This window comes from Rutidosis leptorrhynchoides, chromosome 6, assembly GCF_046630445.1.
Source record: "Rutidosis leptorrhynchoides isolate AG116_Rl617_1_P2 chromosome 6, CSIRO_AGI_Rlap_v1, whole genome shotgun sequence".
NCBI classification, from domain to species: Eukaryota; Viridiplantae; Streptophyta; class Magnoliopsida; order Asterales; family Asteraceae; genus Rutidosis; species Rutidosis leptorrhynchoides.
The window spans coordinates 151,904,976-151,977,064 of record NC_092338.1 but is presented as its reverse complement, the minus strand read 5'-3'; the positions used below and the strand labels follow the sequence as shown (position 1 = coordinate 151,977,064).

The following is a 72,089-nucleotide window of genomic DNA, read 5'->3' as shown; positions in this document are numbered from 1 at the left end:
TCATCTGATCCAGAATTACCTGGATTCTTTGAATATAGGGTTTGGTCCTTGTATTTGTCCCTGATTTCCTTCATAGTTCGCTCAATCTGTTTTTCAGTACCAAATTTTTTATCGAGCGTTCCTAACGCTCCTTTCTTTATCATCAAACTTTTGGACGTTTAGACCATCTACCATTTTTCTGTTTCCTCTGCATTTAATGCCACGATATCTGAATCACCAGTTATCAATCCGAGGTGGTTTCAGGAGAATTGTGTTTTTAGATGATTAAACGCTGATGGTAATATGGTAGAATATGAAAGGTTCCCCGGTAACAATAAAAGAGCACGCATATATATCAAGGTTATACTAAGGTTGTTGCGAACGAAAAGTCGAAGCTGACTTGTTGGAGCTGTGACAAAATTGGCTAATTTGGAAAGAGATTGCAAAGTTATTTTCGGTAATAATAATGCTAAAGGAATTAGCACAGCTACGCGTTAAACGTTTATTCCGTTTTTGGGAGTTTTCAGATACATAACTATATGCATAAATCTTTTCTTTCTGTAGATGAAGTGTGATTGGTTCATCCTCTCGATTGAGGTATTTTCAAGAATCATGAAAGCTTTGAATGCAGATTGTAATTGTCTAGATACAAATGGGGTTTAAGATGAAATCAAGTGGCAACTTGAAGAATTGTTTAGTTTCATATGTTATAATCAATATTTTAATTCATTTTTAATTGTCCAATCTTGATAGTCCACATTCGATAGTCTACAGTTAACAGTCCAATAATTCATATATAGTTTAATTTATAATATTTGAATTAATTAATACTTATCGTGACCCGTGTACATGTCTCAGACTCGATCACAACTCAAATTATATATATTATTATAGAATCAACCTCAACCCTGTATAGCTAACTCTAGCATTACTGCATATAGTGTCTATGGTTATTCCAAATAATATATATAGATGCGTCGATATGATATGTCAAAACCTTGTATACGTGTCCCGATATTGAAAGTGCGTAAAATAAATAACAGAAATTAAATGACGATAAATAAAATTGCGATAATTAAATTGCGATAAATAAAATGTAATCAGTTAGCTAGGAACAGTTAGCTAAGATTTTGTTAGCGTGCTTTCTTAATAGAATTTCTTATAGTTAATTTGTTTGTTTCTAACAAATTTTTATTTTTGTCCAATGTTTTTCTTCATTTATGCCACTTGTTGGATTCTGATAGGTAAAAATTCAAATATGAAATTGAATGAAAATGGTTTTTCTGCGATGTACGGATTCGTATCTTTGTAGATGTAAGTAAGATAGTAAATGAATGTTAAATCAGATTCGAAGAATGTACAGTGTAACTTATTAATGTGAAATCTAAATATTCCTCGGGTATTACATACCCGTTAAAATATTTTCACCATTAATAGTTTGTACGAAAGAATTTTTAATTACAATCTTTATGAAAATATACTTACATATATATTTTCTTCAGATGTAATCATGAATTTAGAGATATCGATTGTTAAATCGTTGATGAAAGATGTGAATGATAACATATGTGAATTAATTATGATAGAAGCTCTTTAAAGCTTCTTCTATCTTTCTCGGGTATTACCTACCCGTTAAAATTTCACATGTCATAGTTAATATGAAAAGAATTTTTATTACGATCTCGAGATATACATAAATATATATACATATATCTTTCAATCATGAACAGAAAGTAATGAATTATTATTTCATAATTCATCATTCTCGGTACTCTTCGGTGTCTGTGGTGCTTATGGAGCTCGTGGTGATGGAAATGATGTTGGTGCTGGTGGTGTTGTTGTTGGTGTTGGTACTGATTGTGGTATCTGCGTATTAGACACGAGCCTAGATTCTAAATCGAACACCGTCACCTCCAAGGTTTCGAATTTAGGCTCGAGCCTATAAATTAGTTCTACCCATTCTTTCGCAAGGTTTGTCAATTCTTGATATTTAGTTCGAAGTCTTCTAACTTCTTCTAATAATCCTATCCGATTAGAATTTGGGAGTAGAGGACGAATACTATCTTTAATGACATCGAGTCGACCTTCGAGACAGAAAATCTGTGCGAAAAGAGTGAAAACAGTATTGCGAACAGGTTCGCCGGTAAGTTGATCGAGCACTCCGACGTTAGGTGGTAAGTTCGGCTCGTGATATGGAGTACCTTCTTCATTTCTCCATAGGGTAAGTATTTCGTGAACCCATCCCCACTTTCTAAAGAAATCACGGTAGTTGATCGGTTGGTGCGCTGCCGTCACGCTGTCTTCGGAGTCAGAGGAACTTGGTCGATTCGTAGAGGCCATCTTACGCGATCACAGAAAAAATTCTTGGTAAGAAAAGTTTAGTGACAGCAAATGATAGTTGGATGGTATTCTCAGTGCATAATATGCATAGATATATATATATAGTACCAGGATCCCTTAAATTACGGAGAAATTTACGGGAGATATCAGGCAAAGTTTACCGTAATAGATACTCTAAGATATGAATTTGTCTATACACTATCTATGTAATAAAGAAAGTAGGACGTGTCTAGACTTAGGAATAATAAACAGATAATTTTTGACACGAAATGATAAGAAAAACTTTTGACATGCAGACACGTTCGAAGTCCAGACTCACTAATGCATCTAAACAACTATCAGCGAGACACACTAATGCAAGACCTGGTTCGCTAAGACCACTGCTCTGATACCAACTGAAATGCCCCGTCCTAATCCATCTGGACGACGAAGTCATCAACATTTGATCCCAGAGCGATGATCGACTCCAAGTAATGTCCTTAAAATGAGCAAATGCACAGCGGAAGATTTCTTTCATACCTGAGAATAAACATGCTTTCAAGTGTCAACCAAAAGGTTGGTGAGTTCATAGGTTTATCTTAAAATAATAAAATTTATCATTTTGATAGACCACAAAATTTAAATGTTGCATGGTACAAATGGGCCCGAATCCTATACCCACCTGTAATGTACATGATATATCTTTTAAATACAGTACATCTTTCTCGTGTACGAAACTATTTTCATAAATCATAGTAACCGTACACAAATCTTGTGCACAAAAATAACATACACATAACCTGTGTATAAAATCATTCTCTCGATATATAACATTCACATCAACTGGTGGCAATTATCATGTCCACATAATTTAATGGTGGCAATTATCATGTCCACATAATTCAATGGTGGCAAATATCATGTCCACATAATTCAATGGTGGCAATTATCATGTCCACATAATTCAATAATAATCCGCAGAACTTCTGTCTGCATAATAATTCATTCGAGAAATGTTTTGCTTGTGTCTATCTCGTCAAACATTTATAAAAGCATTTCATGTATTCGCAGTTCAGAATATATTTCAAAAGCATTTAATAAAGCAGTTGTAAAAACAGCGCATGTATTCTCAGTCTCAAAAATGTAAAGAGTAAAAGGGAATCAAATGAACTCACGCATATATATATTGTAAAACAGTTAGTAAAGCATTTGCATGTATTCTCAGCCCAAAAATGTAAAGAGTAAAAGGGATTCAAATAAACTCACCTAATGTATTTTGTAGTAAAAATACATATGACTATATTGAACAACTGAACAATGCAGGGTTGGCTCTGATTCACGAACCTATATCATTTATATACATATTAACACATATAATTACAATTAAACAAGTTTTATATATTAATATTAATATACTTAATAATTTGTATGTTATATTAATAAATAGTTTAATTATAACTATTTATATATTTTAGTTAAATAATTAATATTCTTATATATATATATATATATATATATGATTATATTAAAATATGTTTATCTGTTATATACAATTTAGTTGATATGTTATAATAATAACTTTTTATTTAAATCAATATGTACTATTAGTATAGTTAGGATATATGTAAAAATATATTGTTATATAAATATCATTCATTTATTAAAATTCTAATTATAATAATACTAAAAATATATATAATATTGGTAATGATAAAAATAATACTAATGATAATACTAATAATAATAATAGTAATAATAATATTATTAATTGTCATAAAAATCTTCATGTTTAGTTCCTAAACTTATAGTTTTAACATCAAAAATCATAATTCATAATCATATACATAATCGTACACGTATTAATATAATTGTAATCTTTTTTACATAATCTTTACTATATCATCTTTTATTAATTTCTTAATATAAATATATTTATAGTATTAACATGTTCAAAAATAATAAAAATAATAAAAATAATAATAATAATAATAATAATAATAATAATAATAATAATAATAATAATAATAATAATAATAATAATACTAATAATAATAATAATAACAACAACAAAAGGAGACTACCTCAAACTAATGGCCTTGGATTCATAAAGCTTAGAAGCATTAAAAAGAAATAAAATGCCCGAGACGAGACTCGAACCCGCGACCTCTTGATACCCCAACACCACATCAAACCATCCAAGCTACACTGTCTTTCTGTTATACTACGAAACCCATTTATATTTAGCCTATTCATCTCGACCCACCAAAGTAAACCGGATATTTAACCCAATAACAATTTCTTTAGCCCATGTAACTAGTCCACTTAGGAAGCCTAGTGCAAAAACCCATTTAACAGTGATAAACCCAATTAAAATTTCGTTGGCCTGTTTGCTTTCCTCCTGAAGCTCGACCGTAAATAACAAAAATATATAGCAGCTAATTAACCTAAAATATTCATCATCATCATGTGCATCTTTATCATATAATCTTCATTATTATCGAACCATAACCATTCCCACCATAATCATTTTAATGTTATAATTAATTTGGGATGGTTTGCATTAGAAACAAGCTCAGTTGCAATCATAACAAATAACCATACGAATACTAGTGACACAACCATGACTACATAATCCAACCTTCTAACATATAAATCTCACGACCCAAATTTTGAAAACAGAAACATAAAATCTCAACTTGTAATTTAACAAGTTCACTTAGACTTATGGCTTATTGGTCCTTATACGAACGCGAGTAAAAAAATAATGGCCGCTTGATACCTCAAACCTTTATCACCATTTTACTTTCTTATCATCATAATTATTATTTTTTTAAATACCAATTCATCATTTTAAGACCCACTTTGGTCGGCCATAATTCTTCACTTTGTACCACATACCTTTTTGAAAATGCATTGCATAAATATATCAAAGATGCACTAGTTGGCAAACTTTATATTGCAAAACATATCCTACCCTTTTCCCTTGTGTTTGTCGACTGAGCAAGTTCCTCAAAAGGTACGGCTGTAGTGACCCGAACTTTTCCATGTTTATATATATATATATATATATATATATATATATATATATATATATATATATATATATATATATATATATATATATTAAATGAAATTATTATTTACATGATTAAGTGTTTCCAACATGTTAAGCAATCAAACTTATTAAGACTTGATTAATTGAAATAGGTTTCATATAGACAATTGACCACCCAAGTTGACCGGTGATTCACGAACGTGAAAACTTGTAAAAACTATATGATGACATATATATTGTTATATATATAGTTAACATGATCTTATGATAAGTAAACATATCATTAAGTATATTAACAATGAACTACATATGTAAAAACAAGACTACTAACTTAATGATTTTGAAACGAGACATATATGTAACGATTATCGTTGTAACGACATTTAATGTATATATATCATATTAAGAGATATTCGTACATCATAATATCATGATAATATAATAATTTAAAATCTTATTTGATATTATAAACATTGGGTTAACAACATTTAACAAGATCGTTAACCTAAAGGTTTCAAAACAACACTTACATGTAACGACTAACGATGACTTAACGACTCAGTTAAAATGTATATACATGTAGTGTTTTAATATGTATTCATACACTTTTGAAAGGCTTCAAGATACTTATCAAAATACTTCTACTTAACAAAAATGCTTACAATTACATCCTCGTTCAGTTTCATCAACAATTCTACTCGTATGCACCTGTATTCGTACTTGTACAATACACAGCTTTTAGATGTATGTACTATTGGTATATACACTCCAATGTTCAGCTATTAGCAGCCCATGTGAGTCACCTAACACATGTGGGAACCATCATTTGGCAACTAGCATGAAATATCTCATAAAATTACAAAAATATGAGTAATCATTCATGACTTATTTACATGAAAACAAAATTACATATCCTTTATATCTAATCCATACACCAACGACCAAAAACACCTACAAACACTTTCATTCTTCAATTTTATTCATCTAATTGATCTCTCTCAAGTTCTATCTTCAAGTTCTAAGTGTTCTTCATAAATTCCAAAAGTTCTAGTTTCATAAAATCAAGAATACTTCCAAGATTGCAAAATCCATTCCAAGTAATCATCCAAGATCAAGAAACCTTTGTTACTTACAGTAGGTTATCTTTCTAATACAAGGTATTAATCATATTCAAACTTTAATTCAATTTCTATAACTATAACAATCTTATTTCGAGTGAAAATCTTACTTGAACTGTTTTCGTGTCATGATTCTGCTTCAAGAACTTTCAAGCCATCCAAGGATCCTTTGAAGCTAGATCCATTTTTCTCATTTCTAGTAGCTTAAAATATGAATGTTATTGAAGTAATGTTGGGAACTGATGCATGAATTAGTATAATATAATGACACTTGATCAACGTGATTATATTACATTAAGTCATGCTGAGTTTCTAAATGGGACATGATGATTCACAGATTATAACGTCATCATGTGCCATGTTATACGACTCTTACATTTTATCTGATATATAAACATATCAAGAACATATTTTCTTGATAGTCCTATCTTTTCCTTGAATTCTGGTAATTTGACAAGTCAGATTGTACTATTACCATTTCTTTTCTAGAACATTAACTATGTCCATTTCGAAATTCATATCTATGAATTCTGGACCGTTGCTCGCTTTACTAGAGGTCGAGAGAATAATAAAAAGGCAAAGAGGTCCAAAATATAAGAGAGAATATAAAACTCAATGACAACACCGAAATTACAAACCGTGGATATCAGTACGTATGGTAATATAAAGACACGGGAGGATTATAAATACAATAATCCCTAGAGCATAATAGAAATAAACTGATTCTTCAGGTGGGAGTTGGAAAAGAAGAACGATCATTATGATAGTTAGAATAAGAACAAGGATCAGAACAGGGTTAAGCATTTTCATAAATCTTTTGAATTTGGGAATTGAGTATAGAAGTGGTGAAAACTAATGGAACGGAAAAGGTAAATTTATAATGGAAAAATCATACGTAGTAATCAAGGTAGATCATCGTATTTAATTATAGAGATCTTAATTTTCTTACTCGCCGAAGAATCAAATCTTTTAGATTTCGAAGATTTTCTTTAAATCCCTTGAATTCCAGAATTCAACCAAGACAACGTCAAAAGATTAGACACACCTTATTTTCTAAATTCAACCGCGACTACGTTAAAAGTTAAATCTATATCTCAATCTTTTGTGATAGTTTCACGCGTACGCTTCGGATAATCGAATTGTTTTATCTATATTAGCCATTGATGATAAAACTCTATTTATCAACTCTTATTCGTCATGAAAACATTTTTATTGTTAGCCATGGCCACCTCACTCAAATTTCGGGACGAAATTTCTTTAACGGGTAGGTACTGTGATGACCCGGGAATTTCCGACCAAATTTAAACTTAATCTTATATGATTTCGACACGATAAGCAAAGTCTATTAAACTGAGTCTCATAAAGTTTGAACTATTCTCATGAATTCATTTGACCTTTGACTATTCCCGACGATGCACGAACAATTGTGTGTAAATAAATATGTAAATATATTTATATAAATATAAATTTAAGAATATATATATATATATATATATATATATATATATATATATATATATATATATATATATATAATATTTTGAATAAATGGGATACACTTTAATTAGAATTAAAAATGTAAAATAATAAACAGTATAATTAAGTACAATTAAAATGAATATATATATATATACATATACATGATATTATTATGAATTTATATGTATATGTATGATTCAATTAATAATTATTATTATATTGTAATACATATAAAATATATGAATATTCAATATCTAATAAATGTATATTAGTATATAAATATAATATAATTATTAAATATTACATAACTATTAAGATATAATGTCAACATATTAAACTTACTTGCAAATAAAAATATAATTGTTATATTATTATTACTCTTAATAATAATAGTAATATCCGTATTAATAATATTAATATATATATCATATAGATATGAAATTTAGTATGTAAAAATTGTTATATCATTTTATTATAGTATTATCATTAATAATATTAACATTATTATAATTAGTATTATTATTATTAGTATCATTAATAATATTACTAATATCATTTTTATTATTATTATCATTACTATTAATTTTTTTTAAACTTATTAAAATTATCATATTGTTAATATTAATATCACCATATTATTATTATTACTTTTATTATTATTATTGTTAATATTATTATCAAAAATTATTATAGTTGCATTAATAAAAATATTAGTATATTTATGATTAATAAATATCTGTATTTTTTTATTAGTAATCAGATGAAAACAAACTTATTAATTTCACAAAGTCTTTGAATTGTACAAGGCAGTTACCTATCTCTATCTATTTTTGTTTTTTTTTTCTTCTTCTCATGCTACCAATTGATACCTATGTCGACTAAATCTCTACTACAAAACAACCTGTGATTGAAATCATGTTTCTACTTAAATTATTTATCACAAAATATATAGCAATCACTGCATAAGAGAATTTAAAAACAGAAAATTTAACAAACTAGAAAAAAAGCCTCTGTTCTTCATCTTTTCGACCATTTTTCGATTTCGAACGAATTTTCAAAATGTGTTAATGCATTCTTGTTAGGAATCGTCTATCTAAACTATCTGTAAGTTTTCAATCCTCAATTCTTTCTATTGATTTCTAATTTGAGAGTCAAAGTTTTGGGTTTTAAAAGTCAACTAAGTGTTCTTGAATCAAATTCGAGTTTGTTTTGATATCTCCAGTTAATTTGATGATCCATAAAGATTATAGGAATGTTTACAACACAATTCATGTTGTAATCATAACCTATAACACTCTTAATCTAAAAATCAATTTTTGAGTTCTTGAGTTCTTCACAGTAATACACACTAACGTAAATTCGAAACAAATTTCAAAAACTAAAAATGCAGAGTTGTTAGGAATCATTTACTTAAACTTCCTGCAAAATCTCAAGTTCCAATTCATAATAACGAATTCGAATTTACAAGTCAAAGTTAAATTGTCAAAAGTCAACTGTTTTGTTCTTGGAGAAATTAGAGCTTGTTTTGATGTTTTAAGTTCAATTGACGATTTCAATAGTTTTTAGGAATGATTTGAAACATGTTTCATGTTGTAAAGATTGTCCAAAATGAACTCAAAATTGAAAACAAAAATTTTTTTTTTCTTGGCTACCAGCAAGCAGTAGGATTTTGTTTTTTTTTCTCATTTTTTTATATCATGAACTAATTTTTTTTTTTTTGTTTCATGTTGTTTACAAGTCATAAATGAAAACCCGTTCGATTGTTGTTGAGTTTTTGCCCCCGTTTGATTTTGAACTTGGTGAAGAAGATGATGAACATGGCTAAATGAAATACTAGATATATAGTTTGGGTTGCGTATATGGTTAAGTGTGTTGGCGGGTGAGCGGGAGGTCTCTAGTTCAAACCCGGTTCAGGGCATATTTTTTTTAGAAAGGCTTTGGAAGGTAGATTTCATTACCAAAATTATTATTATTATTAGTATTGTGATTATTATTATTATGGTTATTTTTAGAACACTTATTATTACTAATACAAGTACTATTATAAAGACTATAATTTATTATTATAATTATGATTATGATTATTATTATTATTATGAGAATGATACAAATTATTATTATTTTCATTAATATTAGTACTTGTAACATTTTATAATTTTTAGTGTTATTATTATCATCCACATAGGTATTATTATTATTATTATCATCATTATTATTAATATTACAAAGTATCATTAATAGACTTATCATTTAAACATTAATATTAGTGATATTGTATAATTACTGAAAATTTCTATTAAAACTATTAAAAATTACCATTATTATTATTAGTATTATTTTTTTACTAAAACTATCATTATTATTGATATCAGTATTATCTATGTCATTATTATTAAAATAATTACGATTATGAAAAATAAAAGTTTTAAAGACGTTATTAAAATTAAAAACATAAAAATAAAGATTTTATATATAAATATATATTTAATACACATAACTTAACTATACTAATATATCTATATATATAATGAACATATATATAATGAACCTATTAGTCTACTATATATATAAATTACATCACTAATAATAATATAAATAAATATATTTGTTCGATTACAAGTATGTGTCTTAATAGATATATGAATGATATAGGTTCGTGAATCCGAGGCCAACCCTACATTGTTCAATGTCGTCATATGTATTTTTACTACAAAATACATGATGTTTCGCGAGGTGTATATAAAATACTATTAAATTTTACAAGGAAATACTATTAAATACGATACAATTTTACACAAGATATTTATTTATTTATAGAATGGATATACTTAAACCTTGCTACAACACTTATAGGCAGTGTACCTAATCGTACAGTAGTGTAGTTTTTAGTAAGTCCGGTTCGTTCCACAGGGAAAATCTTTAAACAAAGCTTAACGCTATATTAGTTTACTTTTATAAGAATACAAATATATATATAAGTAATATTATTATTATAAAGGGGGGTTTTTACCGTTTAATGATCGGTTTGTCGATTTTAAAACTTTAGTCGCAGTTAAAACCAAATGTAAAATATTAAAAATAAATACAAGACTTAAATTAAAGCGTAAAGTAAATAACGATAATGAAATTTCGAATAATAAAAGTGCGATAAAATAAACTTGCGATAATTAAAAAGTACGATAATTAAAAGTGCAATTAAATACAATAACAATAAAAATGCGATAATTAGAAGTGCAATTAAATATAAAATAAAGGAAATTAAATATGAAATAAAAGAATTATGCTTATTTAAACTTCCGTAATCATGATGTTTGACGTGTTGATTTTTAGTTTATTCCCATGGGTTAATTGTCCTTTGTCCTGGATTATTTAATATGTCCGTCTGGTTTTTGTCCATAACAGTCCATCAGTCATAAATATAAAGTGCGAGTGTCCTCGTCAAATTATCCTTATACCCGAAGTTAAATATTCCAACTAATTGGGGACTTAAACTGTAACAAGATTTTAATACTTTGTTTAATAATTACACCAGGATGTCGACTGAGTGTAACCCAAGGTTTTAATATTTTGTTATCAATTATACCAAGTGTCCTTGTACATAATTTCACCCCTGTTTTAATTATTCTAGTGGCTATTAATCCATTCCCGTGTCCGGTTAAATGAACGATTATTCGTACATATAAATACCCCGCCCATCGTGTCCGATCGAGTGTATATGGTAATTTATAGGGACGTACAATTGTAAATCTTTATATTAACATTAACAAACTATCATTTAGTTAAACAAATATAAAGCCCATTAATAGCCCATAGTCTAATTTCCACAAGTGTCGTTCTTTTATTCAAACCCCAATTATGGTACAAAGCTCAATTACCCAATTTTAGTAATTAGCCCAACATCATGATTACATCGGATTAAATAAGCATAATAATAACTTAGCTACGAGACATTAATGTAAAAAGGTTGAACATAACTTACAATGATTAAAAATAGCGTAGCGTTACACGGACAGAATTTCGACTTACACCCTTACAACATTCGCTAACATACCCTTATTATTAGAATTATAATTAAAATTAAAATTAAAATATAAATTATAAATATAAATATTACGTATGAATGGAGAAGAGAAAGATAGATGGATTTTGTGGTGCACCAAAGCTCGATTTTTATAGGCATGTGGGCTGGAACTGGGGCTCATGCGATCGCATGGATTTATGCCTTCCAGGCCATGCGATCGCATGGCCAGCTGGGGAGGCTCACATTTGGTTGTTTTCTTCTGCCGACGGTTTTATAAATAAATATAATGTATTAAATAATTATAAGAATTATTTAAATATTATATTATATTTATGTGCATAGTTGACTTGTAATTTTTAGTCCGTTGCGTCGAGCGTTGAGAGTTGACTCTGGTCCCGGTTCCGGATTTTCGAACGTCCTTGCGTACAATTTAATATCTTGTACTTTTTGTTTTGAATCTTGTACTCTTGTAATTTTTGAGACGTTTCTTATCAATAATTGGAACCTCATTGATTGTATTTTGTACTTTTGAGCTTTTTGGTCGTTTGCGTCTTCAATTCGTCGAATCTGTCTTTTGTCTTCACCTTTTATTATTTAAGCGAATATCACTTGTAAATAGGACAATTGTAACTAAAAGCTTGTCTTTCTTGAGGAATAATGCTATGAAATATATGTTTGTTTTTAGCATTATCAAATATTCCCACACTTGAGCGTTGCTTGTCCTCAAGCAATATCGTCTTGAAATACTAGAATCACTTCTTTATTCTTCACACTTTGTACATCAGTGACTTCTATACGGCGGTATAAACAATGGTAGTAACGATGTGGTTTACCGTCCCATATGACTATATAAAAATTTAGATCCATTAAGGAAATTGGATCTTTATGAAAACATTTGATCTTTTGAAAATTAAATCTAGTTTTTACCCTAGATAAGTTTTCCGGAATAACCCTTCACCGGTGTTTGCAAAATATTTTTGTGGGCTTGGTGGGTTTCAGATTTGAAAATTTTAGCTCAAAACTTGCGGTTTTGTGTCACCCACTTGCTAACCTTGTATTAGGAAAGCAACACGTCCAGTTTACTTGTCCCGTATATTACCTTTCGATAAACTACCGTCCGGTTGTAAAGGAAAGCGTTGAACAAGCAACTGTTAAGGCAATGTCCCCTGACATGCTTTTAATTATGGTCTATAATGTGTCGGACGCAATTACTATCCTTGGTAGGAGCAATAGTAAAGCTCACCCTTATGATTTTTCGGTCTGGCACAAGGTCCTGTCTTTGACCATGCTATGCAACCACCGTTCTCACGGTTGACATCCGATTTAGTTCAGGTGACCTAATGAATTCCAGGTGAATTCCTAGGATTTTACGTTCAATGGTAATGAACGCATTGAAAATAGGGTTTTCAGAAAACAAATCGGTTTATAATTTGATCAAAATATTTTCTCGTTCAAGCTCGAGTTTAGATATCATTGAATTCCATGAGTTTAAATTCTCAATCTTTAAGGTCAATCTCTAGGATTGAGTAATATCAGGCTTAAAAGCTGATTTTTGATCTTTTAAGGAGATTATCCTTTCTGGGGATCTAATTCATTAGTCTTATCCAGCTAATTTGCACGGTGCCCCCCCATTTTACGAGATAAATCCTTCTCATGGTTAGGATAAATCTGACCACTTGGCGACCCTGTTTAATGCTGAGGTCCGTGGATTTCCTGCTGATTTTAGTGATGACTTTTCTAGGTTTTTCGTCAACCTACAGCTGGTCTGGACGACAACTTCCTGACCTAAATCAAGAAGCGCGTTTCTTTTTCGGAAGACTTTACTTCCTTTTAATGATGGAATTGATTCATCGTGTAGATCCATCTCTTCTTTTCTTTCATCGGGTAAAATAGTTTAGTTTAGTCCAAAGCAAAAGTATTTTCAGTTATTTGTACAAAAATATGTGACATATGTTTTGAATAACTTGAAGAATTTTCCCACACTTGGCTTTTATTTTCCTTTTTATTGTTCTCTATTCCATTTTAAATGAATTTTAACATTTTGGTTTATTTCTCAATTTATGTCCTTTCCGAGGTAACAATAATTTCAGTGTTAACACCTAATTTTATCGTTCATAAATATGTATAAACATGATTTTGAGTTCATTTAATTGAAAATTTTGAAAAATTTTACTAGAATTGGGTAGTCAGTATATAAGACTAGGGCTGTTCTTTATTATCAGAGAGCACTAGATTCTAATACAACTACTGCTTTACTAGTATTTTTAATGGTAACCAAGTGTATAAAGATAAAAATTTTAAAAATCTGAAAGAATTTAACCCCTTCCCACACTTAAGATCTTGCAATGCCCTCATTTGCAAGAAATCAGTACAATTTAAATTATTGAGGGTGATTAGCGTAGAAATGATTAAATTTTACCAAAGTTTCCAAACATATTGGCGTTTGTTTGCTGAATGATAAATGGTGCATATCATTTGTTCATTTCGTCTGTTGTTACATCACATTTATTTGTCATCTTGTCGTCAAAATTAGTAGCTTTTGCTGAACTTAATGCCAGTCTTTGAAAATGCGCTGTTTTACCCTGTTTTGTACAATCGACAATATACATACATACAAATATAATCATGCATGGCAATTTGAAATGGGACTTAATATCCCACTTTCAAATTCTAAATATGAAATATTAGTACACAATAATAATAAAAATAATAAAAATTACACAAATATATCCAATAACATAAGTTTAAACATGAAAAAGTCAAAAGATAAAAACATAAAAATCATAAAAATAACCAAATGGAACTAAATCAGTCTAGATAGGGGTTCCAGTTCATCTCATCGGGTGGGTTCCATTGTTGGTTATAGGTGTTCTGATAGGCTTGGTTATATTCATACCGGTTAAAGGGTGGTCGGATATCGGGGCTATGTGGCGGAAAATGAGCAGGCCGAGTAGGTACATAGTTATTTGGTACCTGATATGATAGCTGGCTCATGATTTGGTGCTGATGAACTAACCACCTATCGTGTTGGCGTCGCCTATAATCCTCGTATACTCACTCGGAGTTCCACTGCTCATACATACTATGTCTGGCCGCGTTCGTCATTGCTTCCTCATCTATACGAACGTGGACATCAAGAATAGCATCTCGAAAGACATCCCTAATGTCTTCCGCCTCCTCCATTTCCTCGTCTGAGCCTCTCTCTACCTGAGGATGAGATCCCTCATAGGGTACTACCTGGTTACGTCTACTTTTCAATACCTTAGCACCCACATAAACTTTCAATCCTAAGGGCTCAACTTGTTCTCTACAAATCTGTAATGGACCCCCTTGGTTCCTATCAACACCTAAATACTCTCCAATGAGAGTAACAAAAATACCTCCTCCTATTATACTCCCGTCCTGCATTCCCTCTACCATTTTAGATAAATAAAAAGCAACACAGTAAGGGATATTGACAAAGCTTCTAGGATCCCGAATTCACTTTAGGTAGAATAAATCATATAAGGTAATTTTTTCTTTATTATGACCTCTTTGTGTAATCGAGTTAGCCAAAAATCTATGAATAATACGAAGCTCGGCTCTGTCAATATGTGTATAGGAGTGTCCTCCTGCTCGTGTAAAAACATCAAAATGTGACATACGCCTCCAAATGGCGTCAGCATCAAAGTTACTATCTACCCGTCCACCATAATGAATCAAGTTTGTACAATCGGGTAATAGCAACTCACCAGGAGTATATATCTGTAAGGCCCTGGCCATGTCCAGCATGGACATTCTGTACATCCTACCACCAAGGATAAACCTAAGAAATCTTCTATCATCTATTCTAACTATATTTGTATCAAGTGATACAGTACTCATCAACTCAACACACCATTCCTTATATACAGGTCTACGAATGGTGAAAAGACGTTCCCAATCTGTAAAAGAAGAACTGCCATACCTTTGAACTAAAAGCTGTCTAACACGGTCATCTAGATAGACCGTTTCCAAAGGGGCCCAATCGATTACCCTTGGCACCTCTACATTTTTTGTTACCAATTTGAATTTGTTCCTTTGATATGTCTCGTAATCTCTCCATCTTCTATCAAATCTCAGATTAGGATGTAGAGTGTGCTCAGGAATCGTTGGGAATTCTACTGGCAGCCTCATTGGGAATACTATGAATTCATCAACAAACTGTACCGGATCATAATAAGGTATGTGCTGATCAGGCTGTTGTTGTTGTTCCTGTTGTGGTTCTTGTTCGTGTTGCATTTCTGGTTCTGGTTCTGGTGCTGGTGCTGGTCGTCTAGATGATGATGCTCCTGAACCTCCAGTATCGGCTTTCTGCAAAACACATTAAACACAAAATTTGTGCATCCAAATATGCATTAGTGTTAGCAAAATAACAACTTAAAACAATCACTATAACATGTTAAATCAAAATTAAACTTATACACATTTTCACAATTTTTCACAATTCTACACTTTTCAAATAAGCACATATGAAAATGTATACAAAATTCATAAGCATTTAACTCAAATAACATGTCAAAATATTCATTACTAATAATTAAACAAGTCTCAAATGGCAAATATATCAAATTAATCAAGTTCATGAATTTTGGACTTAAAAAGTCCACTTTAATCTCCAAAAATCATGTTTAGGATCATTGTTTGGATCATTTAACTATCTAAACATGTTACACTACTTAATTTAGCAATAATTCATGACAAAAATCGGCCATAACCTGTTTATATCAAAAAGCCCCAAATTGCTCAAGAACACAAACCCTAGATTTCTAAAAATTTTGAAGTTTTTGGCTTCAAATCATGTTAAATAGCATCAATCTAAGTTATACATGCATAAAATACTAACAATTTAACACTAATTACACTAGAAATTAACAAAATTGCATTAGGTAAAAAATTGGTAATTATCACAAAAACTAGGAATTTATAGAGTTTAGGGGTGTAATTTTTACCAATTTGCTGAAGAATGAGAATCTAGGCATGATTAGAGCAAGAATTTTGATGAATTACGGTGGAAAAATGGCGAAAATTGGTGAATTTTTGGGTGAGTTTCGTGAATGTATGTGTGTGTTTGTGTTGAGGCAGAACCGAGCTGTTGTATGTATCAGGCCTGCATTTGGTCCCCATGCGATCGCATGGGTTCCAAGTGCAAACCCCATGCGATCGCATGGGGTGCCGGCTACAGTGATTTCAGTTTTTTTTTTTTTAATAAAACCTTATACTTTATAAAACTTATAATTAATTAAATTTTAAAAATTTTGTTTTCCTTTAGGAGCGAGGGCGTTTCGGATCGTTGTCCTAGTCTGTCCCTCGACAAAATTTTAAAATTTGTCAAATCAAAGCGCGGTTTTTAAAAGTAAAGATTTTTGGGTTTTTTAATGTTTTTGGTTTACTTTAATTCAATAAGATTAAAAATAATGATAATAAAAGTTCTCGTCTCTCCCTCGGGTAAAGCAATTTCGGTTCAAAGACCTAGTCTTCAACTTACGACGAATTTTTAAAATTCATATTTTTAACTTAATGAGATAAATTAATTTTTGTTTTTAAATTCACACCAAACTTAAAATAAAAATACATAAAATTCAAAATTAATATTAAAAATTCACACCAAACTTAAAATTTGAAATGCATAAAATTAAAAATTCTTATTTTAAAAATTAAAAATTCACACCAAACTTAATTTAAAAATTCATATTATAAAATCACACCAAACTTATATTATATTTTTCAAATATTTACAATTTTAAATATATTGATTTTACAAAGTTTACAATATTAATTTAAGATTTATATATTAATTTTAAAAACATGGTAAAAATAAAATTAAAAATCTTTTTGGCTTTTAATCCCACTTTAATCAATCAAATATTATCAAAAATATGCGCCCCTCTTTTCGGTAAAGTAATTTCGGTTCCATGACCTAATTTAACTCATGACGAATTTTTGAAATATTTTGTGTTGATTGATTAAAGATATTTATACCTTAAGAATAAACGTTAAATTTCGCAGTGATGTAATAAATTTTTGAATGATATCAATAATTTCGGTCGCCAAACCTAATTTTATTTAATACCAATTTAATACTTTATAGCGAACAAATTAGCGTTTATTATCAAAAGGTTTAAAAATAAAAATAAATAAAAAATAAAAACTGTACAGACTTACCTGTGAGATAGTATTCTTAGTTATATGATCTATCCCATTCATAAGATAGTCGGTTTAATTGGTTTTCCATAGCTACATAGGCATAACCTCGAGCATTCAGTGTTTTTTCTTCTAAACATATGAACGGTCCGTCTCTGCATAAAGTAACAAATTCGGTATTTGAATAGGTTTGATTATTTGAACATTTACCTCCATGTGACCATTTTCCGCATTTGTGACATCTTTTAAGGTGTCGTGCTCTTCTTTTCGCTGCGGATTTTGATTTTCCTTTACCAAATTGTAACTTATTATCTTCGCATCTGGATTCTTTTCTTACTCCGTCCAATCTTTCTCTGATTACTGATACTATTTCACTCGGTAGTGTGTCATTATTACGTTTAGTGATCAAAGCGTGTAGCATTAGACCATGGTTTAGTTCACAGGCAGTCTTCATATCGTAAAAACCTAAAAAAATAAAAATTCAGAATGGGGGGAGAAGACTAGTTCTTTAGGGTCTGCTAGGGAAAGACCATTCGGGTTCCATTTTTGAGAACTACACAAAAACAGAAAATCTAACTCTAACAGAAATACGTATTATCCTTTAAAGACTTGATTCCCCCCACACTTAGTTAGCTGTGGTATCGAAATTGTGATTAACTTCGTTGTCGACTTCCATCGGACTATCTATGTAGTGTTTAACTCTTTGACCATTAACTTTAAATTCAATCCCATTTGAATTTTTTAATTCTATCGTTCCGTATGGGAAAACTCTTTTGACTATGAATGGTCCAGACCATCTTGATTTCAATTTTTTAGGAAATAGCTTGAATCGTGAATTGAAAAGAAGAACTCTGTCTCCTTCTTTAAATTCTTTTAAACTTCTGATTCTTTTATCATGCCATTTCTTCGTTCTTTCTTTATAGATCAACGAATTTTCGTATGCTTCATTTCTTAACTCTTCTAATTCGTTTAGTTGACTTAGTCATAGACGTCCAGCTTCATGTAAATCAAGATTACATGTCTTCAAAGCCCAAAATGCTTTGTGTTCAATTTCTACTGGAAGATGACATGCTTTTCCATAAACAAGTCTAAAAGGTGTGGTTCCAATTGGAGTTTTGTAGGCTGTTCTAAAAGCCCAGAGTGCATCCTCCAATTTAATGGACCATTCCTTCGGATTTGATCCTACGGTTTTCTCTAGAATTCGTTTTAAAGCTCGGTTTGTATTTTCAACTTGTCCACTAGTTTGTGGATGATATGCGGTGGAGATTTTATGAATTACTCCATATCTTTTAAGAACTTTCTCAAGTTGATTATTACAGAAATGAGTTCCCCGATCACTTATTAAAGCTTTCGGTGTTCCAAACCTTGCAAAAAGACATTTTAAAAAGTTGACTACAACTCGTGCATCGTTAGTTGGGAGAGCTTGTGCTTCCGACCATTTAGATACATAATCAATGGCTACGAGAATATAGAGATTATTATGAGATTTTGGAAATGGACCCATAAAGTCAATACCCCAAATGTCAAATACTTCACATACTTGGATGACATTTTGTGGCATTTCATCACGTTGACTTATTTTTCCGGCCCTTTGACAAGCATCACAGGATTTGCAAAGAAGGTGTGCGTCTTTGTAAATTGTAGGCCAATAGAATCCAGCATCATAAAATTTTCTTGCTGTTAGTTGAGGCCCATAATGCCCTCCTGTTGGTCCTGTGTGACAATGGTTTAAAATTTTACTAGCTTCATCTCCAAATACACATCGGCGTATTATTCCATCTGGACAACTTTTAAACAGGTGTGGATCTTCCCAAAAATAGTTTTTTATATCACTGAAGAATTTCTTTCGTTTTTGATACGATAATCCTTTTTCAAGGAATCCACAAACTAAGTAGTTTGCATAGTCTACAAACCATGGGATTTCATTATAATCTATCTTCAATAGATATTCATCAGGAAAGTTGTCTTGTATAGCCAATTCATTTAGAACTTCTAATTCAGGATTTTCAAGATGAGAAAGATGATCAGCGGCGAGATTTTCTGCTCCTCTTTTATCTCGGATTTCAATATCAAACTCTTGTAAGAGTAAGATCCAACGGATTAATCTTGGTTTAGCATCTTGTTTTGAAAATAGGTATCTAAGAGCAGAATGGTCGGTATAGACCACCGTTTTTGCTAGAACGAGATATGATCGAAATTTGTCAAAAGCAAAGACAATAGCAAGGAGTTCTTTTTCGGTAGTTGTATAGTTCGTTTGTGCTCCTTGTAACGTCTTACTAGCATAATATATAGGTTGAAATCGTTTTTCAATCATTTGTCCTAAAACGGCTCCCATTGCAAAATCACTTGCATCGCACATTAGTTCAAATGGTAGATTCCAATTTGGTGTTATCATGATCGGCACATTAGTGAGTTTCTCTTTAAGAATATTAAAAGATTTGATACATTCATCTGAAAAGATGAATGGAACATCTTTTTCTAGGAGTTTATTCATAGGAGTGGCAATTTTAGAAAAATCTTTTATGAAACGTCGGTAAAAACCGGCATGCCCTAGAAAACTCCTAACTCCTCTAACATTGGTGGGATGTGGAAGTTTAGCAATTACATCTACTTTAGCTCTATCCACTTCAATTCCTTCTTTTGAAATTTTATGACCAAGAACGATGCCTTCTTTAACCATGAAATGGAATTTCTCCCAATTAAGAACTAGATTTGATCGTTCGCATCTAATAAGCATTCGTTCCAGATTAGCTAGACATGATTCAAATGTATCACCGAAGACTGAAAAGTCATCCATGAAAACTTCCATGCATTCTTCTATCATGTCATGAAAAATCGCCATCATACACCTTTGAAAGGTTGCAGGGGCGTTGCAAAGTCCAAATGGCATGCGTTTGTAAGCAAAAGTACCATAAGGGCACGTGAATGTGGTTTTCTCTTGATCTTCGGGTGCTATTGAAATTTGAAAATATCCGGAAAATCCATCTAGAAAACAATAGTAACTATTTCCGGCTAATCTTTCCAACATTTGATCTATGAAAGGTAAGGGAAAGTCATCTTTTCTGGTGGCATCATTTAATTTTATATAATCAATACACACACGCCATCCTGTTACAGTCCTAGTAGGAATAAGCTCATTTTTCTCATTTGTAATGACAGTCATGCCACCCTTCTTAGGCACGCATTGAACTGGGCTTACCCATGGACTATCAGAATTTGGATATATCAAACCTGCATCTAGCAGTTTAATAATTTCTTTCTTAACTACATCTTGCATATTAGGATTTAGTCTTCGTTGGCATTGCACATATGTTTTATGACCTTCTTCCATAAGGATTTTATGTGTGCAATACGAAGGACTTATTCCTTTAATATCATGAATCTTCCATGCAATGGCTGGTTTATGAGCTTTCAACACAGAAATGAGTTGTGATTTCTCATTTTTAGTAAGAGAAGATGATATTATTACAGGTAATTCAGATTCATCATGTAAATAAGCGTATTCCAAATGGTTTGGAAGTGGCTTTAACTCTAATTTCGGTGGTTCTTCTATCGATGATTTATATCGATATCTGTCTTCTTCTTTTAGCATTTGAATTTCTTCTGTTGTTGGTTCATATCCATTAGCTATTAGTGTAGCTAACATTTCAGCTTCATCAATTGGTTCATTACCTTCTCCTAAAGAACATTCTCCTGTTCCTTGTAATTCTGGAAATTCTTCTAATAATTCTGCATGTGCATCTATAGTTTGAATATAATAACATGTATCATCTGCAGATTGTGGTTGTTACATTGCTCTATTAACTGAAAAGGTAACACTCTCGTCCTCTATACTTAGGGTCAATTTCTTACCGAACACGTCTATCATTGCTTTAGCCGTGTTTAAGAATGGTCTTCCTAATATGAGAGGAACTTGAGAATCTTCTTCCATGTCTAGAACAACAAAATCTACTGGAAATACTAAAGTACCAACTTTAACTAGCATGTTCTCCATTATCCCTCTAGGATATTTTATTGATCTATCGGCTAGTTGTATGCTTATTCTTGTTGGTTTCAATTCTCCAAGGTCTAGTTTAGCGTATAGTGAATATGGCATTAGATTTATACTAGCACCTAAGTCTGCCAATGCTTCTATTAAACTAAGACTACCCAGAAAACATGGAATTGTGAAACTTCCTGGATCAGATAGTTTTTCTGGTATCTAATTCAACAGCACTGCTGAACAATTAGCATTCATAGTAACAGCCGAGAGTTCTTCCATTTTCTTTCTATTCGAGATTAGATCTTTCAAGAATTTAGCATATCTAGGCATTCCTGAAATCACATCAATGAAAGGAAGATTTACATTTATCTGTTTAAACATATCCAAGAATTTGGATTGCTCGGCTTTAAGTTTCTCTTTCTTCATTTTACTCGGGTAAGGAAGTGGTGGTTGGTATGGTTTAACATAAGGTTTATCCTTAACTGTGTTATCTTCATTAACCTTTTCAACTACCAGTTCTGTTTCCTTATCTTGATTAGGTTGTGGTTCTTGTGGAGTAGGAATAGCTTCATCAGAAGTTACAGGTATTTCAGGTGGTTTAAGTGTTGTACCACTTCTTGTGGTAATGGCTTTAGCTGTTTCATTCCGGGGGTTAGCATTTGTATCACTAGGTAGACTTTCCGGTTTTCTTTCACCTATTAACCTTGCTAGGTTACTTACTTCTTATTCCAGATTTTGAATAGAAGCTTGTTGATTTCTAAATGCTTGAGCATTTTGTTCATTAGTTTGTTTTTGAGATGTGAAAAACTGCGTTTGAGTTTCAACTAGCTTTGTCATCATATCTTCTAAATTCGGCTTTTTATCATCGGTTTTTTGTGGTGGTTTGTTTTGAAAATTAGGTCTTTGCTGATTGTAAGTATTATTGGATACTTGTTGATTGCTAGGACCTTGTTGGTTGTTGTATGGAATATTTCGGTTATAGTTCTGGTTTTGATTGTAAATCGATCTTGGCGGTTGATAATTATTCTGATAATTATTTCCAGGCCTTTGGTTTATGTATGAAATATTCTCTCTTTGTTCCATTGTTAATTCAATACTGAGACAATCTTTTGTCAAATGTGGTCCTCCACACTGCTCACAACTAATTCGTATTGAGTGAATATCCTTAGTCATCTTTTCCATTCGTCTCTCGACAGCATCTATCTTTGCAGAAATGGAATCTAAGTCATGGCTAGAATCGGCTCTAGCTGCTTTAGATGATCTAACGATATCTTTTTCTTGGTGCCACTCATGTGAGTGGGAAGCAGTGTTATCAATAATTTTGTAAGTATCAGTTTCGGTTTTCTTCAAAATAGAACCACCAGCTGCTATATCTATGTCTTTCCTTGTAGTGATGTCGCATCCTTGGTAGAATATTTGTACTATTTGACAGGTATCTAAACCATGTTGCGGACATCCTCTTAATAACTTTCCAAATCTTGTCCACGCCTCATATAGAGTTTCATTTGGCTTCTGTGTAAACGTAACAATTTCTCCTTGAAGTCTTACGGCTTTAGATGCAGGAAAGAATTGTTTAAGAAATTTTTCAACTAAAACGTCCCATGTATCAATTGCCCCTTCAGGTAACGATTCCAACCAATCTTTGGCTTCTCCCTTTAAAGTCCAGGGAAATAACATGAGATATATCTGTTCATCCTCAACTTCTCTTATTTTAAATAGTGTGCAGATCCTATTAAAGGTACGAAGATGTTCATTTGGATCTTCCTTTGGCGCACCACTAAATTGGCATTGATTAGTCACCATGTGTAGAATTTGTCCTTTGATTTCATAATCTGACGCATTAATGTCTGGATGAGTAATTGCGTGACCTTGGCCAGTGCGTTTAGCTCTCATTCGGTCTTCCATACTTAAAGGTTCCAGATTCTCCATAATTGAATTTGTCGAATCGGAATCACTAGAGGATTCTGATTTAATGGTTCGTTCCTCAACAATCTCTGTTTGAATGATTGGTGGTTCCGGAGGAAAGTTTAGTGGTTCAGGATCTACGATTCGTTCCTGAATATTCTCCGGATTCTCAATTGTGAGGTCGGGTTCAAAAAATGGATTATCGGAAATTTGAACTGGAGTACTTGGTCGACTGGATGACGATTCTAAAGAAAAATCAACGGCAGTAATATTTGCTAAATGTCTTGATCTAGTTACAGGTGGTGAACGCACAAAAGGTGGTGAACGTCTTGCTCGGTGCATTCACTGAATATCCTATTAGTTTTTAAAAGGAAAGAAAAATTATAATGAGTTATCCAATCAATAGACTTTTCTGATTTTGCCCACGTTTCGAATAGCCAAAAGATGCAGCAGAGGGGCAGGATTCGTTTGGTCTCAATATAATTGAGGACTGTTTGGCTCCAATAACCCGGTCCACATACAAATTCAACTATTACTACGAACCAGAAAATTTTGATGTCTATCAATTTAACCACTTAAAATAAATTTTCGTAATTTTAAGAAATTTAGATAAGAAGTAGAATAAAAATCTATGTCCTAAAACTAGAATAGCGAGAAATAAGAAAGAAAAAGAGTTCGTCGAAAAAGGTCGAAAAAGAAAAATGGTTGAAAAATAAAGGGTGACGGAAAAATAAAAGAAACTTATAAAACTTAAAAATACTTGACTAACCTAACCTTATTACTACAACTAACTTAAAATTATAATCGCAAATTGAGATTACTAATTGGAATGATAATTGATACATAGGAAAAAGTCGTCTAAAAATATTAAAGCTTACAGAAAAAACTATATCCCAAATGGAAATAACTTAAAAAGAAACTAAAACTTAAAAAGGCGTCGCAAAATTCTAAAGTTCCTAAATCTTAGTCTAAAGAAAAAGCACTTAAGAGATTTTACGGCAAGGCCTAAAAATCTAGAAATAAAAATAACTATGGCAAAAACTATGAATTAAAAATAAATACGAGCGAAAAATACAAATATTACGCTAAAACTATTAAAAAGGGACAAAATATAAAAATATATAAAAAGTTGTAAAAATTACAATTTTTATAAAAATATTATTTTTATATTATTTATTTAATAAAACAATTAATTTTACAATTTAAATAAACTAATTAAACTAAAAATACAAATTAATAAATAAAACTAAATTAATATATTAATTAACTAATAAACCCTAATTAGGGTTTTAATAATTATAATAATTAAAATATACTCCGTAATTAATGCAGTTGCAGTCTGGCGTGTCAGATGGGCTCATGCGATCGCATGAGTCCTAAACTATCCGGCCATACGATCGCATGGGCTAGGGTTTCGGGCCACAGAGTGGGCTGCTACAGTACCGGCCGAATTAATAAATTTTTTTTTCTGTTTTTGCTGTAAAATATAAAATATATTTATAAATTAAATAAAACTTATATTTTTACAAACTAAAAAAATAGAAATAAAGAAACTTTATAAAACTTAAATATTTACCAAACTCTTAAAAAAAATATTTATATTTTTGTTTTTCTTTTAATATTTTTGAATATTTAAAACGTATTTTTACAAAAGCGTACTAAAAATAAAAATCTTTTTTTTTATATATTAGCGTTGCGCTTCCGGCTTTTAAGCTAGATTGATTCCCCGGCAGCGGCGCCAAAAATAACTTGATGTTTCGCGAGGTGTATATAAAATACTATTAAATTTTACAAAGAAATACTATTAAATACGATACAATTTTACACAAGATATTTATTTATTTATAGAATGGATATACTTAAACCTTGCTACAACACTTATAGGCAGTGTACCTAATCGTACAGTAGTGTAGTTTTTAGTAAGTCCGGTTCGTTCCACATGGAAAATCTTTAAACAAAGCTTAACGCTATATTAGTTTACTTTTATAAAAATACAAATATATATATAAGTAATATTATTATTATAAAGGGGGGTTTTTACCGTTTAATGACCGGTTTGTCGATTTTAAAACTTAAGTCGCAGTTAAAACCAAATGTAAAATATTAAAAATAAATACAAGACTTAAATTAAAGCGTAAAGTAAATAACGATAATGAAATTTCGAATAATAAAAGTGCGATAAAATAAACTTGCGATAATTAAAAAGTACGATAATTAAAAGTGCAATTAAATACAATAACAATAAAAATGCGATAATTAGAAGTGCAATTAAATATAAAATAAAGGAAATTAAATATGAAATAAAAGAATTATGCTTATTTAAACTTCCGTAATCATGATGTTTGACGTGTTGATTTTTAGTTTATTCCCATGGGTTAATTGTCCTTTGTCCTGGATTATTTAATATGTCCGTCTGGTTTTTGTCCATAACAGTCCATCAGTCATAAATATAAAGTGCGAGTGTCCTCGTCAAATTATCCTTATACCCGAAGTTAAATATTCCAACTAATTGGGGACTTAAACTGTAACAAGATTTTAATACTTTGTTTAATAATTACACCAGGATGTCGACTGAGTGTAACCCAAGGTTTTAATATTTTGTTATCAATTATACCAAGTGTCCTTGTACATAATTTCACCCCTGTTTTAATTATTCTAGTGGCTATTAATCCATTCCCGTGTCCGGTTAAATGAACGATTATTCGTACATATAAATACCCCGCCCATCGTGTCCGATCGAGTGTATATGGTAATTTATAGGGACGTCCAATTGTAAATCTTTATATTAAGATTAATAAACTATCATTTAGTTAAACAAATATAAAGCCCATTAATAGCCCATAGTCTAATTTCCACAAGTGTCGTTCTTTTATCCAAACCCCAATTATGGTACAAAGCCCAATTACCCAATTTTAGTAATTAGCCCAACATCATGATTACTTCGGATTAAATAAGCATAATAATAACTTAGCTAGGAGACATTAATGTAAAAAGGTTGAACATAACTTACAATGATTAAAAATAGCGTAGCGTTACACGGACAGAATTTCGACTTACACCCTTACAACATTCGCTAACATACCCTTATTATTAGAATTATAATTAAAATTAAAATTAAAATATAAATTATAAATATAAATATTACGTATGAATGGAGAAGAGAAAGATAGATGGATTTTGTGGTGCACCAAAGCTCGATTTTTATAGGCATGTGGGCTGGAACTGGGGCTCATGCGATCGCATGGATTTATGCCTTTCAGGCCATGCGATCGCATGGCCTGCTGGAGAGGCTCACATTTGGTTGTTTTCTTCTGCCGACGGTTTTATAAATAAATATAATATATTAAATAATTATAAGAATTATTTAAATATTATATTATATTTATGTGCATAGTTGACTTGTAATTTTTAGTCCGTTGCGTCAAGCGTTGAGAGTTGACTCTGGTCCCGGTTCCGGATTTTCGAACGTCCTTGCGTACAATTTAATATCTTGTACTTTTTGTTTTGAATCTTGTACTCTTGTAATTTTGAGACGTTTCTTATCAATAATTGGAACCTCATTGATTGTATTTTGTACTTTTGAGCTTTTTGGTCGTTTGCGTCTTCAATTCGTCGAATCTGTCTTTTGTCTTCACCTTTTATTATTTAAGCGAATATCACTTGTAAATAGGACAATTGTAACTAAAAGCTTGTCTTTCTTGAGGAATAATGCTATGAAATATATGTTTGTTTTTAGCATTATCAATACATTATTGTGAGTTTCATTAATCCCTTTTTAAATGCTTTTGCAATATATATTTTTGGGACTGAGAATACATGCGCTGCTTTTATAAATGTTTTACGAAATAGACACAAGTACGTGAAACTACATTCTATGGTTGAATTATCGAAATCGAATATGCCCTTTTTATTAAGTCTGGTAATCTAAGAATTAGAGAACAGACACCCTAATTGACGTGAACTCTAAAGATAGATCTATCGGGTCCAACAAGCCCCATCCAAAGTACCGGATGCTTTAGTACTTCAAAATTTATATCATGTCCGAAGGAGGATCCCGGAATGATGGGGATATTCGTATATACATATTGTGAATGTCGGTTACCAGGTGTTCAATCCATATGAATGATATTTTTGTCTCTATGCATGGGACGTATGATTATGAGAAATGGAAGTATGAAATCTTGTGGTCTATTAAAATTATGAAATGATTATTTATGTTAAACTAATGAACTCACCAACCTTTTGGTTGACACTTTAAAGCATGTTTATTCTCAGGTACGAAAGAAATCTTCCGTTGTGCATTTGCTCATCTTAAAGATATTACTTGGAGTCATGCATGACATATTTCAAAAGACGTTGCATTCGAGTCGTTGAGTTCATCAAGATTATTATTAAGTCTATTATAATAAGATATATTACAAAATGGTATGCATGTTGTCAACTTTCGATGTAATGAAAGATTGCCTTTTCAAAAATGAATGCAATGTTTGTAAAATGTATCATATAGAGGTCAAGTACCTCGCGATGTAATCAACTGTTGTGAATCGTTTATAATCGATATGGACTTCGTCCGGATGGATTAGGACGGGGCGTTTCAGTTGGTATCAGAGCGGTGGTCTTAGAGAACCAGGTCTTGCATTAGTGAGTCTAACTGATAGTCGTTAGGATGCATTAGTGAGTCTGGACTTCGACCGTATTTGCATGTCAAAAGTTTTGCTTATCATTTTTTGTCGAAAATCATCTATTTATCATCCTTAGGAAATTACCTGCTTATCATTCTTAGTCTAGACACATCTTACTGCAATGATTGCATGAATAGTGTATAGACAAAATTCGTATCTTAGCGTATCTGCTAATTCATATCTTAGCATATCTTGTACTGTAGACTTTATCTGACAACTTCCGTAGATTCCTCTGTAACATATGAGATTTTAGTATTGTATATGCATATGTGAATTATGTATTGCAGGGTACTAATCTACATCCTATAATCTGTTTCTTATCGAAAATACTTCATCTGATTGTTCGAGATGAATCCCTCAACCAGTTCGAGTCCCTCAGACTTCGATAGCTAATCCGATAGTTATTCCGACTGCTATTCCGACATGGATGTTCACCTAAGCTCCGGAGGCAACGTCACCAGAATGAATCAACCAATCAATCATCCCCAATTCATCTGATGGGTTCGTAGTCGACTTAACCGATAGAGACGAGAGGAAGGCGATCCTTTCCACCCACCAACCGAATTTACCTCTTGGCAATGAACCTGAAGCACTTACCGGCGAACCAGTCTGAAACACCATTTTCACCCCCATTTCCTGAATATCTCACCACGATTGTATTCTATCTAAAATTATAAACCTTATTCATCCGCTCATACCGACCGACAATCATCCCGGAATAATAGAAGAAGTCAACGAACTTCACGCTCGAGTAATCAATCTGGAGAATATGGTGCAAAAATTACCAGCTTCAGCAACATTACCGGCACCAACAGTACCACCAACAACAACATCCGCATCACACACCTCAATTTCACAATCTGTCCCACGAACATCAACATCATACGCACCATAGATACCAAGGAGTATCAACAACAATGAACGATGAAGTATTGATCCATAACTTCATCAATATTCTGTGAAGAATATGTGGATCCTAATAGTTTTAGAGATTACTTATTCTAGCTCGAACCGAAAATCAAATGAGTCTAATATTATATTGACTCATTAAATCCATGATTACATCTGAAGAAAATATATATGTATATATATTTTCTTAGGGATTGTGATTAAAAATTCTTTCGTACAAACTGTTAAAGATGAAAATATTTTAACGGGTAGGTAATACCCGAGGAATACTTCAGATTCCACATTAATGAGTTACACTGTACATTCTTCAAATCTGATTCAACAATCATTTCCTATCCTACTTACATCCACACATATACGTATCCGTTCATCAAAGAACAACTATTTTCATTCAAGTTCAATTTCATATTCGGATTTTGACCGATCAGAATCCAAGTCAAGAGTTGACAAGTGGCATAATGAAGAAAACATTTGATGGAATAAAAGTTGTTAGAAACAAATAAATTAACTATGAGAAATTTTTTTAAGAATCTACGCTAACTGTTCCTAACTAATTGTTCCCAGCTAACTGATTACACTTTATTTATCGCAATTTAATTATCGCAATTTACATTCTCGCAATTTTATTTATCGTCATTTAATTTTTGTTATTTACTTTACGCACTTTATTTATCGTCATTTAATTTCTGTTATTTATTTTTATGCACTTTAAATATCGGGACACGTATACAAGGTTTTGACATATCATATCGACCCATCTATATATATTATTTGGAATAACCATAGACACTCTATATGCAGTAATGCGGGAGTTAGCTATACAGGGTTGAGATTGATTCTATAATAATATATATACTTTGAGTTGTGATCGAGTCTGAGACGTATACGGGTCACGACACGTATTAATTAATTCGAATATTATATATTAAACTGTATATGAATTATTGGACTGTCAATGTGGACTATCAACTATGGACTACCAACATTGGACAATTAAAATAAATTAAAATATTGACTATAACATATGAAACTAAACAATTCTTCAAGTTGCCACTTGATTTCATCTTAAACCTCATTTGTATCTTGGCGATTCCAAACTGCGTTCAAACATTTCATGATTCTTGAAAACACCTCAAACGAGAGGATGAACCAACCACACTTCATCTACGAAAGAAAAAATTTATGCATATAGTTATGCACCTGAGAAACTCTCGGCAACTGAGTAAAAGTTTAACATGCAGCCGCGTCAGATCTTTTGGCATTTATTAGCAAAAATAACTTTGCGATCCCTTTTCAAAGTAGCCAATTTTGTCACAGCTCCATCAAGACAACTTCAACTCTTCATTCAAAACAACCTTATTATAACCTTGATATATATGCGTGCTCATTTATTGTTACCAGAGTACCTTTTATATTCCACCATATTACCCTCGGCGTTTATTCATCTAAAAACACAATTCTCTTGAAACCACCACGGATTGATAATCGATGACTCAGATATATTAGCATTAAATGCAGAGGAAACAGAAAAATTATAGATGGTCTAAACGGCAAAAAGTTTGATGATAAAGAAGGGAGTGTTAGGAACGTTCGATATAAAATTTGGTACTGAAAAACAGATTGAGCAAACCACGAAGGAGTCTCTGAACGAATCACAAGGACTAGACTTGTACATTAAGAATCCTGATGATTCTGTTTCTGATGAAATCTTTAACAAATACCTTGCTTCTGACTCCAAACTCTGGCGAACAAATCTTCTTCACCATCCTTCGATATTAGAAATTCCAAGATATCATCGTATTTTTCATTATAAATATCCTCCATATTTCTGAAGATATTTTTATAACTATTCTTATCTGAAATCATTAATCTCTTGGTGCTATCAGTATTACATCATATAGAAACTGTTAGTTTCTATATTCTGTAAACTTCGAGCTTAAAATATGAATGTTATTGCAGTAATGTTGGGAACTGATGTATGAATTAGTATAATATAATGACACTTGATCAACGTGATTATATTACATTAAGTCATGCTGAGTTTCTAAATGGGACATGATGATTCACAAATTATAACGTCATCATGTGCCATGTTATACGACTCTTACATTTTATCTGATATATAAACATATCAAGAACATATTTTCTTGATAGTCCTATCTTTCCCTTGAATTCTGGTAATTTGACAAGTCAGATTGTACTATTACCATTTCTTTTCTAGAACATTAACTATGTCCATTTCGAAATTCATATCTATGAATTCTGGACCGTTGCTCGCTTTATTAGAGGTCGAGAGGATAATAAAAAGGCAAAGAGGTCTAAAATATAAGAGAGAATATAAAACTCAATGACAACACCGAAATTACAAACCGTGGATATCAGTATGTATGGCAATATAAAGACACGGGAGGATTATAAATACAATAATCCCTAGAGCATAATAGAAATAAACTGATTCTTCAGGTAGGAGTTGGAAAAGAAGAACGATCATTACGATAGTTAGAATAAGAACAAGGATCAGAACAGGGTTAAGCATTTTCATAAATCTTTTGAATTTGGGAATTGAGTATAGAAGTGGTGAAAACTAATGGAACAGAAAAGGTAAATTTATAATGGAAAAATCATACGTAGTAATCAAGGCAGATCATCGTATTTAATTATAGAGATCTTAATTTTCTTACTCGCCGAAGAATCAAATCTTTTAGATTTCGAAGATTTTCTTTAAATCCCTTGAATTCCGGAATTCAACCAAGACAACGTCAAAAGATTAGACACACCTTATTTTCTAAATTCAACCGCGACTACGTTAAAAGTTAAATCTATATCTCAATCTTTTGCGATAGTTTCACGCGTACGCTTCGGATAATCGAATTGTTTTATCTATATTAGCCATTGATGATAAAACTCTATTTATCAACTCTTATTCGTCATGAAAACATTTTTATTGTTAGCCATGGCCACCTCACTCAAATTTCGGGACGAAATTTCTTTAACGGGTAGGTACTGTGATGACCCGGGAATTTCCGACCAAATTTAAACTTAATCTTATATGATTTCGACACGATAAGCAAAGTCTATTAAACTGAGTCTCATAAAGTTTGAACTGTTCTCATGAATTCATTTGACCTTTGACTATTCCCGACGATGCACGAACAATTGTGTGTAAATAAATATGTAAATATATTTATATAAATATAAATTTAAGAATATATATATATATATATATATATATATATATATATATATATATATATATATATATATATATATATATATATATATATATATATATATATATATATATATATATATAATATTTTGAATAAAGGGGATACACTTTAATTAATTAGAATTAAAAATGTAAAATAATAAACAGTATAATTAAGTACAATTAAAATGAATATATATGTATATACATATACATGATATTATTATGAATTTATATGTATATGTACGATTCAATTAATAATTATTATTATATTGTAATACATATAAAATATATGAATATTCAATAACTAATAAATGTATATTAGTATATAAATATAATATAATTATTAAATATTACATAACTATTAAGATATAATGTCAACATATTAAACTTACTTGCAAATACAAAATATAATTGTTATATTATTATTACTCTTAATAATAATAGTAATATCAGTATTAATAATATTAATATATATATCATATAGATATGAAATTTAGTATGTAAAAATTGTTATATCATTTTATTATAGTATTATCATTAATAATATTAACATTATTATAATTAGTATTATTATTATTAGTATCATTAATAATATTACTAATATCATTTTTATTATTATTATCATTACTATTAATTTTTTTTAAACTTATTAAAATTATCATATTGTTAATATTAATATCACCATATTATTATTATTATTACTTTTATTATTATTATTGTTAATATTATTATCAAAAATTATTATAGTTGCATTAATAAAAATATTAGTATATTTATGATTAATAAATATCTGTATTTTTTATTAGTAATCAGATGAAAACAAGCTTATTAATTTCACAAAGTCTTTGAATTGTACAAGGCAGTTACCTATCTCTATCTATTTTTGTTTTTTTTTCTTCTTCTCCTGCTACCAATTGATACCTATGTCGACTAAATCTCTACTACAAAACAACCTGTGATTGAAATCATGTTTCTACTTAAATTATTTATCACAAAATATATAGCAATCACTGCATAAGAGAATTTAAAAACAGAAAATTTAACAAACTAGAAAAAAAGCCTCTGTTCTTCATCTTTTCGACCATTTTTTGATTTCGAACGAATTTTCAAAATGTGTTAATGCAATCTTGTTAGGAATCGTCTATCTAAACTATCTGTAAGTTTTTAATCCTCAATTCTTTCTATTGATTTCTAATTTAGAGTCAAAGTTTTGGGTTTTAAAAGTCAACTAAGTGTTCTTGAATCAAATTCGAGTTTGTTTTGATATCTCCAGTTAATTTGATGATCCATAAAGATTATAGGAATGATTTGCAACACAATTCATGTTGTAATCATAACCTATAACACTCTTAATCTAAAAATCAATTTTTGAGTTCTTGAGTTCTTCACAGTAATATACACTAACGTAAATTCGAAACAAATTTCAAAAACTAAAAATGCAGAGTTGTTAGGAATCATTTACTTAAACTTCCTGCAAAATCTCAAGTTCCAATTCTTAATAACGAATTCGAATTTACAAGTCAAAGTTAAATTGTCAAAAGTCAACTGTTTTGTTCTTGGAGAAATTAGAGCTTGTTTTGATGTTTTAAGTTCAATTGACGATTTCAATAGTTTTTAGGAATGATTTGAAACATGTTTCATGTTGTAAAGATTGTCCAAAACGAACTCAAAATTGAAAACAAAAATTTTTTTTTCTTGGCTACGGCAAGCAGTAGGATTTTTTTTTTCTCATTTTTTTTATATCATGAACTAATTTTTTTTTGTTTCATGTTGTTTACAAGTCATAAATGAAAACTCATTCGATTGTTGTTGAGTTTTTGCCCCCGTTTGATTTTGAACTTGGTGAAGAAGATGATGAACATGGCTAAATGAAATACTAGATATATAGTTTGGGTTGCCTTATAAATCAGATAAACAAGACAGAGGGAATGGTTAAGTGTGTTGGCGGGTGAGCGGGAGGTCTCTAGTTCAAACCCGGTTCAGGGCATATTTTTTTTAGAAAGGCTTTGGAAGGTAGATTTCATTACCAAAATTATTAGTATTATTAGTATTGTGATTATTATTATTATGGTTATTTTTAGAACACTTATTATTACTAATACAAGTACTATTATAAAGACTATAATTTATTATTATAATTATGATTATGATTATTATTATTATTATTATTATGAGAATGATACAAATTATTATTATTTTCATTAATATTAGTACTTGTAACATTTTATAATTGTTAGTGTTATTATTATCATCCACATAGGTATTATTATTATTATTATCATCATTATTATTAATATTACAAAGTATCATTAATAGACTTATCATTTAAACATTAATATTAGTGATATTGTATAATTACTGAAAATTTCTATTAAAACTATTAAAAATTACCATTATTATTATTAGTATTATTTTTTTACTAAAACTATCATTATTATTGATATCAGTATTATCTATGTCATTATTATTAAAATAATTACAATTATGAAAAATAAAAGTTTTAAAGACGTTATTAAAATTAAAAACATAAAAATAAAAATTTTATATATAAATATATATTTAATACACATAACTTAACTATACTAATATATCTATATATATAATGAAAATATATATAATGAACCTATTAGTCTACTATATATATAAATTACATCACTAATAATAATATAAATAAATATATTTGTTCGATTACAAGTATGTGTCTTAATAGATATATGAATGATATAGGTTCGTGAATCCGAGGCCAACCCTACATTGTTCAATGTCGTCATATGTATTTTTACTACAAAATACATTATTGTGAGTTTCATTAATCCCTTTTTAAATGCTTTTGCAATATATATTTTTGGGACTGAGAATACATGCGCTGCTTTTATAAATGTTTTACGAAATAGACACAAGTACGTGAAACTACATTCTATGGTTGAATTATTGAAATCGAATATGCCCTTTTTATTAAGTCTGGTAATCTAAGAATTAGGGAACAGACACCCTAATTGACGTGAACTCTAAAGATAGATCTATCGGGCCCAACAAGCCCCATCCAAAGTACCGGATGCTTTAGTACTTCGAAATTTATATCATGTCCGAAGGAGGATCCCGGAATGATGGGGATATTCTTATATACATATTGTGAATGTCGGTTACCAGGAGTTCAATCCATATGAATGATATTTTTGTCTCTATGCATGGGACGTATGATTATGAGAAATGGAAGTATGAAATCTTGTGGTCTATTAAAATTATGAAATGATTATTTATGTTAAACTAATGAACTCACCAACCTTTTGGTTGACACTTTAAAGCATGTTTATTCTCAGGTACGAAAGAAATCTTCCGCTGTGCATTTGCTCATCTTAAAGATATTACTTGGAGTCATTCATGACATATTTCAAAAGACGTTGCATTCGAGTCGTTGAGTTCATCAAGATTATTATTAAGTCTATTATAATAAGATATATTACGAAATGGTATGCATGTTGTCAACTTTTGATGTAATGAAAGATTGCCTTTTCAAAAACGAATGCAATGTTTGTAAAATGTATCATATAGAGGTCAAGTACCTCGCGATGTAATCAACTGTTGTGAATCATTTATAATCGATATGGACTTCGTCCAGATGGATTAGAACGGGGCGTTTCAGATATTGTGTAAAAACTGCATTCAAGAAACTTATTTCGTTGTAACATATTTGTATTGTAAACCATTATGTAATAGTCGTGTGTAAATAGGATATTTTAGATTATCATTATTTGATAATCTACGTAAAGCTTTTTAAACCTTTATTTATGAAATAAAGGTTATGGTTTGTTTTAAAATGAATGCAGTCTTTGAAAAACGTCTCATATAGAGGTCAAAACCTCACAACGAAATCAATTAATATGGAACGTTTTTAATCAATAAGAACGGGACATTTTAATGGCTGTAGCAGTTTAACCATTTACGGAAATAACAGCGAGTTTAGTAGAAACTGAAGTGGGACATCGTGTTTTTTGAGGCTGAAGCTGGGCAGAAACAGAAGGGAACAAGCATAGCAGCTGCAAGAATCTCGCTATGGAAAAATGGTGATTGTTTAGTGATTCAATGTGATCGTTCATACACAGAAGAATAGCGAATAATATCAACCTTTTGAGCTGGGCTCACGAAGATGCAGAAGAAAAAGAAAGAAAAAGAAATAAAAAAATAAAAACTGGCGATGGTGTTTGATTATGGCTGCCAGAATAGTAATGGCAACAATGGGTTTCATCAAGCAATAAACACGTGCAGCAGCCGTGATGGGTTTTGAATGGTGGCAGTGGTTGGCGACTTAGGGTGGTTTCATGGTGAAGTGATTCGAACACAAAAGAAATATAAGAGAGTCATAGAGAAGAGGTGAAGGAGATGGTTGTGGCGTTTCTAAGGATGTTAATGTGTTTGTGGTTGTTCCTATCATAGATGCAGATAAATGTACAAATTATATAGATAGATAGTCGCATTCAATTATTTTCTTAATTAAAACAGCAACTAGTTGATTGCCTCAATCATTCTGGATATGGATATTCGGTTGATACAAGCAGAAGAAAATAAAAACAATGATATTGATGACTAGCACATTTTTGGATTTGTCTTGTGAGTGGAACCGTGATTTGTGCTAGATATGAGACAGAAATCAAATCAAAAGCAGTACGATAATAAAATGAAACAGAATACATATTATTCTCTGTTTATATATGTATTTACAGTATTTTATACACGTATATGTACATATACATGATAATACTCTGTATTTATAAGTATATGTGTATTAAGGATAATATTAATACTATTAATAAGTGTATAAATAATAATAATAATACAATTTATAATAATGATAATAATATCAATAATTATTAATAATATTGGAAATAATACCCAATAATATTAACTATATTAATATTAATGTTATTTATAATAATACTAATAATATTGATAAATATATTTATAATAAATAATCATAATAATAATAGTAAAATTTATAATACTGAGATATTAATAATAATAATTATAAAGATGATAATAATAATCATGGTTATTAAGGTTAAATGTAATAATAATATCTAATGATATTACAAGTAACAATTAATATGTAACAAGTTACATGTGTCAAATTCCATATCTATATCTTTTATTTACATATTTATTTACAAACAGTTGTTCGTGAATCGTCGGGAATTGTTCAAAGTCAAATGCATACATGAACATAGTTTCAAAAATTTCGAGACTCAACATTACAGACTTTGCTTTTCGTGTCGGAATCAAGTAAAGATTAAGTTTAAATTTGGTCGGAAATTTCCAGTTCGTCACAAAGCATCCACGTATACACATCATTAATAAGCATGGATGATCATGCTTAAGTTATTACTTAGTAACTTGTTGATTATGCGTTGTTAAGCACATGCAAGTCAACACGTATTTTGAAACATCATCATTACTTCTCTATCTCTATAAATCACAGTACTAAATCGGACACGTGTCACCTCCAGATTCATCCTCAGGAAATCCTTTCTTCTCAGAATTTTGAATTAAAAAACTCACTAATTACGTGCGTTTGACGCGTGTCCCCTTAATTAGGGTTAACAGCATCAGCGGTTTCATCTCTTCAATATTTCACGGATCAGTCATCATCCATCATGATTTTCATCAACGGTTCTTTAATTAGGGTTTCAAGCTTTGTGTACTATGACTTCTAGGGTTTCGAACGAATGGAATAATCTTCGTGAATCGAGGCTGATGAAGGTAAATTGTTACACATATGGATTCGTTCAAAACCACGAATCACACAATTACATTCAATATTAGGGTTCCCTTCTGTTTTAGTTCGATTAAATACCACTATCTGCGATTAACCATGACATCGCAGACTCTCTGTTGTGATTTTGAATCGGTTTAATTTGATTGATTTTTAGTCGGTTCAAATGGATAAGTTCCTGGCCATCATAACGGCCGTGAGATGTTAAAATTGCATGTTACCATTGCAGGTTATCGTTTACCATTGAAGGTTATCGTTTCAAATTGTGCTACAAAAGTCTGACATACAGTCATACAAATTACTCGAACTGGATGTTAATAGGCCGTGTGTAAAGAAATCAAATCAACCTTCAGGTATTTCTTATGTTAACCGATTTCATGTTTTGTGTTCATTCTACTTCACGTGTTTTGAAAAACAAAAAATTTCTTTCATTTTCATTGTAGGTTATTCGTTTAAATCAAAGTTCTGTAATCAGTTTGAATAATCCGGGTTCACCTAACCAAATTATACCCTCAACGTAGTCGTTCTGCCTTTCAATTTAATACTGTTCTTTTGTTCTGTTTTTCGATTTCATATTATGTGTTCTTCTTCATGCGAAATCATTTAAATGATATAAAAAAAAGTTACATTTGTAATTGTTGATCAGGTATAACCATTATATTTTTTTGTGACTTACATCTTTAGTGTCGTATATATTTGACCCATTCCATTTTGCTGAAAAAGGCCATACAAATTATATTTGTAGTACAAATATAACCATCGACAAAAAAGTTATGGATTTTGTAATTTGTAGTCTTTATTTAAAGTTGGCTATCAAGTAACTCTTTACATACAAAAAGTAAAGTCTAACAGTTTTACATAACATTATTTTACTTCTATGCTTCTACGCTTATATTGGGTTGCTAAGCTACCTGCTTCCCTAAGAATGCAAATGTGAAAGTGCCTAATGCTTTTTGTCAAACAGGTGGACAAGTTAGGCTTTTGATCATCTAAGACGCAGTGATACATCAAGAGTTATTTAAGTACTGCGGCTTAGACCACTGTTTCCACCAACTCATTTGCAAAGTGGACAGACATGTTTGCTGTGATTGATTAATTTACAGTTCTTCTCCAACTCATTCAACAAATTGACCTATTTAAGGAATTTTTTTAAGGGATTAGCAACTCAGTTAGTAATTTTATGTGAATACTGGGATTCAATCAGGTTAATAATTTTAACTAATGAGTTCTTTACAAATCTGGAATCGCATTTCTACCGATTTTTTAATTCCGATTTTATTTGGTGAAATTATGTTATACACACACACAAGAAGGTTATGTACCTAATATTAAGTGCCATTAAAATATATAAAAGTAATAGCATAGAGGCAAATTGTCTTATGCTTACTAATTTGATATCACTGATTAGTACGTGGGTGATTCAGGCGAGGCTTTAAAAAAGATGGAAGATCAACAAGGTGTTATTGCTCGATTGGTTATTCGAAGAAGGTACAATGCTCTTTTCCATCATATGTGTGTGTGTGTTACTCTCTTTAGTTCTTATTATGCGAGTGTACTTACAATGTCAATCATGCAGACAGTTTGGATACATGCATTGATGTTGAAATAAGGACTACAATGACCTCTTTATCCAATCTATATGTTTCTATATAAACAAGAATGGTAAGACTTTGGTGTTATGATTATATGTTTGTTGTTGCCATTATTATTGTTTATTTTATTTCTTGGTTCAAGACTATGAATTGTAACATTTGTGTGCTGTTTTGTAACCTTGAATGCATGAAAACACATGTTAAACTGGTGGATTTAAGGTGGGATATTGATGAATGACCCAAAGTTAGTGGGTTTTAACTAGGCGGGTCTAAACGGGTAATATCGTGGCAAAAGGTTGTGAGTTGTAATAGTGCATGAGATGCTTGGGACACTCCCCAGGTGGTAGGTACATGCATTGGTTATTCGCCACTATGGTTATGCCATTTCGGAAGCTATTCAGGTTCCTCCTTTCAGAAAAATTTATGTCATGTGCCATGTTTGATTAACCATTAAAACTGTCATAGTAATTTGCAATGACCGTGAACATTTGCAAAATAACGACAGTTACAATCCCTAATTACGAAGGTGCCCCGAATACGAATTTATAGGCCGTTACCGTACCTTCACACGTCCCCTCTCCTTCATCAAATCACATTAACATCCCTTTAAGCATAAGAACGGTTGCTATCATCGTATTTCCTATCTGCTTCTTTGACGAACTAACCTTCGTTCCTATCGTCGATTAACTCAGGTATTTTTTTGGGGGGAAATAATCGATTTTTTCTTCATCGCGATGATTCTTCATCTTCCTATTCTGACACTGATAAGAAAAAGAAGAAACATCAGCAACATCAGTACGATGATGAGTTGAAGAAGAAGCATCAAGATGCCACCTCACCACCTTCTTCTTCTTTTTCTTCTTCTTCGATGAAATCCAAGATCTATAGGTTGTTTGGTAGAGAGAAACCTATTCATAAAGTTTTTGGTGGTGGAAAACGTAAGCAGTAATTATTTAATTTAAATATATTCATTTATTATCTGTTGCTGAACTATAATTTGAACTTTTACTTGATGACTTACAGATTTAGTTACTTAGTAACTGTTGTGCTTTTTCTAATTAGACTATTATTCATATGTTTTTATGTTCCTTAGTTATGTGTTAATTTACTATTTTTGGATTTTTTTTTAGTTAATTAAAAGAGTTAAAGTTATATGTTAGATGTTATGAAGTTGATTGTAATATACTTACATTGAAATTTTCTTTAATTCTTCTTAATTCATTAAGTTTTTATTAGTTGCTAAGGTCAATTTTAGGTTTTTGTTAGGTCAAATTGACAGGCAGTTGGCAAAAAGATGACATTTTGTTATTGGTCTATTTTTCCTTAATATTAAATTAATAAGTTGTTATGGTGATATTTTGCTATATACCTGAATGATGAAATGTGTGTATTTAAAGAAGTTGAAAAACTTTCTTGATGATTTTTGTTCTTCATATGTCAACTAACTGGGTGGTCCATTTGTTCGGTGTTATATCGCCTTCAGTTATTTACTTGTATTCTTCTGACTTAATGTGTTTCGTGGTTATTCAATGCAGCTGATGATGTGTTCTTATGGAGAAACAAGAAAATATCAGCGAGTGTACTTGGTGGAGCAACTGCAGTGTGGGTGTTTTTTGAATTGCTTGAGTACCATCTTCTTACTTTGGTTTGCTATGTTTTGATACTTGCGTTTGCTGTTCTGTTCTTGTGGTCCAACGCTTCTAAGTTCATTAACAAGTAAGCTTTAACCTGTTTATGACTACATTAATACATTGTAATTTTCAACATTATTGACTGACTGGTTGGTTTACATATCCCCTCCACGTATCCCTGAAGTTCGAATTCCCGAGGATAAGTTCCTACAGTTTGCTGCTGGATTAAAGAATGAACTCAATCAGGGTCTTGATACACTTCGGAACATTGCATCTGGGAGGGATTTATAGAAGTTTCTTTTTGTATGTTGCGTCATTTAATCTCAGTGTGTGTATTCAATTTTTTCACCCACACACTCAAACAGTATCTGATAACTTGATGTAAATTGTATATTTTTGCAGGTTGTTGTTGGACTTTGGATTCTCTCCATTGTTGGGAGCTGGTGCAACTTCTTGACACTGTTTTACATAAGTAATGACGATTTCACTATTATCGTACCTCCTTCATTATTTTCTTGATAATTACTAGGAAAAAGGATAAGATATAAAGTGATTTCCAGTTACATATTTGGTTGTGTCCACCATTTGTACTGTAATGTTTGATGTCATTTGTCATCTAATTTTAAAAAATCCACCTGAGGGTAAGGGACCAAGTTAGTGGACAAATTTGAAATATGTCTTTGTTTGTGATTCGAAGTGCAAGTCAAAAACTATTAGCCACTAGATGTATAAGAAATGGTCTATGGGTTATAGGGTCATTTGTCATCTAATTTTAAAAAATCCACCTGAGGGTAAGGGACTAAGTTGTGTGAACCGAAGTTTATGATCCATGAGTATTCAATTATACCTAATGTTTGATGCTTATTTCACATCTCATTTGTGTATTTATATCAGATACTATAGTAAGTATAGTATTTTCTATTTATAGCCTATAATAAAGCATGTGGATGTTTCTGAAGATATTGACAGATTAGTGGCGGAGGATAGTGGAGGCAGGTCGGGGCAGCTGGATTTTTTTTTTAAAAAATGTATACTAAAAAATTTTTTTTTACTAAAAAATAAGGTTTTTATTAGTGTTTGCCCCAGCTATAATGAAAAATTTAATAAGTTTTTACATTCGCCCCATCTGTGGTCGGGTTCAAGTTACGCCCCTGTTCAAGCGCTCGACTAGGTGTTTGATTAAATGTTGGTCAGCGCTACAAGGTTCTTATCTTGATGTAAAATGTATTATTTCAGTTCGGTTGGTTTTTTTTTTATATTATTTGTAGGATATAATGGTGATATAATGGTGAACTGTTGCTTGAATTGTGTCTTGCTTTTTTACATGTTTCAGTAATCCGTATCTCATTTATACTACGATATATAAACGATATATTAACGGATGAGTACCCGTGCAACGCACGGGCTCATAAATCTAGTAATTTGATATATGTGCTAATATACTTTAATTCTGAATCTTTTATGAGTAATTATTAAATGTGAATTTATTTATGAATTTATTTATTTGCTTTTAAAATGATCCGTTACAATAAAAACACCACTCAAATTCGATGGTTCACTCATACTTTCTCAGTGTCTCCATCGCTCGATTGGTTTTTATCGGGTTGGTCTTCTGCTTGTGGAGATTATATACATCCTCGAGCAAGTTGAGTTGGGTGTCTTTGTTACATGTCTCTTATTTGGCGGAGACTTTTTGAAGTTTGGGATGCGGCCATATTCATTGTCTTCGAGTTCGCACGCTATTGCCTTATTTGCTGTCGGATGTTTTTTGAATCAATCACAACTTGTCACATATTAACGTCTGTTGTGTTGTGTGTTAGTTAAAGCTTGTAAAGTTCAACTTTTGATGGATGATAAATTGATATTGGATCTTATCAAATTAGTTCGTTTCTGACTTGGTAACTCAATTACTCAAATATGTTGTTGATCTATTCAAATTATCTCAAATCTATTCAGATTATGTTTTTTTAGAAGGAAAACATTTAGGGGCAAGTTTGTAAAATAAGAAACCAATAAACTGAGTTATATATATATATATATATATATATATATATATATATATATATATATATATATATATATATATATATATATATATATATATATATATATATATATTGTTATAAAATATATAGATTGTGTTATAAAATATCTAGATTGAATGTTAATTTTATTATTATTATATTTTTTGCATAGTAATATTTTATACTATAAATAGACATGTATGGTAACCATTTAAGGTGCACCATTTCTCTTGAAATATCAATATCAATATTTCTTCTCTCCTTCTTCTCTCTTTTTCTCTCTTTGTTCTTATAACCATTAAAGGTAGTTATAAGCCTACTGAATTATAACACGTTATCAGCACGAAAAGCTTAGTGTAATTAAAAGATATCTCAAACGATCACGAATCACTAATCAAGGTATGAAATTATTAATAATTTTCAGACTCGAATATATCAAATTTTGGACTACTAACATTTATATTTATGTTATTTAAGTTATATATGGTCGGTTATACCACCTGAATTATATTTCTGTAATCTAACTTTTACTAACTTCACTAACATTTATATTTATGTTATTTAAGTTATATATGGTCGGTTATACCACCTGAATTATATTTCTGTAATCTAACTTTTACTAACTTCACTAACATTTATATTTATGTTATTTAAGTTATATATGGTCGGTTATACCACCTGAATTATATTTTCTGTAATCTAACTCTTATTAACTTCACTAACATTTATATTTATGTTAATAAGACCTCATGATTGTACGCAACACGTCATTTGACAACACGGTACTTTATGTACGCAACACGTCATTTGACAACACGGTACCATGGGTCGAGATTAATTCCGATCAATACGAATACGACGGGGTCTTTATATGTTATCTAACATTTATGATTACTTATGCAATTAATCATTATTTATTTCATGCATACTAATGTTTATTCTTAAATTTATAATTTTAAAAGTTAAAATAAAAAAATAGTTTGTATTTTTATTAAAAGTAAATCTTAAAAGTTAAAATAAGAAAAAGTAGTTTGTATTTTTATTAAAAGTATATCTTAAAAGTTAAAGTAAAAAAAAAAAGGGATGGTAAAATGGAATAGTTTTTTGTCAAAAATGAAGTATTGAAAATGAAGTGGTCTCCTTCTATAACTAAAAAAAAATATATATACTTTTATCAAATGAATTTTTTTGTGGCCGACAATTTCAAACACGAGTCCGTGTTTAGTTTATCAAGAATATCTCTTGCTTTGGTGAAAGGTCACGATCACGATATCAGGTGTTGTGAAAGAATTAAAAAATTGGTCAAGTGGCCTTTTAAAAACTAGAAAAAAAATTTAAACAAAAATTTTTTTTTTATATATTTATAATTTACGGGTAACGTAAAAAAAAGAAAGTTTTTTTAAAAAAAAAAAAACAAAGAAAGTGTTTAAATGAGTTTTACAGAAAGGGGGAAAGCAAAGTAAAAAAAAAACTTTTTTCCAAACAAAGGTAAATGAAAGTAGGACTTAATACAAGAAAAAAGTAAACATCTCCTAGACGTGATAAAATCTATCAATGATAAGTATTAGACTTGATGAGCTAAATGTGACAAAAATGTTTCAACATGTCTTATGTTAATTTTTTAAAATAAGTTATTATTATTCCGAGTTTAACACATATACATATGTTAATTAAAAACAACCTTTTTGTTCTTATGTAGTGTTGGGTTGCAATTTTGGTTGTATGCCATAATTCCATCCAGTAGAGTGACAATAGAAAACTTTTGATGATAATCAATAAAAAACTTTTTTCCAAACTTGTCAAATGTTTTGTTAAAAACGTGACCGTTGAAAAAAGGAGGTTGAATAATAAAACTTAAAAAACAAATTATTTTTTTAAGAGTGTGCATCAAAATGGCCCGTTTAATAATGGGGAGTAAAAATATAGTCAAATTGTTTCAACGAACAAGGGTTCAATTGGATGTCTCTTAAAAAAAATTCGCGGGTACGGGTGATGGATCCAATGGATCCGCATCCACGACCCGCGGGTGCTATCCCTAATTGTGACAAGTACAAATCAACTAAAAGTCTAAAAAATAAATGCTCTTATAGGGACCAAATGTTCACAATAATTGCCTAAGCTAGATATGAAACAAATAGTTCATAAAAAAAAAAAAAAAAGGGTCGTTGTGCGTTTTCGGGATGATAGCCGAAATACACTTACAAAAGTAGGTCAGCCGTCAATTCTTTATGGCCATATCAACGTAGATCAATAAAATCATTTATGGTTTTGATAAAAGATTAATTAAAAATTAATTGTTTTTTGGTCTTGGATTCTCGGTAACAAAAGCAAAGGTTGTTTTTGGTTGCCACAACAAACAAGACAGAGGTTGTTGACTTTTGTTGTTAAACATGGCACAAGTGAACAATAACAATAGATTATTGTTTTTGAAAAGAATAATGATGCGTTAATTTTATTGTATAAAATAAAATTAAAGAAAATGGTTTTCATTGATGACTATGAACAAACGCAAACAAAGTGTTTGTGGTATTTGGTGATTAAAAAAAAAGGTGCATCTAAAGCTTCTACTGAAAATAATATGCATCTAAAGCTTCTACTGAAAATTAATGTGCAAGGTACAACGTATAACTATATGGTCAAATTCATTTGAGCCTTCGGAGTCACAAGTATATGATGTATATATATATATATATATATATATATATATATATATATATATATATATATTACTCAATTAACAAAATAGTAAATCTAAATTAATTCATATGAATAGTAAAACGAAATTAATTAATTTACTATTCGCATAAAAAAGCGCATATGATAAAAAGCGCATCGCATATGATAAGCGCATATGATAAAAAGCGAATATGATGAAAAGCACAACGCATATGATGAAAATCGCATATGATTAAAAGCGCATATGGTGAAAAACACAGCGCATATGATTAAAAGCGTATATGGTGAAAAGGATATATGATAAAAAAAACACATATGGTGATTTATAAAAAAAAAAAAAAAAACACATATGGTGATTAATGGAAAGCACATATGGTGATTAATGAAAAGTATATTGTGAAAAAGAATCACAAATGTTTCTTGAAAGAATTCAAGGTAAGATATATGAACCAATTCATCCATCATGTGAACCATTTTGATATTTCATGGTTCTAATAGACGCATCTAGCGGATGGTCTCATATTTGTATGTTATCAAGCCGTAATATGGCATTTGCAAAGTTTCTTGCACAAATTATTAAATTGAGAACACATTATTCTGATTACACCATTAAAAGGATGAGACTTGATAATGCTGGTGAGTTAACATCTCAAGCATTTAATGATCATTATATATCTATAGGGATTGTTGTTGAACATCCAGTTGCTCATGTGCATACACAAAATTGGTTTAGCTGAATCAATAGATAAACGCTTACAGCTAATAACTAGACAATTGATAATGAGTACAAATCTCTCAATATTTATATGTGGACATGTAAATTTACATGCTACGACATTAATTCGCATTATACCATGTGGAAGTCGTAAATATTTTCACTTAATACTTGATTTTGGCCAAGAGCCAAATATTTTCTACCTTAAAACATTGTTTGTGCAGTGTATGTTCCAATTGTATCACCACAACACAATAAAATGGTTCTTCAAAGAAAGATAATAATATATTTTGGATATAAAACATCTTCAATCATAAGATATATTGAACCCATGATGGGTGATGTTTTTACAGCACGTTTTGCTGATTGTCATTTTAATAAAACATTGTTCCCTAGATTAGGGGGAGAAATAAAAATAAAAAATAAAATGATGCTTCATGATGTGAACATCAATTAAGGTATATTGAACTCGCACAAAAGAATGTTAAACGAAAGTTCAAAAATAATGCATATGCAAGAACTTGCAAATTAATTACTTTATGTATTTACAGATATAAAAAAGTGACTAAATCATATATACCAGCGATAAATGCTCCAGCTCGAACTGAAATTCCAAAAGCTAGCAATAATGTCACTGTTGAGTCTTTGCCACGCATCAAACGTGGAAGATCAATTGGTTCCGAAGATAAAAATCCTCGAAAAAGAAAATCAGCTGATAATGAGGTAAGAGAAAGTGTTCAAGAAGAACCACAAATCAATATTCATTCTGCAGAGGATATTGATAAATGTAAATACTAAAATTGCGATAAATTATGCAATATTATGGAACCGAAATGAAACTAAAATCTCTATGAGATATTTTCATATAATGTTACAATGACATCATGAATAAAGATGATGATCTGGAACTAAAATCTGTCATTGAATATACAAAATGGACATGATTGAGCTCAATGGAAAGGAGCAATAAGAGCTGAATTAGAATCGCTCGATAAAAGAAAAGTTTTCGGATCAATCGTTATCACTTTTAAAGATGTGAAACGTATGGGATACAAATGAATTTTTATCCGAAAAGAAATGTGCAAATGAAGTTACAAGGCAAAACTAGACTTGTAACTCAATATTTCCCACAAAGACCAGAAATGAATTAGGAGGAAAAATTATCCTCCTGTAATGGATACAATTACTTATTAGATACTTAATCAACCTGGTAGTTATTTAAATGCATCTCATGAATGTTGTTACTACTTATCTGTATGGATCACTTAATAGTGATATATATGAATATACCTAAAGGGTTAAGGTATCATAAGCATCTAATGTAAAATCCAAGGGAATATATTCCATTAAATCACAAAGATTTCTAAGTGGGTTTATACAAACGGGACGTATGTGGTATAACCGATTAAATGACTACTTGATAAAAAAAAAGGGTATAAATATAAACTTATTTTGCACGTATGTTTTATAAAAACAATGTTCGGATATGAGATCGTAGTTGTTTATGTCAATGTTCTTAACATCATATGAACAAATAAAGAGATCTATGAAATCATTCAACTTCTAAAGAATTATTTTGAAATGAAAGATCTTGAAAAAACCAAGTATTACCTTGGATTGCAAATTGAGCATATGGCTAATGGTTTACTTGTACATCAAACAACTTATACCGAAAAGATTTTAAAACATTTTTTTTAAAAACAAACTCATTGTTGTTAGATCACTCAATATTGACACTGATCTATTTCATCCCTGCGAAGATCATGAAAATTTTAACAGATCGGAAGTTCTATATTTTAGTGCAATTGAGGTTCTTATGTATCTTATAGATTATACAAGATCTGACATTTCTTTTGCAGTTAATTTGTTGACAAGGTTCAGCTCAGCCCCTACCAAAAGACATTGGAATGGGATCAAACAAATAGTTTGATACCTTCGGGGAACTACTGATTTATAATTATTTTATTCTAACAACTCGAAACAAGATTTGTTTGGTTATACAGATGCAGATTATTTATCCGATCTACATAAAGCTAAATCTCAAACTGGATATGTATTCCTAAATGGAGGCACCGCAATATCATGACGTTCTCAAAACAAACACTTGTTGCAACATCATCAAATCATGCCGAAGTGATTGCATTACATGAAGCTACTCGGGAATGATTTTAGTTAAGATCAATGATACAAATCATTATTGATTCTTGTGGACTAGAACGCTATAAAAGCGTAACAACTATCTATGAAGATAATACAGCTTACATAATACAAATGAAAGAAGAGTATCAAAAATGACAGAACAAAACATAAATGCTGACGAGGCGCTAAAGCTATAAACGGTCTTAACGGTCATAAGTTTGATGGAAAAGAATGGTATATTGGTAAGGCTCAGAAAAAGACTGAAAGGGAATAGGAACTGAAACAACGGTTTGAACAAACCATGAAGGAGACTGTAGACAAATCACGAGGGCCAAACATGTACATAAAAGATTTAGATGATACAGTTTCAGATGAAAACCTCAGATTTTTCTCATATACTCAAGATATCGTAAAAGACAACCAGATTAAAATGAGATACGTTCAATCAACAACTCTGCTGATTTTTATACCAAAGCACTGCTAACTGCTATTTTCAGAACACACGTTCATAATATTGGCATGAGGCATGTTCAGAAGATGTAACAACTCAGGCGTTGCCTACTTGAGGGGGAGTCAACTTTATGCTGCACTCTTTTTCCCTTAGCTAAAGTTTTATCCCAATGAGTTTTCTTTAGCAAGGTTTTTAACGAGGCAGTACTAGTTATTCTCTAATAAAATTGTCATCCAAGGGGGAGTGTTATAAAATATCTAGATTGTGTTATAAAATATCTAGATTGGATGTTAATTTTATTATTATTATATTTCTTGCATAGTAATATTTTATACTATAAATAGACATGTATGGTAACCATTTAAGGTGCACCATTTCTCTTGAAATATCAATATCAATATTTCTTCTCTCCTTCTTCTCTCTTTTTCTCTCTTTGTTCTTATAACCATTAAAGGTAGTTATAAGCCTACTGAATTATAACATATATATATATATATATATATATATATATATATATATATATAAATAAATTATTCTATTATATACCAACAAAAGGCTTGAATTGTCGTTTTTGTATAATATTTGACGTCGTTTTAACCTTCGTTTACCTACTACATAAAATGATTCACTATTTGGTCAAATATAGTAGGCATATGTTGAAAAGACTTGGGCCCAGCTACATCTCTTTAGGTGTCATCCATCCATAACATATAAAAAGTACTACGTAATTTATAATTTATAATATATTATTAAATATTACTAATATTACATGATTGTGTGTGTAAAACACTCTTTACGTCATAACTTTAGGGTAAACACTTCATAATCATAATCATAAATTATTTGAACCATTATATATAACCTTATTATAAAATACCCTATTACTATATGTACAAATTTTAAAACACATTATACAATCTTTTACAAACATTTCATGAGCATACATACAAACTTTGAATCATATTGTATAATCTTTATATCATAATTGTATTTTAATTTTTTTTAAAAGTTTAGGAGTCATTTGTTATTACTAATAGGTATTATAAAAAATATAATACTTAATTGTTAAGAAAACTTTATTATTATTATTTATTATTATAATTATAGTTGTAATTATAATTATTATTATTATATTATATTATATTATTATTATCACTATTCAAATATGAGTTCTTTTTACGGGATTAATTACGTTACAAATGTATTTGAAATACATGTCACAATAAATGGTTGTAATGTAGGATTTTATGACAAGAAAAATAGTGAAACAACCCAACCCGTATTAAAACCGGCCCATAAAAATTTTTCCTTTTAATACGCGTTAAATAAGTAATACTTTAGGTCCCATTACACTAATTCCAAAACATATTTGTTACCAAAGTAAGTTCAATGAACTTATAACATACATCAATAATTTAAACTCCCTAATATAATGGTTCATTAATTAAATCGTAATCCGGTTGTAATCATTATGACCCGACTAGTTACGTTTACACAAAACCGAGCATGGTGATTTGGGACTACGCTACCCAAATCCTAATCGAGTCCAAAAGCGAGATCTTCTAAAGCAACCTAGCCAAGATCTCTAATCCCCAAGCTTACCCGAGCCGCCAAGCATGCGAACCTATAAAAATATCAACAACGAGAGGGTAAGCTAACGCTTAGTGAGTGAAAATATACTACATACATATATATGCATAAAATGAACACGCCACACAAATAATCAAATACCGCATACCGGAGCATCCAAGTGTAAAGGCAAGCTAAGCTAGGCATACCATACGATTACTAAGCAACAAGTTAATAATATCAACAAATATAAGTTCACCCACGACAATGTGAACAACGCCACGAAGTTACACCCAGAGGGTTAGCTACATCACGACAATACAACAATATATATATAACAATATATAACGTCCAAGGTTAACCCCTTAACCCAATACCGAAACCCAATTTCCACAATGAAGATTGGCCGAACTACACGAGCCTTAGTAGATCTGTATCCACACGAGACTACTATCTTCACTAACACAACAACATCGAGGTTGGCCGAACTACACGAGCCTTAGTAATCTGAAACCACACGAGATTACTACCTCAATAAGATGATCGAACTACACGCGTCATCGTGAATCCGAACTACACGAGATTCACTTTCACAATTCAATAAGATGACCGAAACTACACGCGTCATCGTGAATCCGAATCCACATGCGACTCACTTCTCAACCTCAAAACCCTTCGCCATTGGGGTTATATCATCCACATCACAAAAACGTGTGATAATGTACACACAAAACGTGTACCTCGCCAAAGGTGGTCAATCAAAACACACGACCGTGCCAATTGGACCCATACACAAGTCCATCAAATCCACCTATATGTGAAGTAAGCTCTATAGCCGAGAATCACTTCACCCGACCCACACCCATTCTACACATATATATGCATATAGGATATTAACACTCACCTTGTCGCCTTGATGAATTCCACCGAATAATCCGCAACTCGCCGATGGAACGTACCTATTCCATTTCACAAATACAACAACACAATTAGGGTGAATTTACAAATCAACCCAAATTGACAACTAGTGCAAATTCGACCCAAATTGCACTTCCAAGCTCAAAGCACGCCAAAACTAACCAACAATCACTAACACAAGTGACAATGGTCCTAATATACCAATTAAACCCAAGCATAGGCGTTAAATACCAATCTTGCCCAATATGACACCTTAACCCTAATTTGACCCATTTCAAAATTAGTTAACCAAAATACACCCAAAGTGGTTCCAACACTTCTATAATCACTAATACTAGTGATTACAAGCTACATACAAGCCTTAAACATGGTTAAATCATTAACCAACCCAAAACCCACCAACATCAACAATAACTAGTTACAATTACCCATTTCACCTCCTAAATGGGTTTTACAACTAACTAGCTCAAAACCCTAAATTTGAATATCAAATTACAAAGATGAAATTCGGAGTTGAGACTTACCAATACCACCAAAATGATGCCGTTGACGAGATGAACAACTTTAACACTTGAGGTTTGACCCGAAACAATCTCCTTCTTCTCCAAATGGAGTTCTCTCTCTCTCTAAAACTCTCCTCTCTCTCTAGGGTTTGAAGGTGAAAGTGTTTTTGAGTGAAAATGAGGATAATATGAGCCTTGAATCAGTCTTATGGCTCTAGAACCGGCCATAAGTGAATTTACCAAAACTCCCTCAAAAGATTCCATTAAAATGGGTTAATAATGTCATTATAGCGACATTTGTCGCGTTTCGCGACACCTTGTCACGTTTCGCGACACCAATACGCGACACACAACACTCAAACGCGACAAAGTGGACAGAAATCACCATCAGAAGTTGTCTCATTTCAAGCATGTTTGTCACGGAACGCGACGCACTAGAACGCGACAAACTGCACTCAAACTCGACAGTTTACCTGATGTACTCCAATTTCACTTTTAAAACATCCCAAAGTCAATCGTGGTCAATGCATTACATCCAAACTATTAAATAATCATTCTTGGACTTCAAATGACGCCCCGAGCGTTATGTTTAGAAAAACGGGGTGTTACAACTCTCCCCCACTTAGATTCGATCACGTCCTCGTGATCCTAATCACTTAATCAATCCAAAACGACACACTACAGTTCTCAACAAACGTTTCAATCTGACTTTCATCACATTACTCATTAACCCAAGGACTAATCTATTAACTAAGACACACACTTGCACGCATTTTGAGCCGTGCAATACACGCAACAACCGAAGTTTACAACAATCACTTAGAATACGCAAAATCGCCATGTATTCTTCCAATTCCCTCAGGCAATTCTTCTCAAAGAGTTACCCTTAGCAACTAAATTGTCACCTGCGATTTATCAAGTCCACAATTCCGAGCACTAACACTAACTCAATCCCTCACATCGGGAAAAACTCAACCAATCTCGTACCGAGATATCAACTTCTAGCGTACTATGCCAAGTACATTTTTAGTAACAACCACAAGCCAAAATAAAGTCAACCATCAAACCAAAGAAGACCGAATAAAAGCGAATCCTTACGGATAACACTTACCACTTAACATCCCTTGTAGTGCGCAATACGACCAATACGCAACTACCGCACCATCATAAGCAACGGCTAAAACCAAAAGCGCCCAAGACGACTATGGCAACGCTAATCCTAAGGTGTCCACCATCGACTATTGTCACACCCGTAACAACATGTGAGCGAAACACGGCTATCGCATCACTAATCACACAACACGGTCGTCACGATCCCACCATCGGTTTATAAAACAACTGATAGATCACGCCACACGGTCCTTACGACCCCACCATCGGTGTATAAAACAACCGATAGATCACTCAACACCGAATGAAGTCAGCGGACCCCGAACGGTCATGCTTCACCGATCAACAATACCATGATGAAGTCAGCGGACCCCGAAGGTCATGCTTCACCAATCAACAATACCATGATGAAGTCAGCGGACCTCGAAGGTCATGCTTCACCAATCAACGCCCTTTTTGGCCTCGAACAACGAGTGGCATAACATCCCGCTCTGCTACGCCATAGTGAATCCTAACGGATACCACTAACCATTCACACAATCGAACAAGAACCACCTATATCAAACATAGGCACAAAACAATAATTCCCTAAAAGAGGATCCGATACGCACATCCCTTGACCGAGGGATTTCACCTTGCTCGTCGAACATGTCCATTATCTCTCAATGAGACTTACCACATTACCACCTCGGTGATGACTTAAACCCAAAAACCACAAGTACAATTTGTTCCAAATCGTACTTTTACCACAATCGACCAACGTAGATCTCAACACTAGCTTCGAATCCCTACGAGCATCGTCCAAATATCACCACACTAGAATACCTTTGTGCGAGAGTACAAACTCCCCCACTTAGAACTTCGTGCCGCAACCACATCGTAGAAATAATAGCATCCTGTGGAACGACCACTTATCAACATACACAGCCAATATCCTCATTGGTCATAGTCCTCGAATTCTCACGAATTCGTCTTCAACACTAAATTCCGACGATAAACACTTGCTCACTCTCACGGAAAGAGTGACCACTAATCCAACAACTAATGCACCAAATTGCATTATCGTAACTCCTAAAAGAGAGACGAGGTTCACCCGTCTTGCATCTCTTAATACTCACATCACTAAACCTTGTCCATACAAAGGATTTTAACCTATCCTTAAACGCTTCGAACGAAGAGTTTACCACAATTACACAAACTTAAAACTTGCAATTCTCCGATTGCTCTAGCTTGTCAAATTTCACCCGTTCACTCATGTACCTAAGGGTTTCACTTCGGTACCCTAAGTACAATGTAACCGCAACACAATCGGAGTCGAACACCACGCTAGTAGGTATAAAAAGGCACCTAATATCGCGTCACGTAGACTCCTTTACCAACATACATCGAGATCCAAAACACTCGATTTCTCGGGTTTCATCCCACCCGTCGAACCTCATGGTTCATCAACTTCAACACGAGAGCGAACACGCTCTAACATCCGAACACCAAAACTCATTTCCATGGCTTGGTAGAAACATTTCCCAAATACTAAGGAATGCTTGGTTACGCCAAGTCTTACGCCCTTCGCCCGACAATCCAAAGTCACCATAAGGTACTTCCATTAGGAACGTCACCCATATCAATAACATGCACAATACAATTGAGACCTTAAGGGTCTCACTCAAACGAGCTTAACGACCCGATACTAACCAAAATGCCTAAGTGCCCAAGGATTCGCACCATAGAGTCAAGGCACAACACACCACTTATACGCTCTACTAAGAGCAAACCGGAACCATAAACGTAAACCGCCCGCTTGCTACGAATTATCTCCAATGGAGAATAAAGTTTAGCTAAGACTTACGCACATACCGCATGTTATTACAAACGAACAACATATAATTTCGTACTAAAAGTACCTGATGTAGAACTGTTGGGCGTCCGTGCTCCACTTCCCATCATGTATTCGCGCTCTAACCTCCTAACCCGATCGTCATGCGATTCGGAACACTCTGACTTCCGGTGTCCCTCCATCCAGCAAATGAAACACCTGATTGACCCCAAAGGCACCACTGTACAATCTTGTGCCAAATGACCCCGTTCCCCACACTTAAAGCACGTGAGCTTGTAACCCTTCTTACTCTTCTTCTTCACATTCCCGACGCCTTCAGGCGTACTTCGTGCCCTCTTACCATGAGTATCATGTAATCTTAACCTTGCAAGTACATCTCCATCATTACTACCTCGAGGTTTAGGAAACCTCTTTTCAAACTCTTCCTTTACAACTTTCGTCACTTGATCTCGGACCATTTCCGTCATTTGTCCTTCGATCAACTCCTTGGTTACTTCTCTAACTTTGTCGGTGAAAACCGAGACATATTGTTCAAACACGGCCTCAATCTTTAACGTTAACTCATCCTTCCCTTCGTGAATAGGCTCACTCGTTCTGCATCCATTTTTCGTTTTCATTCTAGGGAATGCAAACGATTAGATCACGAACGTATAAACCACACGCACAACACCGTCCCATCTTGCTAAACACTCGTCGTACATTACTTGTTAGGCATGATTTGCACCCGTAATAAGGTTTGCAAGTCCTTATTACGCATACACGCCATATCAACTTGTTAGTACAACGACCGCCTCGTTCGATGATATTAACAAACACAAACAAAATTCTACGCGATAAAAGCACACGCGAGAATTATTATCACAACATAATAATATATTAATAATATCCGCATTACTTCTATAAACGTTAGTCCACTTACAAACAAGGCACTAACTATAACCCATTCCGACTCGTTCACCTACAAGTCCCGCAACAAATAAGCACACACAAAAGTCTAAGTCTAAGCACTTATCTCAAGTCGCCTAAATCCCATAGTCCATGCTCTGATAGCACTTGTAACAACCCAACCCGTATTAAAACCGGCCCATAAAAATTTTTCCTTTTAATACGCGTTAAATAATACTTTAGGTCCCATTACACTAATTCCAAAACATATTTGTTACCAAAGTAAGTTCAATGAACTTATAACATACATCAATAATTTAAACTCCCTAATACAATGGTTCATTAATTAAATCGTAATCCAGTTGTAATCATTATGATCCGACTAGTTACGTTTACACAAAACCGAGCATGGTGATTTGGGACTACGCTATCCAAATCCTAATCGAGTCCAAAAGCAAGATCTTCTAAAGCAACCTAGCCAAGATCTCTAATCCTCAAGCTTACCCGAGCCGCCAAGCATGCGAACCTATAAAAATATCAACAACGAGAGGGTAAGCTAACGCTTAGTGAGTGAAAATATACTACATACATATATGTGCATAAAATGGACACGCCACATAAATAATCAAATACCACATACCAGAGCATCCAAATGTAAAGGCAAACTAAGCTAGGCATACCATACGATCACTAAGCAACAAGTTAATAATATCAAAAAATATAAGTTCACCCACGACGATGTGAACAACGCCAAGAAGCTACACCCGGAGGGTTAGCTACATCACGACAATACAACAATATATATATATATATATATATATATATATATATATATATATATATATATATATATCAATATATAAACGTCCAAGGTTAACCCCTTAACCCAATACCGAAACCCAATTTCCACAATGAAGATTGGCCGAACGACACGAGCCTTAGTAGATCCGTATCCACACGAGACTACTATCTTCACTAACACAACAACATCGAGGTTGGCCGAACTACACGAGCCTTAGTAATCCGAAACCACACGAGATTACTACCTCAATAAGATGACCGATGTGATGACCCGGAAATTTCCTATCAAATTTAAACTTTAATCTTTATATGTTTCTGACACGATAAGCAAAATCTGTAATGTTGAGTCTCGAAAGCTTTAAAATCTATATTCATGTCATCAATTATGCTTCGACCATCCCCGACGATTCACGAACAATAGTTATAATTAGATGTATATATATATATATATATACATATATTTATATATGATTTTGTACACAATTAATACACTATGTATATTGTATGAGACATTCGAATATGTTATATGTATATTACTAAATTAATAATAGGAAATGTTAAAATATTAAATGTATACACAAGTTAAAATGTAGTTATTATATTAATGAATATTACTTTCATTATTAACATTAATATCAATAATATTAATATTATTAAAATTATATAGATATAAAAATTGATACATATAAATTATTACAATATTAGTACTCTTATTATTACCAGTACCATTAAAAAGAATATCATTATTATTATAAATAACACAAATTAATATTATTATTAATTATTAATAAACTTATCAAAATCATTATTAATATTACCGTTGTGATTATATTTATTAGTATTTTGTTTATTATTAATATAATTATATTTGTTAATTATTATTATTAATATTAATTATATAAAAATCTTATATATGGATACAGAATCGATTTCAACTACCCATCTCAATCAACTTTTTTTTAAAACTTTGTTCTTGTCTCTGAATATGTACATAAACGAATCCAAACACAAGAATAATCCAAATTCTGTTAGTGATCCTTATCAACTTTATCTCGTTTTTCTTTTGTTTCTGTTCCACTTGTGATATAATGTCAACTAAAAGTTAAATTGGAAAGAGAGGATTGGGAGCAGGAAAGTTGAAAAATCGATCATTCTATCTATCTTCAAAATACATATATACATGACATAACATATAGATATATACACACACTTTCCTTGTCTTTTGTTAACTACAACCACACGACAACTACATTACCACCACCTCCACAACCACCGGAGCAACCACCATGTACAACCACCTAAAACCGCCACACTCTCTTTCATCTATCTCTCTCTCTCTCCTCGATATTGATAGAAATCCATAACCATCGTTCTATCTCTTCTCTCTTTCGTTTTTCACCCAACAAAGGAACCCCGCCATCACCACAGTATACTTCTGTTTCGGTTCCAAACTCCAAACCCACCATCAACTATTATGCTTTCTTGATTACTCGATTAAATCTCCTAGTTTCTTGTACAAATGGTTGACATACAAAGCCACCCATGAACCACCTTCTTCATCTTACTTTTTCTTTATAAACCCACAAACCACCACTTGTTATATGAAACTTTCTGTTACAGATTAACGACTATTTGAAACCATTCGATCAACACACCCCGAAATACACTACAATCGTTTTACAGCACACACATGATTTAACTTTTCAATTGCTCTCATATATATTTTTTCTTCTTCTCTACTCGACGAGCCAGACCTGAATAATTATCCAAACACGAACTGTCATATGCTCCTGCCCTACTCCGATTAACAGTTCCTGTCTGCTGTTATAATTACAAATCGTTACCAATAAATCACCATCATTTTGAAGCCATCGAACCAACTGTACCGCTACTAGGTTCGTATATTTATTATATAGTATTATATATCAAGGAAAGGTATAGAAGGAAGCTTACCAAATTATTATGGAACCACACACAAACTTAAGTTATATTCAATATAAATATGAAGAGCTAGTGAGCTGTAGCTTTCTTTTTAATATTGTGGCCAACATATTTTATTAATCAACCATCAACTAACCCACTTGATTACAAAAGAATTAGGGATGACTTGTAAAGGAAAGTGTAGGCCACCGAATTTTATAGGATATTGTATATTTGATTTTTTGGTTGAACAATCTGTGAAACAAAGAGACAAATACTTCTTTTGAATGGGCTCATTAATGCACTTGTTGGAACATAGGATAGAATATTACGGGGTACTAGATAAAGTTGTGGAAATTAAGTTTGGTGATGGTTGATAATAACAAAAGGACGAGCCATTTTTTTTTTAAACGAAGCTTACAAAGTTTAGAACTCAACTACCGAATCAGTTTACAAGGCCCAACAAGTTAGTTGCCTGTTCTAATTAAATATCTAATTGGGCTATCCAAATTACACTAGCCCAATTGAAGTCCACATGGTTGTGCTGTTGTGAATTGATACGGGATTAAGCCAATGATATTGTGATTTCGATTAAGAACAATAATAAACGTAAAACTACAATAATAATTATGATTTTATGATAATAAAGGAAATACGAATGATGATGATGAGTTCATAAGGTTGATGATGAAGATAGAATAAGGATGAAGAGGATACGGGATATACATATAATTAGTATAATACCGTGAGTTTGATGGTTACCGTTATGATTTTTATTATGCTAATTTGATGTATGTTGGGCTGTGAATGAATTCGATGGTGATTAGGATAGTGAAGTAGGGGATGAAAAAGGGAAACGGAAAACATAGGTTAGATAAAATTAATCTTGGGTTTAAATCAGGTAGAATGAAACAGAGGGGTGGTGTAGGGTGTTTTGGATTAAGCGAGAGGTCTCAAGTTCAAGCCCGGGTGATGATGCTTATTCTTTTTAGCTATTTCTTAAGGTAGCCATCTTATTATTTATATTATTATTATTATTATTATTATTATTATTATTATTATTATTATTATTATTATTATTATTATTATTATTATTATTATTATTATTATTATTATTATTATTATTATTAGTAATATTATTTTTACTATCATATTTATTCAAAGTATCATTATGATGACAATTCTAATAATTATTAAAACTACCATTTTTTTTATCATTCTCACTATTATTACTATATTATAGCAAATAATGATGTTGTACATAAAATATATCTATGTTACCTATAGTGATATATTAAACATGTTAACATATTTTTATATATATACAAAATAAATATATATATATATATATAATATATAATTTAAGATATAATATATATAGACAAAATGTAGTACAAATTCTATATAAACTACAACAATAAAAATATAAATATTACATAAATAATATATGTAATTATTTGATTACCATTATATGTGTTAATATATATATATATATATATATATATATATATATATATATATATATATATATATATATATATATATATATATATATATAGGTTCCTGAATCCGAGGCCAACCTTACACTTATTTCAATGATGTTATATGTATTTTTACTACAAAATACTGTAGCGTGAGTTTCATTTGCTCCCTTTTTACTCATTACATTTTTGGGCTGAGAATACATGCAAATACTTTATTAACTGTTTTACAATATTTATGTGCGTGAGTTCATTTGATTCTCTTTTACTCTTTACATTTTGGGCTGAGAAAACATGCAAATGCTTTATTAACTGTTTTACAATATTTATATGTGTGAGTTTCATTACTCCCTTTTTATATACATTTTTGGGACTGAGAATACATGCGCTGCTTTTATAAATGTTTTACGATATAGACACAAGTAATCGAAACTACATTCTATGGTTGAATTATGGAAGTCGAATATGCCCCTTTTTATTAAGTCTGGTAATCGAAGAATTAGGGAACAGACACCCTAATTGACGCGAACTCTAAAGATAGATCTATCGGGCCCAACAAGCCCCATCCAAAGTACCGGATGCTTTAGTACTTCGAACTTTTTATCATGTCCGAAGGAGGATCCCGGAAAGATGGGGATATTCTTATATGCATATTGTGAATGTCGGCTACCAGGTGTTCAATCCACATGAATGATATTTTAGTCTCTATGCATGGGACGTATGTTTATGAGAAATGGAGATATGAAATCTTGTGGTCTATTAAAATTATGAAATGATTATTTATGTTAAACTAATGAACTCACCAACCTTTTGGTTGACACTTTAAAGCATGTTTATTCTCAGGTACGAAAGAAATCTTCCGCTGTGCATTTGCTCATCTTAGAGATATTACTTGGAGTCATTCATGACATATTTCAAAAGACGTTGCATTCGAGTCGTTGAGTTCATCAAGATTATTATTAAGTCTATTATAGTAAGAAATATTACGAAATGGTATGCATGTTGTCAACTTTCGATGTAATGAAAGATTATCTTTTCAAAAACGAATGCAATGTTTGTAAAATGTATCATATAGAGGTCAAGTACCTCGCGATGTAATCAACTGTTGTGAATCATTTATAATCGATATGGACATTGTCCGGATGGATTAGGACGGGTCGCTACAGTTGGTATCAGAGCAGTGGTCTTAGCGAACCAGGTCTACATTAGTGTGTATAACTGATAAGTCGTTAGGATGCATTAGTGAGTCTGGACTTCGACCGTGTCTACATGTCAAAAATTTTGCTTATCATTTTTGTCGGAAATCATCAGTTTATCATCCTTAGGAAATTACCTGCTTATCATTCTTAGTCTAGACACATCTTACTGCAATGATTGCATGAATAGTGTATAGACAAAATTCATATCTTAGCATATCTACTAATCCATATCTTAGCGTATCTGTCACTGTAGACTTTATCTGACACGTTTCCTTAATTTTCTCCGTAATTCACGGGATCTTTAGAAGTATGTATAGATATTCTATATATAATTAGAATATCATTCGATATTCGAAAATCATTTCATATTAAAACCCTTTAACTGATCGTGAGAGATGGATCCTACACTTAGCTTGGATTCCATTAGTTCCGGAAGCGATTTCGAGATGTATATTGAAACAGACTCCAAAGTCAATGAACTAGAAGTGCCTCAACCATTTAGTTATTTTTCTTTCTGGAGGAGATCGGGGTGGGTCCGAGACTTACTCACTCGATGTAGAAACGAAGAAGGCGAGCCCTACCGCGAACCAAACTTACCTCCTAACATCGGAGAAAACGATGTACTCACCGGTGAACCTATGCGCAACACTGTTATCACCCTTCTTGCTAAATTTTTCCACCTCGAAGGTCGCATTACTGCAATCTCAGAAAATATTCAACCTTTACTTCCGGATACCAATCGAAGGGGAATATTAGAAGAAGTTAGGGAACTTCGATTTGATAATCAAGATCTATCGAATCAGATGAGTGGATGGATAGAAATGATAGAGGGTAGGATAGAAAACCTGACAAGAATGGTGCGTGATCTACAAGCTATACTTACTACACCAACATCATCACCAACCTCAGCATCAACAACACTTGTAGCACCGACAGAAACAGTACCACCATCAGCAGCACCAACAGTATAACCAGTACCAACCACAACAACATCATCACACTTCTCAACCTAGTATAATCATCGTTCTACGAATCGTTCTACATAAACTATCTTCATCTTTCATGGCGATTATATAATCTCTAATGTTTTAGAGATTATGTACTCTAGTTCTAGCCGTAAATCTGATGAGTTTAATATCACATTGACTCATTTAAATCCATGATTACGTCTGAAGAAAATATATATGTATATATGTTTTTATAAAGATGGTAATTAAAAGTTTTATTGTACAAAATGTTAATGGTGAAAATATTTTAACGGGTAGGTAATACCCGAGGAATATTTAGATTTCACATTAATAAGTTACATTGTACGTTCTTCAAATCTGATTCAACAGTCTTTTGCTATCCTACTTACATCCATCGATATACAAATCCGTTCACTACAGAATAACCATATTCATCCAATTTCATATTGAGATTTTGATTTATCAGAATCCAACAAGTGGCATAATGAAGAAAACATTTGACAAAATAAAATTTGTTAGAAACAAATAAATTAACTATGAGAAATTTTGTTAAGAATCCACGTTAACTGTTCCTAGCTAATTGTTCCTAGCTAACTGATTACATTTTATTTATCGCAATTTAATTATCGCAATTTACAGTCTCGCAATTTTATTTATTGTCATTTAATTTCTGTTATTTATTTTACGCACTTTAAATATCGGGACATGTATATAATGTTTTGACATATCATATTGACCCATCTATATATATTATTTGGAATAACCATAGACACTCTATATGCAGTAATGATTGAGTTCTCTATACAGGGTTGAGGTTGATTCTATAATAATATATATAAGTTTGAGTTGTGATCAAGTCTGAGACATGTACACGGGTCATGATACGTATTAATTAATTCGAATATTATATTGTAACTTATATATGAATTATTATTTGTACACTGCTAACTGTGGACTATCAACATTGGACAATTAAAATGAATTAAAATATTGATTATAACATATGAAACTAAATAATTCTTCAAGTTTGCCACTTGATTTCATCTTAAACCTCATTTGTATCTTGACAATTATAATCTGCGTTCAAACCTTTCATGATTCTTAAAAACACCTCAATTGAAAGGATGAACCAACCGCACTTCATCTATGGAAGAAAAGATTGACGCATATAGTTATGCACCTGAAAACTCCCGGACCCTAAGTAAAAGTTTAACACGTGTCTGTGTTAGCTCCTTTGGCATTGTCATTACCGAAAAAAACATTGCAACTCTTTTTCAAATTAGCCAATTTTATCACAGCTTCAACAAATCAACTTCAACTTCCATTCGAATTAGCCTTATTATAACCTCGATATATAAGTTTGCCTGTCGTCATCGTTACCAGAGAACCGTTTATATTTCACCACATCAGCAGTAAAATTACCAGCAACTTCAATGAATTTGGACTTTTCGAAAAATCATTATATTCATTGAGACCCTATCTTGTATTCATCTATACCCTGTAACAATAATTGCCATACCAATTACCGGGAATCAGCAATCAGTATTTCGAATCTCGTAACATTTCTACATTAATAGTTATATGTATACATATAACAATTATCTCCTAGAATTACGATCTTCAATTCTGAAATTTTGAAAAGGCACCCAGTTTACGAATCGATACTCTGAATGTTGAAAAAGCTGAATGAAGCAGCAGAAACTGTAGGCAACCGTAAACGACCTTAGTCGTCGGAAGTTTGATGATAAAGAATAATATGTTGGAAAAGCTCAGAAACGTTGGAACTGGAAAACGGATAGAGTTAACCATGAAGGAGACCAAGGACAAATACAAGGACCATACCCTATATTCAAAGAATCCAGATAATTCTGGATCCGTTGAAATCTTTAGAGAATATCTTGCTCCGAAGTCATGTTAAAATCTTATGGAAAAATCTTTCTCCATCAACCATCGAACTTAGAAATTCCAAAATATCATCATCAATATCTTCGATATTTCTGAGGATATTTTCATACATATTCTCGTCCGAAATTATATACCTCTTCGTGCTTCCTGTGTATCATTATATTGGAAACATTCAATAGAAAATTCAGTACCGAAAAGCAGATTATGCGAAACTATGAAGAAAGCCGTGGACAAATCACAAAGAATAAGTTTGATTTCAAAGAATCCAAATGATTCAATGTCTGCTAAGGTCTTTAGTGAATATCTTGCTCCTTACTCTAAACCCTTGCAGACAATAGTTTCTATCATCCTCTGATCTTAGATATTCCAAGATATCATAGTATCTTTCATTATAAATATCCTCCATATTTCTGAAGATATTTTCATAACTATTCTTATCTGAAATCATTAATCTCTTAGTGCTATCAGTGTTACATCATATAGAAACTGTTAGTTTCTATATTCTGTAAACTTTCGAGCTTAAAAATATGAATGCTATTGAAGTAATGTTGGGAACTGATGCATGAGTTAGTATAATATAATGACACTTGATCAACGTGATTATATTACATTAAGTCATGCTGAGTTTCTAATAACATGATGATTCACAGATCATAACGTCATCATGTGCCATGTTACATGACTCTTTCATTGTGCTTAACTTCTGATCATATCAAGAAAGTATATTTTTGATAGTTCTATTATAAATGATTCTAATAATTTGACAAATCAAATCGTACGATTTCGTTCTTTCTTGGTTAGAACATTAAGTTCATTCGAAAATCCATACTTACGAATTCTGGACTGTTACTCGCTTTACTAGAGGCCGGGAGGATAATAAAAAGGTAAAGAACCCCAAAATATAAGAGAAAATATAAAGCCTAATAACCACACGGAAGTTACAAACCATGGGTATTAATACGAATAGCAAAATAAAGACACGGTATAATTAAGAATAGTATCACCCTAAGGCAATAGTAGAAGTAAACAGATTTTTCTGGTGGAAGATTGAAAAGAAGGAGGACGGAAATGATAATTAGGAAAATATCAGGGATTAGAACTGGAAGAAACATATTGACGAATGTTTTAAAATTTGAATTGAAGGAGAAAGAATAGAAAGTGGGAGATGTAGAAATAAGGAATCGAAGGGAATAGATTTATAGTGAAATATCAGACGGAGTAATCGAGGCAGATCACCGTATTTAATTATAGAGATCTTAATCTCCTTATTCGCCGAAGAATCAAATCACTCAGATTTCGAAGATTTTCTTTAAATCCCTTGAATTCCGGAATTCAATCGCGACAACGTCAAAAGTTATGGAAAATCTCCATTTCCTCATCTCGATCTTTTGTGATAGCTTCACTCATACGCTTCGATTAATCGAATCATTTTATCTGTATTACTCAATGATGATAAAAATCTAATTATCAACTCATATTCGTCATGAAAATATTTTTATTGTTAGCCGTGACGATCACATTCAAATTTTGGGACGAAATTTCTTTAACGGGTAGGTACTGTGATGACCCGGAAATTTTCGATCAAATTTAAACATTAATCTTTATATGTTTCTGACACGATAAGCAAAATCTGTAATGTTGAGTCTCGAAAGTTTTAAAATCTATATTCATGTCATCAATTACGCTTCGACCATCCCCGACGATTCACGAACAATAGTTATAATTAGATGTATATATATATATATATATACATATATTTATATATGATTTTGTACACAATTAATACACTATGTATATTGTATGAGACATTCGAATATGTTATATGTATATTACTAAATTAATAATAGGAAATGTTAAAATATTAAATGTATACACAAGTTAAAATGTAGTTATTATATTAATGAATATTACTTTCATTATTAACATTAATATCAGTAATATTAATATTATTAAAATTATATAGATATAAAAATTTGATACATATAAATTAATACAATATTAGTACTCTTATTATTACCAGTACCATTAAAAAGAATATCATTATTATTATAAATAACACAAATTAATATTATTATTAATTATTAATAAACTTATCAAAATCATTATTAATATTATCGTTGTGATTATATTTATTAGTATTTTGTTTATTATTAATATAATTATATTTATTAATTATTATTGTTAATATTAATTATATAAAAATCTTATATATGGATACAGAGTCGATTTCAACTACCCATCTCAATCAACTTTTTTTTTAAAACTTTGTTCTTGTCTCTGAATATGTACATAAACGAATCTAAACACAAGAATAATCCAAATTCTGTTAGTGATCCTTATCAACTTTATCTCGTTTTTCTTTTGTTTCTGTTCCACTTGTGATATAATGTCAACTAAAAGTTAAATTGGAAAGAGAGGATTGGGAGCAGGAAAGTTGAAAACTCGATCATTCTATCTATCTTCAAAATACATATATACATGACATAACATATAGATATATATACACACACTTTCCTTGTCTTTTGTTAACTACAACCACACGACAACTACATTACCACCACCTCCACAACCACCGGAGCAACCACCATGTACAACCACCTAAAACCGCCACACTCTCTTTCATCTATCTCTCTCTCTCCTCGGTATTGATAGAAATCCATAACCATCGTTCTATCTCTTCTCTCTTTCGTTTTTCACCCAACAAAGGAACCCCGCCATCACCACCGTATACTTCTGTTTCGGTTCCAAACTCCAAACCCACCATCAACTATTATGCTTTCTTGATTACTCGATTAAATCTCCTAGTTTATTGTACAAATGGTTGACATACAAAGCCACCCATGAACCACCTTCTTCATCTTACTTCTTCTTTATAAACCCACAAACCACCACTTGTTATATGAAACTTTCTATTACGGATTAACGACTATTTGAAACCATTCGATCAACACACCCCGAAATACACTACAATCGTTTTACAGCACACACATGATTCAACTTTTCAATTGCTCTCATATATATTTTTTCTTCTTCTCTACTCGACGAGCCAGACCTGAATAATTATCCAAACACGAACTGTCATATGCTCCTGCCCTACTCCGGTTAACAGTTCCTGTCTGCTGTTATAATTACAAATCGTTACCAATAAATCACCATCATTTTTAAGCCATCGAACCAACTGTACCGCTACTAGGTTCGTATATTTATTATATAGTATTATATATCAAGGAAAGGTATAGAAGGAAGCTTACCAAATTATTTTGGAACCACACACACACTTGAGTTATATTCAATATAAATATGAAGAGCTAGTGAGCTGTAGCTTTCTTTTTAATATTGTGGCTGACATCTTTTATTAATCAACCATCAACTAACCCACTTGATTACAAAAGAATTAGGGATGACTTGTAAAGGAAAGTGTAGGCCACTGAATTTTGTAGGATATTGTATATTTGATTTTTTGGTTGAACAATCTGTGAAACAAAGCCACAAATACTTCTTTTGAATGGCCCATTAATGCACTTGTTGGAATATAGGATAGAATATTACGGGGTACTAGATAAAGTTTTGGAAATTAAGTTTGGTGATGGTTGATAATAACAAAAGGACGAGCCATTTTTTTTAAACGAAGCTTACAAAGTTTAGAACTCAACTACCGAATCAGTTTACAAGGCCCAACAAGTTAGTAGCCTGTTCTAATTAAATATCTAATTGGGCTATCCAAATTACACTAGCCCAATTGAAGTCCGCATGGTTGTGCTGTTGTGAATTGATACGGGATTAAGCCAATGATATTGTAATTTCGATTAAGAACAATAATAAACGTAAAACTACAATAATAATTATGATTTTTATGATAATAAAGGAAATACGAATGATGATGATGAGTTCATAAGGTTGATGATGAATATAGAATAAGGATGAAGAGGATACGGGATATACATATAATTAGTATAATACCGTGAGTTTGATGGTTACCGTTATGATTTTTATTATGATAATTTGATGTATGTTGGGTTGTGAATGAATTCGATGGTGATTAGGATAGTGAATTAGGGGATGAAAAAGGGAAACGGAAAACATAGGTTAGATAAAATTAATCTTGGGTTTAAATCAGGTAGAATGAAACAGAGGGGTGGTGTAGGGTGTTTTGGATTAAGCGAGAGGTCTCAAGTTCAAGCCCGGGTGATGATGCTTATTCTTTTTAGCTATTTCTTAAGGTAGCCATCTTATTATTTATATTATTATTATTATTATTATTATTATTATTATTATTAGTAGTAATATTATTTTTACTATCATATTTATTCAAAGTATCATTATCATGACAATTCTAATAATTATTAAAACTACCATTTTTTTTTTTTATCATTCTCACTATTATTACTATATTATAACAAATAATGATGTTGTACATAAAATATATCTATGTTACCTATAGTGATATATTAAACATGTTAACATATTTTTATATATATACAAAATAAATATATATATAATATATAATTTAAGATATAATATATATAGACAAAATGTAGTACACATTCTATATAAACTACAACAATAAAAATATAAATATTACATAAATAATATATGTAATTATTTGATTACCATTATATGTGTTAATATATATATATATATATATATGAATGATATAGGTTCCCGAATTCGAGGCCAACCTTACACTTGTTCAATGATGTTATATGTATTTTTACTACAAAATACAGTAGCGTGAGTTTTATTTGCTCTCTTTTTACTCATTACATTTTTGGGCTGAGAATACATGCAAATACTTTATTAACTGTTTTACAATATTTATGTGCGTAAGTTCATTTGATTCCCTTACTCTTTACATTTTTGGGCTGAGAATACATGCAAATGCTTTATTAACTGTTTTACAATATTTATATGTGTGAGTTTCATTACTCCCTTTTTATATATATTTTTGGGACTGAGAATACATGCGCTACTTTTATAAATGTTTTACGATATAGACACAAGTAATTGAAACTATATTCTATGGTTGAATTATCGAATTCAAATATGCCCCTTTTTATTAAGTCTGGTATTCTAAGAATTAGGGAACAGACACCCTAATTGACGCGAACTCTAAAGATAGATCTATCGGGCCCAACAAGCCCCATCCAAAGTATCGGATGCTTTAGTACTTCGAAATTTATATCATGTTCGAAGGAGGATCCCGGAATGATGGGGATATTCTTATATGCATATTGTGAATGTCGGTTACCAGGTGTTCAATCCATATGAATGATATTTTAGTCTCTATGCATGGGACGTATGTTTATGAGAAATGGAGATATGAAATCTTGTGGTCTATTAAAATTATGAAATGATTATTTATGTTAAACTAATGAACTCACCAACCTTTTGGTTGACACTTTAAAGCATTTTTATTCTCAGGTACGAAAGAAATCTTCCGCTGTGCATCTGCTCATCTTAGAGATATTACTTGGAGTCATTCATGACATATTTCAAAAGATGTTGCATTCCAGTCATTGAGTTCATCAAGATTATTATTAAGTCTATTATAGTAAGATATATTACGAAATGGTATGCATGTTGTCAACTTTTGATGTAATGAAAGATTGTCTTTTCAAAAACGAATGTAATGTTTGTAAAATGTATCATATAGAGGTCAAGTACCTCGCGATGTAATCAACTGTTGTGAATCGTTTATAATCGATATGGACATCGTCCGGATGGATTAGGACGGGTCGCTACAACCGAACTACACGCATCATCGTGAATCCGAACTACACGAGATTCACTTTCACAATTCAATAAGATGACCGAAACTACACGCATCATCGTGAATCCGAATCCACATGTGACTCACTTCTCAACCTCAAAACCCTTCGCCATTAGGGTTATATCATCCACATCACAACCACGTGTGATAATGTACACACAAAACGTGTACCTCGCCAAAGGTGGTCAATCAAAACACACGACCATGCCAATTGGACCCATACACAAGTCCATAAAATCCACCTATATGTGAAGTAAGCTCTATAGCCCGAGAATCACTTTACCCAACCCGCACCCATTCTACACATACATATGCATATAGGATATTAACACTCACCTTGTCGCCTTGATGAATTCCACCGAATAATCCGCAACTCGCCGATGGAACGTACCTATTCCATTTCACAAATACAACAACACAATTAGGGTGGATTTACAAATCAACCCAAATTGACAACTAGTGCAAATTCGACCCAAGTTGCACTTCCAAGCTCAAAGCATGCCAAAACTAACCAACAATCACTAACACAAGTCACAATGGTCCTAATATACCTATTAAACCCAAGCATAGGCGTTAAATACCAATCTTGCCCAATATGACACCTTAACCCTAATTTGACCCATTTCAAAATTAGTTAATCAAAATACACCCAAAGTGGTTCCAACACTTCTATAATCACTAATACTAGTGATTACAAGCTACATACAAGCCTTAAACATGGTTAAATCATTAACCAACCCAAAACCCACCAACATCAACAATAACTAGTTACAATTACCCATTTCACCTCCTAAATGGGTTTTACAACTAACTAGCTCAAAACCCTAAACTTGAATATCAAATTACAAAGATGAAATTCGGAGTTGAGACTTAGCAATACCACTAAAATGATGTCGTTGACGAGATGAACAACTTTAACACTTGAGGTTTGACCCGAAACAACCTCCTTCTTCTCCAAATGGAGTTCTCTCTCTCTAAAACTCTCCTCTCTCTCTAGGGTTTGAAGGTGAAAGTGTTTTTGAGTGAAAATGAGGATAATATGAGCCTTGAATCAGTCTTATGGCTCTAGAACTGGCCATAAGTGAATTTACCAAAACACCCTCAAAAGATTCCATTAAAATGGGTTAATAATGTCATTACAGCGACATTTGTCGCGTTTCGCGACACCTTGTCGCGTTTCGCGACACCAATACGCGACACACAACACTCAAACGCGACAAAGTGGACAGAAATCACCATCAGAAGTTGTCTCGTTTCAAGCATGTTTGTCACGGAACGCGATGCACCAGAACGCGACAAACTGCACTCAAACTCGACAGTTTACCTGATGTACTCCAATTTCACTTTTAAAACATCCCAAAGTCAATCGTGGTCAATGCATTACATCCAAACTATTAAATAATCATTCT

At 31.7% G+C, this 72,089-nt stretch overlaps 1 pseudogene; it reads left to right on the top strand.

Moving 5' to 3' along the window:
* Nucleotides 1–38,519: 38,519 nt before the first annotated feature.
* Nucleotides 38,520–60,365, top strand: LOC139854171 (uncharacterized; annotated as a pseudogene).
* The last annotated feature ends 11,724 nt before the right edge of the window (nt 60,366–72,089 follow it).